The sequence below is a fragment of the Heterodontus francisci genome, unplaced genomic scaffold, assembly GCF_036365525.1.
Source record: "Heterodontus francisci isolate sHetFra1 unplaced genomic scaffold, sHetFra1.hap1 HAP1_SCAFFOLD_237, whole genome shotgun sequence".
In the NCBI taxonomy this organism is placed as follows: Eukaryota; Metazoa; Chordata; class Chondrichthyes; order Heterodontiformes; family Heterodontidae; genus Heterodontus; species Heterodontus francisci.
In genome coordinates this window covers 652,757-724,845 of record NW_027141318.1, presented here as the reverse complement: position 1 = coordinate 724,845, position 72,089 = coordinate 652,757, and positions in this window count along the sequence as shown.

The window sequence follows — 72,089 nt, the reverse complement described above, 5'->3', positions numbered from 1 at the left end:
GCTCTCCATGTTGTACAGACCATCACCCAACAGGTGGAGAGTGCGCTCTCCATGTTGTACAGACTACAACCTAAAAGGGAGAGACTTTGCTCTCCATGTTGTACAGACCGTAACCCAAGAGGGCGAGAGTGCACTCACCATGTTGTACAGACCGTAACCCAACTGGGCGAGAGTGCTCCCTCCATGTTGTACAGAACATAACCTTAAAGGACGACAGTGTGCTCTCCATGTTGTACAGACCGTAACCCAACAGGATGAGAGTGCGCTCCCCATGTTGTACAGACTACAACCTAAAAGGGAGAGACTTTGCTCTCCATGTTGTACAGACCGTAACCCAAGAGGGCGAGAGTGCACTCACCATGTTGTACAGACCGTAACCCAACTGGGCGAGAGTGCTCCCTCCATGTTGTACAGAACATAACCTTAAAGGACGACAGTGTGCTCTCCATGTTGTACAGACCGTAACCCAACAGGATGAGAGTGCGCTCCCCATGTTGTACAGACTACAACCTAAAAGGGAGAGACTTTGCTCTCCATGTTGTACAGACCGTAACCCAAGAGGGCGAGAGTGCACTCTCAATGTTGTGCAGACCGTTACCCAACAGGACGAGAGTGCACTCACCATGTTGCACAGACCGTAGCCCAACTGGGCGAGAGTGCTCCCTCCATGTTGTACAGACCATAATCTAAAAGGACGACAGTGTGCTCTCCATGTTGTACAGACCGTAACCCAACAGGATGAGAGTGTGCTCCCCATGTTGTACAGACTACAACCTAAAAGGGAGAGACTTTGCTCTCCATGTTGTACAGACCATAACCCAACAATATGAGAGTGTGCTCTCCATGTTGTGCAGACCGTAACCCAGCATGGGGAGAGTGTGCTCTCCATGCTGTGCAGATCGCAACCCAACAGGACGAGAGTTTGCTCTCAATGTTGTTCAGACCGTAACCCAACAGGGGGAGAGTGCGCTCTCCATGTTGTGCAGACGAAAACCCAACATGGGGAGACTGCACTCTCCATGTTGCACAGACGAAAGCCCAACAGGGGGAGAGTGCAATCTCCATGTTGTACAGCCAATAACCCAACAGGGTGAGAGTGTGCTCTCCATGTTGTGCAGACGATAACCCAGCAGGATGAGAATGCACTCACCATGTTGTACAGACCATCACCCAACAGGGGGAAAGTGCACTCTCCATATTGTACAGACTATAACCGAACAGGACGAGAATGTGCTCTCCATGTTGTCCAGACTATAACCTAACAGGACGAGAGTGCGCTCTCCATGTTGTACAGACAATAACCCAACTGGATGAGAGTGTGCTCTCCATGTTGTACAGACCGTAACCTAACAGGGGGAGGGCGCAATCTTCATTTTGTACAGAATAGAACCCAACAGGGGGAAGAGTGCACTCTTCATTGTGTACAGACTGCAATCTAACAGGACTAGAGTGTGCTCTCCATGTTGTACAGACCGGAAGTCAACAGGATGAGAGTGCGCTCTTATTGTTGTACGTACCGTAACCCAACAGGTTGAGAGTGCTCTCTCCATGTTGTGCAGACCGTAACCCAAGAGAATGAGAGAGCACTCGCCATGTTGTACAGACCTTAACCCAACTGGGCGAGTGTGCACTCTCCATGTTGGACATGCCGTAACTCAACAGGACGAGAGTGTGCTCTCCATGTTGTACAGATGGTAACCCAACAGGGGGAGAGTGTGCTCTCCATTTTGTACAGACCGCAACCCAACAGGACGAGAGTGTGCTCTCCATCCTGTACAGACTATAACCAACAGGACGAGAGTGTGCTCTGCTTGTTGTACAGACCGTAACCCAACAGGGGGAGAGTGTGCTCTCCATGTTGTACAGACCGCAACCCAACAGGACGAGAGTGTGCTCTCCATCCTGTACAGACTAGAACCCAACAGGACGAGAGTGTGCTCTGCTTGTTGTACGGACCACAACCAAACAGGAAGAGAGTGTGCTCTCCATGTTGTACAGACGATCACCCAACAGGATGTGAGTGTGCTCTCCATGTTGTACAGACCGTATCCCATCATGGGAGAGGGCACTCTCCATGTTGTGCAGACGAAATCCCAACAGGGGGAGAGGGCACTCTGCATGTTGTCCAGTTGAATTCCCAATCGGAGGAGAGTGCAATCTCCATGTTGCACAGCCAATAACAAAACAGAATGAGAGTGCATTCTCCATGTTGACCAGACCATAACCCAACAAGGGGAGAGTGCACTCTCCATGTTGTACAGACCATAAACTAACAGGACGCGAGTGTGCTCTCCATGCTGTCCAGACCGTAAGTCAACAGGATGAGAGTGCGCTCTCCACGTTGTGTTCCGCAACCCAACAGTTTGAGAGTGCATTCTCCATGTTGTACAGATCGTAAACCAAGAGGATGTGAGTGCAAACTCAATTTTGTACAGACCGTAACCCTACAGGACGAGAGTAGAATCACCATGTTGGACAGACCACAACACAACTGGGCGAGAATGCACTCTCCACGTTGTACAGACCGTAATCCAACAGAATGAGAGTGCGCTCTCCATGTTGTCCGGACCATAACCCAACAGGTTGAGAGTGCACTCCCCATGTTGTCCAGACCGTAACCCAACTGGGCGAGAGTTCACTCTCCATGTTGTACAGACTATAACCTAACAGAACCACAGTGTGCTCTCCATGTTGTACAGAACTTAACCCAACAGGATGACAGTGTGCTCTCCATGTTGTGCAGACTATAACCTAACAGGGAGAGACTTTTCTCTCCATGTTGCACAGACCGTAACCCAACAGGATGAGAGTGTGCTCAACCATGTTGAACAGACAGTAACCCAAAAGGGGGAGAGTGTGCTCTCCATGTTGTGCAGACCGCAACCCAACAGGACGAGAGTTTGCTCTCAATGTTGTTCAGAACGTAACCCAACAGGTTGAGAATGCAATCTCCATGTTGCACAGACGAAAGCCCAACAGGGGGAGATTGCAATCTCCATGTTTTGCAGCGTATCACCCAACAGGGTGCTCTCCATGTTGCACAGACCGTAACACAACAGGGGGAGAGTATGCTCCCAATGTTGCACAGAACGGAACCCAACAGCTCGAGAGTGTGCTGTCCATGTTATACAGAATATAACCCAACAGGGGGAAAGTGCACTCTCCATGTTGTGCAGACGAAAACCCAACAGGGGGAGAGTGCACTCTCCATGTTGTGCAGACGAAAGCCCAACAGGGGGAGAGTGCAATCTGCATGTTGTGCAGCCGATAACCCAACAGGGTGAGAGTGTGCTCTCCATGTTGTGCAGACCATCACCCAACAGGATGAGAGTGCTCTCTCCATGTTGTCCAGACCATAACCCAACAGCGGGAGAGTGCATTCTCCATGTTGCCCAGACTAAAACCTAAGAGGACGAGAGTGTGCTCTCCATGCTGTACAAACTATAACCTAACAGGACGAGAGTGTGCTCTCCATGTTGTGCAGACCGTAACCTTACAGGGAGAGAGTGCACTCTCCATTTTCTACAGAATACAAGCCAACAGGGGGAGAGTACTCTCTCCATTTTGTACAGACAACAACCTGACAGTGCGAGAGTGTGCTCTCCATGTTGTACAGACCGTAATCCAACAGGATGAGAGTGCGCTCTCCATGTTGTACGGACCGTAACCCAACAGGATGAGAGTGCACTCTCCATGTTGCACAGACCGCAACACAACAGGGAGCCAGTGTACTCTCCATGTTGTACAGACGAAAGCCCAACAGGGGGAGCGTGCAATCTCCATGTTGCACAGACTATAACCAAACAGGACGAGAGTGTGCTCTCCATGCTGTGCAAACTATAACCTAACAGGACGGGTGTATGTTCTCCATGTTGTACAGACTATAACCTATCAGGGCGAGGGAGTGCTCTCCATGTTGTACAGACCGTAACCCAACATGATGAGACCGTGCTGTCCATGTTGTACAGCCTGTAACGTAACAGGGCGAGAGATTGCTTTCCATGTTGCATAGACCGTAACACAACAGTGTGAGAGTGCACTCTCCATGTTGTACAGACCGTTAACAAACAGGGGGTGAGAGTGTTCTCCATGTTGGACAGACCATAACCTAACAGGACGAGATTGTGCTCTCCATGTTGTACAGGCTATAACCCAACAGGACGAGAGTGTGCTCTGCCTGTTGTACAGACCATAACCTAACAGGAAGAGATTGTGCTCTCCATGTTGTGCAGTCTTTGACCCAACAGGATGTGAGTGTGTTCTCCATGTTGCACAGACCGCAACCCAACAGGACTAGAGTTTTCTCTCAATTTTGTTCAGACCGTAAACCAACAGGGGGAGAGTGCGCTCTCCATGTTGTACAGACGAATGCCCAACATGGGGAGAGTGCAATCTCCATGTTGTCCACCCTGGAACCCCACAGGGTGAGAGTGCGCTCTCCATGTTGTGCAGCCGATAACCCAACTGGATGATAGTGCACTCTCCATGTTGGACAGACTATAAGCTAACAGGACGAGAGTGTGCTCGCCATGTTGTACAGACTGTAACCTAACAGGACGAGAGTGTGCTCTCCATGTTGTACAGACTATAACCCAACATGATGAGAGTGTGCTCTCCATGTTGCACAGACCGTAACGTCACAGGGGGAGAGTGCACACTCCAATTTGGACAGAATATAACACAACAGGGGGAGAGACCCCTCTCCAATTTGTACAAACTACAATCTAACAGGACGAGAGTGTGATCTCCATGTTGTACAGAACGTAATCCAACAGGATGAGAGTGCGGTATCCATGTTGTGCGGGCTATAAACCAACAGGTTGAGAGTGCACTGTCCATGTTGCACAGACCGTAACCCAACAGGACGAGAGTGCACTCACCGTGTTGTGCAGACCGTAACCCAACTGGGCGAGAGTGCTCCCTCCATGTTGTACAGAACATAACCTTAAAGGTCGACAGTGTGCTCTCCATGTTGTACAGACCGTAACCCAACAGGATGAGAATGCGCTCCCCATGTTGTACAGACTACAACCTAAAAGGGAGAGACTTTGCTCTCCATGTTGTACAGACCGTAACCCAAGAGGGCGAGCGTGCACTCAGCATGTTGTACAGACCGTAACCCAACTGGGCGAGAGTGCTCCCTCCATGTTGTACCGAACATAACCTTAAAGGACGACAGTGTGCTCTCCATGTTGTACAGACCGTAACCCAACAGGATGAGAGTGCGCTCCCCATGTTGTACAGACAACCTAAAAGGGAGAGACTTTGCTCTCCATGTTGTACAGACCGTAACCCAAGAGGGCGAGAGTGCACTCTCAATGTTGTGCAGACCGTTACCCAACAGGACGAGAGTGCACTCACCATGTTGCACAGACCGTAGCCCAACTGGGCGAGAGTGCTCCCTCCATGTTGTACAGACCATAACCTAAAAGGAGGACAGTGTGCTCTCCATGTTGTACAGACCGTAACCCAACAGGATGAGAGTGTGCTCCCCATGTTGTACAGACTACAACCTAAAAGGGAGAGACTTTGCTCTCCATGTTGTACAGACCATAACCCAACAATATGAGAGTGTGCTCTCCATGTTGTGCAGACCGTAACCCAGCATGGGGAGAGTGTGCTCTCCATGCTGTGCAGATCGCAACCCAACAGGTCGAGAGTTTGCTCTCAATGTTGTTCAGACCGTAACCCAACAGGGGGAGAGTGCGCTCTCCATGTTGTGCAGGCGAAAACCCAACATGGGGAGACTGCACTCTCCATGTTGCACAGACGAAAGCCCAACAGGGGGAGAGTGCAATCTCCATGTTGTACAGCCAATAACCCAACAGGGTGAGAGTGTGCTCTCCATGTTGTGCAGACGATAACCCAGCAGGATGAGAATGCACTCACCATGTTGTACAGACCATCACCCAACAGGGGGAAAGTGCACTCTCCATATTGTACAGACTATAACCGAACAGGACGAGAATGTGCTCTCCATGTTGTCCAGACTATAACCTAACAGGACGAGAGTGCGCTCTCCATGTTGTACAAACAATAACCCAACTGGATGAGAGTGTGCTCTCCATGTTGTACAGACCGTAACCTAACAGGGGGAGGGCGCAATCTTCATTTTGTACAGAATAGAACCCAACAGGGGGAAGAGTGCACTCTTCATTGTGTACAGACTGCAATCTAACAGGACTAGAGTGTGCTCTCCATGTTGTACAGACCGTAAGTCAACAGGATGAGAGTGCGCTCTTATTGTTGTACGTACCGTAACCCAACAGGTTGAGAGTGCTCTCTCCATGTTGTGCAGACCGTAACCCAAGAGAATGAGAGAGCACTCGCCATGTTGTACAGACCTTAACCCAACTGGGCGAGTGTGCACTCTCCATGTTGGACATGCCGTAACTCAACAGGACGAGAGTGTGCTCTCCATGTTGTACCGATGGTAACCCAACAGGGGTAGAGTGTGCTCTCCATTTTGTACAGACCGCAACCCAACAGGACGAGCGTGTGCTCTCCATCCTGTACAGACTATAACCAACAGGACGAGAGTGTGCTCTGCTTGTTGTACAGACCGTAACCCAACAGGGGGAGAGTGTGCTCTGCATGTTGTACAGACCGCAACCCAACAGGGCGAGAGTGTGCTCTCCATCCTGTACAGACTATAACCCAACAGGACGAGAGTGTGCTCTGCTTGTTGTACGGACCACAACCAAACAGGAAGAGAGTGTGCTCTCCATGTTGTACAGACGATAACCCAACAGGATGTGAGTGTGCTCTCCATGTTGTACAGACCGTATCCCAACATGGGAGAGGGCACTCTCCATGTTGTGCAGACGAAATCCCAACAGGGGGAGAGTGCACTCTGCATGTTGTCCAGACGAATTCCCAATCGGAGGAGAGTGCAATCTCCATGTTGCACAGCCAATAACAAAACAGAATGAGAGTGCATTCTCCATGTTGAACAGACCATAACCCAACAAGGGGAGAGTGCACTCTCCATGTTGTACAGACCATAAACTAACAGGACGCGAGTGTGCTCTCCATGCTGTCCAGACCGTAAGTCAACAGGATGAGAGTGCGCTCTCCACGTTGTGTTCCGCAACCCAACAGTTTGAGAGTGCATTCTCCATGTTGTACAGATCGTAAACCAAGAGGATGTGAGTGCAAACTCAATTTTGTACAGACCGTAACCCTACAGGACGAGAGTAGAATCACGATGTTGTACAGACAACAACACAACTGGGCGAGAATGCACTCTCCACGTTGTACAGACCGTAACCCAACAGGATGAGAGTGTGCTCTCCATGTTGCACAGACCGTAATCCAACAGGATGAGAGTGTGCTCTCCATGTTGTACAGACAGTAACCCAACAGCATGAGAGTGTGCTCTCCCTGTTGTACAGACTATAACCTAAGAGGGAGAGACTTTGCTCACCATGTCGTGCAGACCGTAACTCTACAGGTTGCGAGTGTGCTCTCCATGTTGTACAGACCGTAACCCAACAGGGGGAGAGTGTGCTCTCCATGTTGTGCCGACCGCAACCCAACAGGACGAGACTTTGCTCTCAATGTTGTTCAGACTGTAACCCAACAGGATGAGAGTGTGCTCTCCATGTTGTACAGACTATAATGTAACAGGGAGAGACTTTGCTCTCCATGTTGTATAGACCGTAACACAACAGGGGGAGAGTGCCCTCTCCATATTGGACAGATGAAAACCCAACATGTGGAGAGTGCACTCTCCATGTTGCACAGACAAAAGCCCAACAGGGGCAGAGTGCAATCTCCATGTTGTACAGACTACAACCCAACAGGGTGAGTGTGTGCTCTCCATGTTGGACAGACGATAACCCAACAGGATGAGAATGCGCTCTCCATGTTGTACAGACCATCACCCAACAGGTGGAGAGTGCGCTCTCAATGTTGTACAGACTACAACCTAAAAGGGAGAGACTTTGCTCTCCATGTTGTACAGACCGTAACCCAAGAGGGCGAGAGTGCACTCACCATGTTGTACAGACCGTAACCCAACTGGGCGAGAGTGCTCCCTCCATGTTGTACAGAACATAACCTTAAAGGACGACAGTGTGCTCTCCATGTTGTACAGACCATAACCCAACAGGATGAGAGTGCGCTCCCCATGTTGTACAGACTACAACCTAAAAGGGAGAGACTTTGCTCTCCATGTTGTACAGACCGTAACCCAAGAGGGCGAGAGTGCACTCTCAATGTTGTGCAGACCGTTACCCAACAGGACGAGAGTGCACTCACCATGTTGCACAGACCGTAGCCCAACTGGGCGAGAGTGCTCCCTCCATGTTGTACAGACCATAACCTAAAAGGAGGACAGTGTGCTCTCCATGTTGTACAGACCGTAACCCAACAGGATGAGAGTGTGCTCCCCATGTTGTACAGACTACAACCTAAAAGGGAGAGACTTTGCTCTCCATGTTGTACAGACCATAACCCAACAATATGAGAGTGTGCTCTCCATGTTGTGCAGACCGTAACCCAGCATGGGGAGAGTGTGCTCTCCATGCTGTGCAGATCGCAACCCAACAGGACGAGAGTTTGCTCTCAATGTTGTTCAGACCGTAACCCAACAGGGGGAGAGTGCGCTCTCCATGTTGTGCAGACGAAAACCCAACATGGGGAGACTGCACTCTCCATATTGCATAGACGAAAGCCCAACAGGGGGAGAGTGCAATCTCCATGTTGTACAGCCAATAACCCAACAGGGTGAGAGTGTGCTCTCCATGTTGTGCAGAAGATAACCCAGCAGGATGAGAATGCACTCACCATGTTGTACAGACCATCACCCAACAGGGGGAAAGTGCACTCTCCATATTGTACAGACTATAACCGAACAGGACGAGAATGTGCTCTCCATGTTGTCCAGACTATAACCTAACAGGACGAGAGAGCGCTCTCCATGTTGTACAGACAATAACCCAACTGGATGAGAGTGTGCTCTCCATGTTGTACAGACCGTAACCTAACAGGGGGAGGGCGCAATCTTCATTTTGTACAGAATAGAACCCAACAGGGGGAAGAGTGCACTCTTCATTGTGTACAGACTGCAATCTAACAGGACTAGAGTGTGCTCTCCATGTTGTACAGACCGTAAGTCAACAGGATGAGAGTGCGCTCTTATTGTTGTACGTACCGTAACCCAACATGTTGAGAGTGCTCTCTCCATGTTGTGCAGACCGTAACCCAAGAGAATGAGAGAGCACTCGCCATGTTATACAGACCTTAACCCAACTGGGCGAGTGTGCACTCTCCATGTTGGACATGCCGTAACTCAACAGGACGAGAGTGTGCTCTCCATGTTGTACAGATGGTAACCCAACAGGGGGAGAGTGTGCTCTCCATTTTGTACAGACCGCAACCCAACAGGACGAGAGTGTGCTCTCCATCCTGTACAGACTATAACCAACAGGACGAGAGTGTGCTCTGCTTGTTGTACAGACCGTAACCCAACAGGGGGAGAGTGTGCTCTCCATGTTGTACAGACCGCAACCCAACAGGACGAGAGTGTGCTCTCCATCCTGTACAGACTATAACCCAACAGGACGAGAGTGTGCTCTGCTTGTTGTACGGACCACAACCAAACAGGAAGAGAGTGTGCTCTCCATGTTGTACAGACGATAACCCAACAGGATGTGAGTGTGCTCTCCATGTTGTACAGACCGTATCCCAACATGGGAGAGGGCACTCTCCATGTTGTGCAGACGAAATTCCAACAGGGGGAGAGTGCACTTCTGCATGTTGTCCAGACGAATTCCCAATCGGAGGTGAGTGCAATCTCCATGTTGCACAGCCAATAACAAAACAGAATGAGAGTGCATTCTCCATGTTGAACAGACCATAACCCAACAAGGGGAGAGTGCACTCTCCATGTTGTACAGACCATAAACTAACAGGACGCGAGCGTGCTCTCCATGCTGTCGAGACCGTAAGTCAACAGTATGAGTGCGCTCTCCACGTTGTGTTCCGCAACCCAACAGTTTGAGAGTGCATTCTCCATGTTGTACAGATCGTAAACCAAGAGGATGTGAGTGCAAACTCAATTTTGTACAGACCGTAACCCTACAGGACGAGAGTAGAATCACCATGTTGTCCAGAACACAACACAACTGGGCGAGAATGCACTCTCCACGTTGTACAGACCGTAATCCAACAGAATGAGAGTGCGCTCTCCATGTTGTCCGGACCGTAACCCAACAGGTTGAGAGTGCACTCCCCATGTTGTCCAGACCGTAACCCAACTGGGCGAGAGTTCACTCTCCATGTTGTACAGACTATAACCTAACAGGACCACAGTGTGCTCTCCATGTTGTACAGAACTTAACCCAACAGGATGACAGTGTGCTCTCCATGTTGTGCAGACTATAACCTAACAGGGAGAGACTTTTCTCTCCATGTTGTACAGACAGCAACCCAACAGGACGTGACTGTGCTCTCCATGTTGTACAGACCATAACCCAACAGGACGAAAGTGTTATCTCCAATTTGTACAGACCATAACCCAACAGGACGATAGAGTGCTCTCCATGTTGTACAGACTTTAACCCAACAGGACGAGAGTCTGCTCTCCATGTTGTACGGACCATAACCCAACAGAACGAGAGTGTGCTCTCCATCTTGGACAGACCATTACCCAACAGGACAAGAGTATGCTCTCCATGTTTTACAGACCATAACCCAACAGGACGAACGTGTGCTCTCCATGTTGTACGTACCGTAACCCAACAGTACGAGAGTGTGCTCTCCATGTTGTGCAGGCCATAACACAACAGGGTGAGACTGTGCTCTCCAAGTTGCACAGACCATTACCCAACAGGATGAGAGTGTGCTCTCCAGGTTGTACAGACCATAACCCAACAGAGGGAAAGTGCACTCTCCATGTTGTACAGACTATAACCCAACAGGACGAGAGCGTGCTATCCATGTAGAACAGACCGTTAGCCAACAGGATGAGAGCGTGCTCTCCATGTTGTACAGACTATAAAATAACAGGACGAGAGTGTGCTCTCCATGTTGTACAGACGAACACCCAATTGGACGAGAGTGTGCTCTCCATGTTGTACAGACCATAACCCAACAGGACGCGAGTGTGCTCTCCATGTTGTACAGACAGTAACACAACAGGTCGAGAGTTTGCTCTCCATGTTGTACAGACCATAACCCAACAGGATGCGAGTGCGCTCTCCATGTTGTCCGGACCGTAACCCAACAGGTTGAGAGTGCACTCCCCATGTTGTCCAGACCGTAACCCAACTGGGCGAGAGTTCACTCTCCATGTTGTACAGACTATAACCTAACAGGACCACAGTGTGCTCTCCATGTTGTACAGAACTTAACCCAACAGGATGACAGTGTGCTCTCCATGTTGTGCAGACTATAACCTAACAGGGAGAGACTTTTCTCTCCATGTTGTACAGACCGTAACCCAACAGGATGAGAGTGTGCTCAACCATGTTGAACAGACAGTAACCCAAAAGGGGGAGAGTATGCTCTCCATGTTGTGCAGACCGCAACCCAACAGGACGAGAGTTTGCTCTCAATGTTGTTCAGAACGTAACCCAACAGGTTGAGAATGCAATCTCCATGTTGCACAGACGAAAGCCCAACAGGGGGAGATTGCAATCTCCATGTTTTGCAGCGTATCACCCAACAGGGTGCTCTCCATGTTGCACAGACCGTAACACAACAGGGGGAGAGCATGCTCCCAATGTTGCACAGAACGGAACCCAACAGCTCGAGAGTGTGCTGTCCATGTTGTACAGAATATAACCCAACAGGGGGAAAGTGCACTCTCCATGTTGTGCAGACGAAAACCCAACAGGGGGAGAGTGCACTCTCCATGTTGTGCAGACGAAAGCCCAACAGGGGGAGAGTGCAATCTGCATGTTGTACAGCCGATAACCCAACAGGGTGAGAGTGTGCTCTCCATGTTGTGCAGACCATCACCCAACAGGATGAGAGTGCACTCTCCATGTTGTCCAGACCATAACCCAACAGCGGGAGAGTGCATTCTCCATGTTGCCCAGACTAAAATCTAAGAGGACGAGAGTGTGCTCTCCATGCTGTACAAACTATAACCTAACAGGACGAGAGTGTGCTCTCCATGTTGTGCAGACCGTAACCTTACAGGGAGAGAGTGCACTCTCCATTTTCTACAGAATACAAGCCAACAGGGGGAGAGTACTCTCTCCATTTTGTACAGCCAACAACCTGACAGTGCGAGAGTGTGCTCTCCATGTTGTACAGACCGTAATCCAACAGGATGAGAGTGCGCTCTCCATGTTGTACGGACCGTAACCCAACAGGATGAGAGTGCACTCTCCATGTTGCACAGACCGCAACACAACAGGGAGCCAGTGTACTCTCCATGTTGTACAGACGAAAGCCCAACAGGGGGAGCGTGCAATCTCCATGTTGCACAGACTATAACCAAACAGGACGAGAGTGTGCTCTCCATGCTGTGCAAACTATAACCAAACAGGACGGGTGTATGTTCTCCATGTTGTACAGACTATAACCTATCAGGGCGAGGGAGTGCTCTCCATGTTGTACAGACCGTAACCCAACATGATGAGACCGTGCTGTCCATGTTGTACAGCCTGTAACGTAACAGGGCGAGAGATTGCTTTCCATGTTGCATAGACCGTAACACAACAGTGTGAGAGTGCACTCTCCATGTTGTACAGACCGTTAACAAACAGGGGGTGAGAGTGTTCTCCATGTTGGACAGACCATAACCTAACAGGACGAGATTGTGCTCTCCATGTTGTACAGGCTATAACCCAACAGGACGAGAGTGTGCTCTGCCTGTTGTACAGACCATAACCTAACAGGAAGAGATTGTGCTCTCCATGTTGTGCAGTCTTTGACCCAACAGGATGTGAGTGTGTTCTCCATGTTGCACAGACCGCAACCCAACAGGACTAGAGTTTTCTCTCAATTTTGTTCAGACCGTAAACCAACAGGGGGAGAGTGCGCTCTCCATGTTGTACAGACGAATGCCCAACATGGGGAGAGTGCAATCTCCATGTTGTCCACCCTGGAACCCCACATGGTGAGAGTGCACTCTCCATGTTGTGCAGCCGATAACCCAACTGGATGAGAGTGCACTCTCCATGTTGTACAGACTATAAGCTAACAGGACGAGAGTGTGCTCGCCATGTTGTACAGACTATAACCTAACAGGACGAGAGTGTGCTCGCCATGTTGTACAGACTATAACCCAACATGACGAGAGTGTGCTCTCCATGTTGTACAGACTATAACCCAACACAATGAGAGTGTGCTCTCCATGTTGCACAGACAGTAACGTCACAGGGGGAGAGTGCACACTCCAATTTGGACAGAATATAACACAACAGGGGGAGAGACCCCTCTCCAATTTGTACAAACTACAATCTAACAGGACGAGAGTGTGATCTCCATGTTGTACAGAACGTAATCCAACAGGATGAGAGTGCGGTATCCATGTTGTGCGGGCTATAAACCAACAGGTTGAGAGTGCACTGTCCATGTTGCACAGACCGTAATCCAACAGGACGAGAGTGCACTCACCATGTTGTACAGACCGTAACCCAACTGGGCGAGAGTGCTCCCTCCATGTTGTACAGAACATAACCTTAAAGGACGACAGTGTGCTCTCCATGTTGTACAGACCGTAACCCAACAGGATGAGAGTGCGCTCCCCATGTTGTACAGACTACAGCCTAAAAGGGAGAGACTTTGCTCTCCATGTTGTACAGACCATAACCCAAGAGAGCGAGAGTGCACTCACCATGTTGTACAGACCATCACCCAACAGGGGGAAAGTGCACTCTCCATAATGTACAGACTATAACCGAACAGGACGAGAATGTGCTCTCCATGTTGTCCAGACTATAACCTAACAGGACGAGAGTGCGCTCTCCATGTTGTACAGACAATAACCCAACTGGATGAGAATGTGCTCTCCATGTTGTCCAGACTATAACCTAACAGGACGAGAGTGCGCTCTCCATGTTGCACAGACAGTAACCCAACTGGATGAGAGTGTGCTCTCCATGTTGTACAGACCGTAACCTAACAGGGGGAGGGCGCAATCTTCATTTTGTACAGAATAGAACCCAACAGGGGGAAGAGTGCACTCTTCATTGTGTACAGACTGCAATCTAACAGGACTAGAGTGTGCTCTCCATGTTGTACAGACCGTAAGTCAACAGGATGAGAGTGCGCTCTTATTGTTGTACGTACCGTAACCCAACAGGTTGAGAGTGCTCTCTCCATGTTGTGCAGACCGTAACCCAAGAGAATGAGAGAGCACTCGCCATGTTGTACAGACCTTAACCCAACTGGGCGAGTGTGCACTCTCCATGTTGGACATGCCGTAACTCAACAGGACGAGAGTGTGCTCTCCATGTTGTACAGATGGTAACCCAACAGGGGGAGAGTGTGCTCTCCATTTTGTACAGACCGCAACCCAACAGGACGAGAGTGTGCTCTCCATCCTGTACAGACTATAACCAACAGGGGGAGAGTGCGCTCTGCTTGTTGCACAGACCGTAACCCAACAGGACGAGAGTGTGCTCTCCATCCTGTACAGACTATAACCCAACAGGACGAGAGTGTGACTCCATCCTGTACAGACTATAACCCAACAGGACGAGAGTGTGCTCTGCTTGTTGTACGGACCACAACCTAACAGGAAGAGAGTGTGCTCTCCATGTTGTACAGACGATAACCCAACAGGATGTGAGTGTGCTCTCCATGTTGTACAGACCGTATCCCAACATGGGAGAGGGCACTCTCCATGTTGTGCAGACGAAATCCCAACAGGGGGAGAGTGCACTCTGCATGTTGTCCAGACGAATTCCCAATCGGAGGAGAGTGCAATCTCCATGTTGCACAGCCAATAACAAAACAGAATGAGAGTGCATTCTCCATGTTGAACAGACCATAACCCAACAAGGGGAGAGTGCACTCTCCATGTTGTACAGACCATAAACTAACAGGACGCGAGTGTGCTCTCCATGCTGTCCAGACAGTAAATCAACAGGATGAGAGTGCGCTCTCCACGTTGTGTTCCGCAACCCAACAGTTTGAGAGTGCATTCTCCATGTTGTACAGATCGTAAACCAAGAGGATGTGAGTGCAAACTCAATTTTGTACAGACTGTAACCCTACAGGACGAGAGTAGAATCACCATGTTGTACAGAACACAACACAACTGGGCGAGAATGCACTCTCCACGTTGTACAGACCGTAATCCAACAGAATGAGAGTGCGCTCTCCATGTTGTCCGGACCGTAACCCAACAGGTTGAGAGTGCACTCCCCATGTTGTCCAGACCGTAACCCAACTGGGCGAGAGTTCACTCTCCATGTTGTACAGACTATAACCTAACAGGACCACAGTGTGCTCTCCATGTTGTGCAGACTATAACCTAACAGGGAGAGACTTTTCTCTCCATGTTGTACAGACCGTAACCCAACAGGATGAGAGTGTGCTCAACCATGTTGAACAGACAGTAACCCAAAAGGGGGAGAGTGTGCTCTCCATGTTGTGCAGACCGCAATCCAACAGGACGAGAGTTTGCTCTCAATGTTGTTCAGAACGTAACCCAACAGGTTGAGAATGCAATCTCCATGTTGCACAGACGAAAGTCCAACAGGGGGAGATTGCAATCTCCATGTTTTGCAGCGTATCACCCAACAGGGTGCTCTCCATGTTGCACAGACCGTAACACAACAGGGGGAGAGCATGCTCCCAATGTTGCACAGAACGGAACCCAACAGCTCGAGAGTGTGCTGTTCATGTTGTACAGAATATCACCCAACAGGGGGAAAGTGCACTCTCCATGTTGTGCAGACGAAAACCCAACAGGGGGAGAGTGCACTCTCCATGTTGTGCAGACGAAAGCCCAACAGGGGGAGAGTGCAATCTGCATGTTGTACAGCCGATAACCCAACAGGGTGAGAGTGTGCTCTCCATGTTGTGCAGACCATCACCCAACAGGATGAGAGTGCACTCTCCATGTTGTCCAGACCATAACCCAACAGCGGGAGAGTGCATTCTCCATGTTGCCCAGACTAAAACCTAAGAGGACGAGAGTGTGCTCTCCATGCTGTACAAACTATAACCTAACAGGACGAGAGTGTGCTCTCCATGTTGTGCAGACCGTAACCTTACAGGGAGAGAGTGCACTCTCCATTTTCTACAGAATACAAGCCAACAGGGGGAGAGTACTCTCTCCATTTTGTACAGACAACAACCTGACAGTGCGAGAGTGTGCTCTCCATGTTGTACAGACCGTAATCCAACAGGATGAGAGTGCGCTCTCCATGTTGTACGGACCGTAACCCAACAGGATGAGAGTGCACTCTCCATGTTGCACAGACCGCAACACAACAGGGAGCCAGTGTACTCTCCATGTTGTACAGACGAAAGCCCAACAGGGGGAGCGTGCAATCTCCATGTTGCACAGACTATAACCAAACAGGACGAGAGTGTGCTCTCCATGCTGTGCAAACTATAACCTAACAGGACGGGTGTATGTTCTCCATGTTGTACAGACTATTACCTATCAGGGCGAGGGAGTGCTCTCCATGTTGTACAGACCGTAACCCAACATGATGAGACCATGCTGTCCATGTTGTACAGCCTGTAACGTAACAGGGCGAGAGATTGCTTTCCATGTTGCATAGACCGTAACACAACAGTGTGAGAGTGCACTCTCCATGTTGTACAGACTATAACCAAACAGGACGAGAGTGTGCTCTCCATGCTGTGCAAACTATAACCTAACAGGACGGGTGTATGTTCTCCATGTTGTACAGACTATAACCTATCAGGGCGAGGGAGTGCTCTCCATGTTGTACAGACCGTAACCCAACATGATGAGACCGTGCTGTCCATGTTGTACAGCCTGTAACGTAACAGGGCGAGAGATTGCTTTCCATGTTGCATAGACCGTAACACAACAGTGTGAGAGTGCACTCTCCATGTTGTACAGACCGTTAACAAACAGGGGGTGAGAGTGTTCTCCATGTTGGACAGACCATAACCTAACAGGACGAGATTGTGCTCTCCATGTTGTACAGGCTATAACCCAACAGGACGAGAGTGTGCTCTGCCTGTTGTACAGACCATAACCTAACAGGAAGAGATTGTGCTCTCCATGTTGTGCAGTCTTTGACCCAACAGGATGTGAGTGTGTTCTCCATGTTGCACAGACCGCAACCCAACAGGACTAGAGTTTTCTCTCAATTTTGTTCAGACCGTAAACCAACAGGGGGAGAGTGCGCTCTCCATGTTGTACAGACGAATGCCCAACATGGGGAGAGTGCAATCTCCATGTTATCCACCCTGGAACCCCACAGGGTGAGAGTGCGCTCTCCATGTCGTGCAGCCTATAACCCAACTGGATGATAGTGCACTCTCCATGTTGGACAGACTATAAGCTAACAGGACGAGAGTGTGCTCGCCATGTTGTACAGACTGTAACCTAACAGGACGAGAGTGTGCTCTCCATGTTGTACAGACTATAACCCAACATGATGAGAGTGTGCTCTCCATGTTGCACAGACCGTAACGTCACAGGGGGAGAGTGCACACTCCAATTTGGACAGAATATAACACAACAGGGGGAGAGACCCCTCTCCAATTTGTACAAACTACAATCTAACAGGACGAGAGTGTGATCTCCATGTTGTACAGAACGTAATCCAACAGGATGAGAGTGCGGTACCCATGTTGTGCGGGCTATAAACCAACAGGTTGAGAGTGCACTGTCCATGTTGCACAGACCGTAACCCAACAGGACGAGAGTGCACTCACCATGTTGTACAGACCGTAACCCAACTGGGCGAGAGTGCTCCCTCCATGTTGTACAGAACATAACCTTAAAGGACGACAGTGTGCTCTCCATGTTGTACAGACCATAACCCAACAGGATGAGAGTGCGCTCCCCATGTTGTACAGACTACAACCTAAAAGGGAGAGACTTTGCTCTCCATGTTGCACAGACCGTAACCCAAGAGGGCGAGAGTGCACTCACCATGTTGTACAGACCGGAACCCAAGAGAGCGAGAGTGCACTCACCATGTTGTACAGACCATCACCCAACAGGGGGAAAGTGCACTCTCCATAATGTACAGACTATAACCGAACAGGACGAGAATGTGCTCTCCATGTTGTCCAGACTATAACCTAACAGGACGACAGTGCGCTCTCCATGTTGTACAGACAATAACCCAACTGGATGAGAATGTGCTCTCCATGTTGTCCAGACTATAACCTAACAGGACGAGAGTGCGCTCTCCATGTTGCACAGACAATAACCCAACTGGATGAGAGTGTGCTCTCCATGCTGTACAGACCGTAACCTAACAGGGGGAGGGCGCAATCTTCATTTTGTACAGAATAGAACCCAACAGGGGGAAGAGTGCACTCTTCATTGTGTACAGACTGCAATCTAACAGGACTAGAGTGTGCTCTCCATGTTGTACAGACCGTAAGTCAACAGGATGAGAGTGCGCTCTTATTGTTGTACGTACCGTAACCCAACAGGTTGAGAGTGCTCTCTCCATGTTGTGCAGACCGTAACCCAAGAGAATGAGAGAGCACTCGCCATGTTGTACAGACCTTAACCCAACTGGGCGAGTGTGCACTCTCCATGTTGGACATGCCGTAACTCAACAGGACGAGAGTGTGCTCTCCATGTTGTACAGATGGTAACCCAACAGGGGGAGAGTGTGCTCTCCATTTTGTACAGACCGCAACCCAACAGGACGAGAGTGTGCTCTCCATCCTGTACAGACTATAACCAACAGGACGAGAGTGTGCTCTGCTTGTTGTACAGACCGTAACCCAACAGGGGGAGAGTGTGCTCTCCATGTTGTACAGACCGCAACCCAACAGGACGAGAGTGTGCTCTCCATCCTGTACAGACTATAACCCAACAGGACGAGAGTGTGCTCTGCTTGTTGTACGGACCACAACCTAACAGGAAGAGAGTGTGCTCTCCATGTTGTACAGACGATAACCCAACAGGATGTGAGTGTGCTCTCCATGTTGTACAGACCGTATCCCAACATGGGAGAGGGCACTCTCCATGTTGTGCAGACGAAATCCCAATCGGAGGAGAGTGCAATCTCCATGTTGCACAGCCAATAACAAAACAGAATGAGAGTGCATTCTCCATGTTGAACAGACCATAACCCAACAAGGGGAGAGTGCACTCTCCATGTTGTACAGACCATAAACTAACAGGACGCGAGTGTGCTCTCCATGCTGTCCAGACCGTAAGTCAACAGGATGAGAGTGCGCTCTCCACGTTGTGTTCCGCAACCCAACAGTTTGAGAGTGCATTCTCCATGTTGTACAGATCGTAAACCAAGAGGATGTGAGTGCAAACTCAATTTTGTACAGACCGTAACCCTACAGGACGAGAGTAGAATCACCATGTTGTACAGAACACAACACAACTGGGCGAGAATGCACTCTCCACGTTGTACAGACCGTAATCCAACAGAATGAGAATGCGCTCTCCATGTTGTCCGGACCGTAACCCAACAGGTTGAGAGTGCACTCCCCATGTTGTCCAGACCGTAACCCAACTGGGCGAGAGTTCACTCTCCATGTTGTACAGACTATAACCTAACAGGACCACAGTGTGCTCTCCATGTTGTGCAGACTATAACCTAACAGGGAGAGACTTTTCTCTCCATGTTGTACAGACCGTAACCCAACAGGATGAGAGTGTGCTCAACCATGTTGAACAGACAGTAACCCAAAAGGGGGAGAGTGTGCTCTCCATGTTGTGCAGACCGCAACCCAACAGGACGAGAGTTTGCTCTCAATGTTGTTCAGAACGTAACCCAACAGGTTGAGAATGCAATCTCCATGTTGCACAGACGAAAGCCCAACAGGGGGAGATTGCAATCTCCATGTTTTGCAGCGTATCACCCAACAGGGTGCTCTCCATGTTACACAGACCATAACACAACAGGGGGAGAGCATGCTCCCAATGTTGTACAGAACGGAACCCAACAGCTCGAGAGTGTGCTGTCCATGTTGTACAGCATATCACCCAACAGGGGGAAAGTGCACTCTCCATGTTGTGCAGACGAAAACCCAACAGGGGGAGAGTGCACTCTCCATGTTGTGCAGACGAAAGCCCAACAGGGGGAGAGTGCAATCTGCATGTTGTACAGCCGATAACCCAACAGGGTGAGAGTGTGCTCTCCATGTTGTGCAGACCATCACCCAACAGGATGAGAGTGCACTCTCCATGTTGTCCAGACCATAACCCAACAGCGGGAGAGTGCATTCTCCATGTTGCCCAGACTAAAACCTAAGAGGACGAGAGTGTGCTCTCCATGCTGTACAAACTATAACCTAACAGGACGAGAGTGTGCTCTCCATGTTGTGCAGACCGTAACCTTACAGGGAGAGAGTGCACTCTCCATTTTCTACAGAATACAAGCCAACAGGGGGAGAGTACTCTCTCCATTTTGTACAGACAACAACCTGACAGTGCGAGAGTGTGCTCTCCATGTTGTACAGAACGTAATCCAACAGGATGAGAGTGCGCTCTCCATGTTGTACGGACCGTAACCCAACAGGATGAGAGTGCACTCTCCATGTTGCACAGACCGCAACACAACAGGGAGCCAGTGTACTCTCCATGTTGTACAGACGAAAGCCCAACAGGGGGAGCGTGCAATCTCCATATTGCACAGACTATAACCAAACAGGACGAGAGTGTGCTCTCCATGCTGTGCAAACTATAACCTAACAGGACGGGTGTATGTTCTCCATGTTGTACAGACTATAACCTATCAGGGCGAGGGAGTGCTCTCCATGTTGTACAGACCGTAACCCAACATGATGAGACCATGCTGTCCATGTTGTACAGCCTGTAACGTAACAGGGCGAGAGATTGCTTTCCATGTTGCATAGACCGTAACACAACAGTGTGAGAGTGCACTCTCCATGTTGTACAGACTATAACCAAACAGGACGAGAGTGTGCTCTCCATGCTGTGCAAACTATAACCTAACAGGACGGGTGTATGTTCTCCATGTTGTACAGACTATAACCTATCAGGGCGAGGGAGTGCTCTCCATGTTGTACAGACCGTAACCCAACATGATGAGACCGTGCTGTCCATGTTGTACAGCCTGTAACGTAACAGGGCGAGAGATTGCTTTCCATGTTGCATAGACCGTAACACAACAGTGTGAGAGTGCACTCTCCATGTTGTACAGACCGTTAACAAACAGGGGGTGAGAGTGTTCTCCATGTTGGACAGACCATAACCTAACAGGACGAGATTGTGCTCTCCATGTTGTACAGGCTATAACCCAACAGGACGAGAGTGTGCTCTGCCTGTTGTACAGACCATAACCTAACAGGAAGAGATTGTGCTCTCCATGTTGTGCAGTCTTTGACCCAACAGGATGTGAGTGTGTTCTCCATGTTGCACAGACCGCAACCCAACAGGACTAGAGTTTTCTCTCAATTTTGTTCAGACCGTAAACCAACAGGGGGAGAGTGCGCTCTCCATGTTGTACAGACGAATGCCCAACATGGGGAGAGTGCAATCTCCATGTTGTCCACCCTGGAACCCCACAGGGTGAGAGTGCGCTCTCCATGTCGTGCAGCCTATAACCCAACTGGATGATAGTGCACTCTCCATGTTGGACAGACTATAAGCTAACAGGACGAGAGTGTGCTCGCCATGTTGTACAGACTGTAACCTAACAGGACGAGAGTATGCTCTCCATGTTGTACAGACTATAACCCAACATGATGAGAGTGTGCTCTCCATGTTGCACAGACCGTAACGTCACAGGGGGAGAGTGCACACTCCAATTTGGACAGAATATAACACAACAGGGGGAGAGACCCCTCTCCAATTTGTACAAACTACAATCTAACAGGACGAGAGTGTGATCTCCATGTTGTACAGAACGTAATCCAACAGGATGAGAGTGCGGTATCCATGTTGTGCGGGCTATAAACCAACAGGTTGAGAGTGCACTGTCCATGTTGCACAGACCGTAACCCAACAGGACGAGAGTGCACTCACCATGTTGTACAGACCGTAACCCAACTGGGCGAGAGTGCTCCCTCCATGTTGTACAGAACATAACCTTAAAGGACGACAGTGTGCTCTCCATGTTGTACAGACCATAACCCAACAGGATGAGAGTGCGCTCCCCATGTTGTACAGACTACAACCTAAAAGGGAGAGACTTTGCTCTCCATGTTGCACAGACCGTAACCCAAGAGGGCGAGAGTGCACTCACCATGTTGTACAGACCGTAACCCAAGAGAGCGAGAGTGCACTCACCATGTTGTACAGACCATCACCCAACAGGGGGAAAGTGCACTCTCCATAATGTACAGACTATAACCGAACAGGACGAGAATGTGCTCTCCATGTTGTCCAGACTATAACCTAACAGGACGAGAGTGCGCTCTCCATGTTGTACAGACAATAACCCAACTGAATGAGAATGTGCTCTCCATGTTGTCCAGACTATAACCTAACAGGACGAGAGTGCGCTCTCCATGTTGCACAGACAATAACCCAACTGGATGAGAGTGTGCTCTCCATGTTGTACAGACCGTAACCTAACAGGGGGAGGGCGCAATCTTCATTTTGTACAGAATAGAACCCAACAGGGGGAAGAGTGCACTCTTCATTGTGTACAGACTGCAATCTAACAGGACTAGAGTGTGCTCTCCATGTTGTACAGACCGTAAGTCAACAGGATGAGAGTGCACTCTTATTGTTGTACGTACCGTAACCCAACAGGTTGAGAGTGCTCTCTCCATGTTGTGCAGACCGTAACCCAAGAGAATGAGAGATCACTCGCCATGTTGTACAGACCTTAACCCAACTGGGCGAGTGTGCACTCTCCATGTTAGACATGCCGTAACTCAACAGGACGAGAGTGTGCTCTCCATGTTGTACAGATGGTAACCCAACAAGGGGAGAGTGTGCTCTCCATTTTGTACAGACCGCAACCCAACAGGACGAGAGTGTGCTCTCCATCCTGTACAGACTATAACCAACAGGACGAGAGTGTGCTCTGCTTGTTGTACAGACCGTAACCCAACAGGGGGAGAGTGTGCTCTCCATGTTGCACAGACCGCAACCCAACAGGACGAGAGTGTGCTCTCCATCCTGTACAGACTATAACCCAACAGGACGAGAGTGTGCTCTGCTTGTTGTACGGACCACAACCTAACAGGAAGAGAGTGTGCTCTCCATGTTGTACAGACGATAACCCAACAGGATGTGAGTGTGCTCTCCATGTTGTACAGACCGTATCCCAACATGGGAGAGGGCACTCTCCATGTTGTGCAGACGAAATCCCAACAGGGGGAGAGTGCACTCTGCATGTTGTACAGACGAATTCCCAATCGGAGGAGAGTGCAATCTCCATGTTGCACAGCCAATAACAAAACAGAATGAGAGTGCATTCTCCATGTTGAACAGACCATAACCCAACAAGGGGAGAGTGCACTCACCATGTTGTACAGACCATAAACTAACAGGACGCGAGTGTGCTCTCCATGCTGTCCAGACCGTAAGTCAACAGGATGAGAGTGCGCTCTCCACGTTGTGTTCCACAACCCAACAGTTTGAGAGTGCATTCTCCATGTTGTACAGATCGTAAACAAAGAGGATGTGAGTGCAAACTCAATTTTGTACAGACCGTAACCCTACAGGACGAGAGTAGAATCACCATGTTGTACAGACCACAACACAACTGGGCGAGAATGCACTCTCCACGTTGTACAGACCGTAACCCAACAGGATGTGAGTGTGCTCTCCATGTTGCACAGACCGTAATCCAACAGGATGAGAATGCACTCTCCATGTTGTGCAGACCAAAACCCAGCTGGGCGAGAGTGCACTCTCCATGTTGTACTGACCATAACCTAACAGGACGAGAGTGTGCTCTCCATGTTGTACAGACAGTAACCCAACAGCATGAGAGTGTGCTCTCCCTGTTGTACAGACGATAACCTAAGAGGGAGAGACTTTGCTCACCATGTCGTGCAGACCGTAACTCTACAGGTTGAGAGTGTGCTCTCCATGTTGTACAGACCGTAACCCAACAGGGGGAGAGTGTGCTCTCCATGTTGTGCCGACCGCAACCCAAAAGGACGAGACTTTGCTCTCAATGTTGTTCAGACTGAAACCCAACAGGATGAGAGTGTGCTCTCCATGTTGTACAGACTATAATCTAACAGGGAGAGACTTTGCTCTCCATGTTGTATAGACCGTAACACAACAGGGGGAGAGTGCCCTCTCCATATTGGACAGATGAAAACCCAACATGTGGAGAGTGCACTCTCCATGTTGCACAGACAAAAGCCCAACAGGGGCAGAGTGCAATCTCCATGTTGTACAGACTATAACCCAACAGGGTGAGTGTGTGCTCTCCATGTTGGACAGACGATAACCCAACAGGATGAGAATGCGGTCTCCATGTTGTACAGACCATCACCCAACAGGTGGAGAGTGCGCTCTCCATGTTGTACAGACTACAACCTAAAAGGGAGAGACTTTGCTCTCCATGTTGTACAGACCGTAACCCAAGAGGGCGAGAGTGCACTCACCATGTTGTACAGACCGAAACCCAACTGGGCGAGAGTGCTCCCTCCATGTTGTACAGAACATAACCTTAAAGGACGACAGTGTGCTCTCCATGTTGTACAGACCGTAACCCAACAGGATGAGAGTGCGCTCCCCATGTTGTACAGACTACAACCTAAAAGGGAGAGACTTTGCTCTCCATGTTGTACAGACCGTAACCCAAGAGGGCGAGAGTGCACTCTCAATGTTGTGCAGACCGTTACCCAACAGGACGAGAGTGCACTCACCATGTTGCACAGACCGTAGCCCAACTGGGCGAGAGTGCTCCCTCCATGTTGTGCAGACCATAACCTAAAAGGACGACAGTGTGCTCTCCATGTTGTACAGACCGTAACCCAACAGGATGAGAGTGTGCTCCCCATGTTGTACAGACTACAACCTAAAAGGGAGAGACTTTGCTCTCCATGTTGTACAGACCATAACCCAACAATATGAGAGTGTGCTCTCCATGTTGTGCAGACCGTAACCCAGCATGGGGAGAGTGTGCTCTCCATGCTGTGCAGATCGCAACCCAACAGGACGAGAGTTTGCTCTCAATGTTGTTCAGACCGTAACCCAACAGGGGGAGAGTGCGCTCTCCATGTTGTGCAGACGAAAACCCAACATGGGGAGACTGCACTCTCCATGTTGCACAGACGAAAGCCCAACAGGGGGAGAGTGCAATCTCCATGTTGTACAGCCAATAACCCAACAGGGTAAGAGTGTGCTCTCCATGTTGTGCAGACGATAACCCAGCAGGATGAGAATGCACTCACCATGTTGTACAGACCATCACCCAACAGGGGGAAAGTGCACTCTCCATATTGTACAGACTATAACCGAACAGGACGAGAATGTGCTCTCCATGTTGTCCAGACTATAACCTAACAGGACGAGAGTGCGCTCTCCATGTTGTACAGACAATAACCCAACTGGATGAGAGTGTGCTCTCCATGTTGTACAGACCGTAACCTAACAGGGGGAGGGCGCAATCTTCATTTTGTACAGAATAGAACCCAACAGGGGGAAGAGTGCACTCTTCATTGTGTACAGACTGCAATCTAACAGGACTAGAGTGTGCTCTCCATGTTGTACAGACCGTAAGTCAACAGGATGAGAGTGCGCTCTTATTGTTGTACGTACCGTAACCCAACAGGTTGAGAGTGCTCTCTCCATGTTGTGCAGACCGTAACCCAAGAGAATGAGAGAGCACTCGCCATGTTGTACAGACCTTAACCCAACTGGGCGAGTGTGCACTCTCCATGTTGGACATGCCGTAACTCAACAGGACGAGAGTGTGCTCTCCATGTTGTACCGATGGTAACCCAACAGGGGGAGAGTGTGCTCTCCATTTTGTACAGACCGCAACCCAACAGGACGAGAGTGTGCTCTCCATCCTGTACAGACTACAACCAACAGGACGAGAGTGTGCTCTGCTTGTTGTACAGACCGTAACCCAACAGGGGGAGAGTGTGCTCACCATGTTGTACAGACCGCAACCCAACAGGACGAGAGTGTGCTCTCCATCCTGTACAGACTATAACCCAACAGGACGAGAGTGTGCTCTGCTTGTTGTACGGACCACAACCAAACAGGAAGAGAGTGTGCTCTCCATGTTGTACAGACGATAACCCAACAGGATGTGAGTGTGCTCTCCATGTTGTACAGACCGTATCCCAACATGGGAGAGGGCACTCTCCATGTTGTGCAGACGAAATCCCAACAGGAAGAGAGTGCACTCTGCATGTTGTCCAGACGAATTCCCAATCGGAGGAGAGTGCAATCTCCATGTTGCACAGCCAATAACAAAACAGAATGAGAGTGCATTCTCCATGTTGACCAGACCATAACCCAACAAGGGGAGAGTGCACTCTCCATGTTGTACAGACCATAAACTAACAGGACGCGAGTGTGCTCTCCATGCTGTCCAGACCGTAAGTCAACAGGATGAGAGTGCGCTCTCCACGTTGTGTTCCGCAACCCAACAGTTTGAGAGTGCATTCTCCATGTTGTACAGATCGTAAACCAAGAGGATGTGAGTGCAAACTCAATTTTGTACAGACCGTAACCCTACAGGACAAGAGTAGAATCACCATGTTGTACAGACCACAACACAACTGGGCGAGAATGCACTCTCCACGTTGTACAGACCGTAACCCAACAGGATGAGAGTGTGCTCTCCATGTTGCACAGACCGTAATCCAACAGGATGAGAATGCACTCTCCATGTTGTGCAGACCGTAACCCAACTGGGCGAGAGTGCACTCTCCATGTTGTACTGACCATAACCTAACAGGACGAGAGTGTGCTCTCCATGTTGTACAGACAGTAACCCAACAGCATGAGAGTGTGCTCTCCCTGTTGTACAGACTATAACCTAAGAGGGAGAGACTTTGCTCACCATGTCGTGCAGACCGTAACTCTACAGGTTGAGAGTGTGCTCTCCATGTTGTACAGACCGTAACCCAACAGGGGGAGAGTGTGCTCTCCATGTTGTGCCGACCGCAACACAACAGGACGAGACTTTGCTCTCAATGTTGTTCAGACTGTAACCCAACAGGATGAGAGTGTGCTCTCCATGTTGTACAGACTATAATCTAACAGGGAGAGACTTTGCTCTCCATGTTGTATAGACCGTAACACAACAGGGGGAGAGTGCCCTCTCCATATTGGACAGATGAAAACCCAACATGTGGAGAGTGCACTCTCCATGTTGCACAGACAAAAGCCCAACAGGGGCAGAGTGCAATCTCCATGTTGTACAGACTATAACCCAACAGGGTGAGTGTGTGCTCTCCATGTTGGACAGACGATAACCCAACAGGATGAGAATGCGCTCTCCATGTTGTACAGACCATCACCCAACAGGTGGAGAGTGCGCTCTCCATGTTGTACAGACTACAACCTAAAAGGGAGAGACTTTGCTCTCCATGTTGTACAGACCGTAACCCAAGAGGGCGAGAGTGCACTCACCATGTTGTACAGACCGTAACCCAACTGGGCGAGAGTGCTCCCTCCATGTTGTACAGAACATAACCTTAAAGGACGACAGTGTGCTCTCCATGTTGTACAGACCGTAACCCAACAGGATGAGAGTGCGCTCCCCATGTTGTACAGACTACAACCTAAAAGGGAGAGACTTTGCTCTCCATGTTGTACAGACCGTAACCCAAGAGGGCGAGAGTGCACTCTCAATGTTGTGCAGACCGTTACCCAACAGGACGAGAGTGCACTCACCATGTTGCACAGACCGTAGCCCAACTGGGCGAGAGTGCTCCCTCCATGTTGTACAGACCATAACCTAAAAGGACGACAGTGTGCTCTCCATGTTGTACAGACCGTAACCCAACAGGATGAGAGTGTGCTCCCCATGTTGTACAGACTACAACCTAAAAGGGAGAGACTTTGCTCTCCATGTTGTACAGACCATAACCCAACAATATGAGAGTGTGCTCTCCATGTTGTGCAGACCGTAACCCAGCATGGGGAGAGTGTGCTCTCCATGCTGTGCAGATCGCAACCCAACAGGACGAGAGTTTGCTCTCAATGTTGTTCAGACCGTAACCCAACAGGGGGAGAGTGCGCTCTCCATGTTGTGCAGACGAAAACCCAACATGGGGAGACTGCACTCTCCATGTTGCACAGACGAAAGCCCAACAGGGGGAGAGTGCAATCTCCATGTTGTACAGCCAATAACCCAACAGGGTGAGAGTGTGCTCTCCATGTTGTGCAGACGATAACCCAGCAGGATGAGAATGCACTCACCATGTTGTACAGACCATCACCCAACAGGGGGAAAGTGCACTCTCCATATTGTACAGACTATAACCGAACAGGACGAGAATGTGCTCTCCATGTTGTCCAGACTATAACCTAACAGGACGAGAGTGCGCTCTCCATGTTGTACAGACAATAACCCAACTGGATGAGAGTGTGCTCTCCATGTTGTACAGACCGTAACCTAACAGGGGGAGGGCGCAATCTTCATTTTGTACAGAATAGAACCCAACAGGGGGAAGAGTGCACTCTTCATTGTGTACAGACTGCAATCTAACAGGACTAGAGTGTGCTCTCCATGTTGTACAGACCGTAAGTCAACAGGATGAGAGTGCGCTCTTATTGTTGTACGTACCATAACCCAACAGGTTGAGAGTGCTCTCTCCATGTTGTGCAGACCGTAACCCAAGAGAATGAGAGAGCACTCGCCATGTTGTACAGACCTTAACCCAACTGGGCGAGTGTGCACTCTCCATGTTGGACATGCCGTAACTCAACAGGACGAGAGTGTGCTCTCCATGTTGTACAGATGGTAACCCAACAGGGGGAGAGTGTGCTCTCCATTTTGTACAGACCGCAACCCAACAGGACGAGAGTGTGCTCTCCATCCTGTACAGACTATAACCAACAGGACGAGAGTGTGCTCTGCTTGTTGTACAGACCGTAACCCAACAGGGGGAGAGTGTGCTCTCCATGTTGTACAGACCGCAACCCAACAGGACGAGAGTGTGCTCTCCATCCTGTACAGACTATAACCCAACAGGACGAGAGTGTGCTCTGCTTGTTGTACGGACCACAACCAAACAGGAAGAGAGTGTGCTCTCCATGTTGTACAGACGATAACCCAACAGGATGTGAGTGTGCTCTCCATGTTGTACAGACCGTATCCCATCATGGGAGAGGGCACTCTCCATGTTGTGCAGACGAAATCCCAACAGGGGGAGAGGGCACTCTCCATGTTGTCCAGTCGAATTCCCAATCGGAGGAGAGTGCAATCTCCATGTTGCACAGCCAATAACAAAACAGAATGAGAGTGCATTCTCCATGTTGACCAGACCATAACCCAACAAGGGGAGAGTGCACTCTCCATGTTGTACAGACCATAAACTAACAGGACGCGAGTGTGCTCTCCATGCTGTCCAGACCGTAAGTCAACAGGATGAGAGTGCGCTCTCCACGTTGTGTTCCGCAACCCAACAGTTTGAGAGTGCATTCTCCATGTTGTACAGATCGTAAACCAAGAGGATGTGAGTGCAAACTCAATTTTGTACAGACCGTAACCCTACAGGACGAGAGTAGAATCACCATGTTGGACAGACCACAACACAACTGGGCGAGAATGCACTCTCCACGTTGTACAGACCGTAATCCAACAGAATGAGAGTGCGCTCTCCATGTTGTCCGGACCGTAACCCAACAGGTTGAGAGTGCACTCCCCATGTTGTCCAGACCGTAACCCAACTGGGCGAGAGTTCACTCTCCATGTTGTACAGACTATAACCTAACAGGACCACAGTGTGCTCTCCATGTTGTACAGAACTTAACCCAACAGGATGACAGTGTGCTCTCCATGTTGTGCAGACTATAACCTAACAGGGAGAGACTTTTCTCTCCATGTTGCACAGACCGTAACCCAACAGGATGAGAGTGTGCTCAACCATGTTGAACAGACAGTAACCCAAAAGGGGGAGAGTGTGCTCTCCATGTTGTGCAGACCGCAACCCAACAGGACGAGAGTTTGCTCTCAATGTTGTTCAGAACGTAACCCAACAGGTTGAGAATGCAATCTCCATGTTGCACAGACGAAAGCCCAACAGGGGGAGATTGCAATCTCCATGTTTTGCAGCGTATCACCCAACAGGGTGCTCTCCATGTTGCACAGACCGTAACACAACAGGGGGAGAGTATGCTCCCAATGTTGCACAGAACGGAACCCAACAGCTCGATAGTGTGCTGTCCATGTTGTACAGAATATAACCCAACAGGGGGAAAGTGCACTCTCCATGTTGTGCAGACGAAAACCCAACAGGGGGAGAGTGCACTCTCCATGTTGTGCAGACGAAAGCCCAACAGGGGGAGAGTGCAATCTGCATGTTGTGCAGCCGATAACCCAACAGGGTGAGAGTGTGCTCTCCATGTTGTGCAGACCATCACCCAACAGGATGAGAGTGCACTCTCCATGTTGTCCAGACCATAACCCAACAGCGGGAGAGTGCATTCTCCATGTTGCCCAGACTAAAACCTAAGAGCTCATTTCCCGGCGGAGCAGCAGGAGAAGGTAGCGACTCTTCGGTGGGTGAGTGAAGGCATCAGGAGCTGTGTTTTAAAAGTAAGTACTTACTGTTTTACTTACTGTTTTCCTTGTCTTTGAGTTTCTTTTGGCGCCGGAGGAACCGGAAGCTGGTCGGCAGCGAGGACTCCTGGGTAGTTATTTTCCTTAAAGGTGTGGAGCTGAGTAAACCCGAGCCACTACACATGTAGTGTCTCCCACCATCCTCCTCCTCTAACCTAATAATAAGACCCTTTTTACCCTCCTCCTCTAACCAAAAAGGACTGAGCAGGTAAGCTATTTACTGTTTTTGTTAATATCTATAGTTGTACTTAACTAAGGGGTAATTGAATAAAAGAAATGGCAGCCAGTGTAGTGCAGTGCTCCTCCTGCAGAATGTTCGAGGTGAGGGAAACCTCCGGTGGCCCTGCCGACTTCACCTGCTGGAAGTGCATCCGTCTCCAGCTCCTATCAGACCGTGTTAGGGAATTGGAGCTGGAGCTGGATGAACTGAGGATCATTCGGGAAGCTGAGGGGTTGATAGATAGAAGCTACACGGAGGTCGTTACTCCACAAATCAAAGGCAGCTGGGTAACAGTTAGAGGTGGGAAGAGGTCAGTGCAGGGATCTCCTGTGGTCGTTCCCCTCAACAACAAGTATACAGTTTTAGATACTGTTGGGGGGGACGGCCTATCGGGGGCAGGCTGCAGTGACCGGGCCTCTGGCACGGGGTCCTGCACTGTGGCTCAGAAGGGAAGGAGGGAGAATGGGAGAGCACTAGTCATCGGGGACTCGATGGTGAGGAGTACGGACAGGCGGTTCTGTGGGCGCAGGCGAGACGCACGGATGGTTTGTTGCCTCCCTGGTGCCAGGGTCCGTGATGTTTGTGATCGCGTCTTCAGGATCCTTAAAGGGGAGGGGGAGCAGCCAGAGGTCGTGGTGCACATTGGCACCAACGACGTAGGAAGGAAGGGTGGCACAGATGTTAGAAGTGAGTTTAGGGAGTTAGGCTGGAAGCTGAAAGCTCGGACGGACAGAGTTGTTATCTCTGGTTTGTTGCCGGCGCCACGTGATAGTGAGGCTAGGAATAGGGAGAGAGCACAGCTGAACACGTGGCTGCAGGAATGGTGTAGGAGGGAGGGCTTCCAGTTCTTGGATAATTGGACTGCATTCTGGGGAAGATGGGACCTGTTCAAACAGGACGGGCTGCATCTGAACCAGAGGGGCACCAATATCCTGGGAGGGAGGTTTGCTAGTACTGTTCGGGAGGGTTTAAACTAGTTTGGGAGGGGGATGGGAACCGGACTTGTAATCCAGGGACCAGTGGGTCCACTCAGAAAGACAAAGAGTGTAGTGAGGTATTGGGGAAGGTAGCACTGTCACAGAGGACAGATGGGCACGGAGAAGGGTTAAAGTGCGTATACTTCAACGCAAGAAGCATCAGGAATAAGGTGAGTGAATTGAAGGCGTGGATGGGCACTTGGGACTACGATGTTGTGGCCATCACTGAAACGTGGATAGGTGAGGGGGAGGAATGGTTTTTGGAGGTACCTGGTTATAGATGTTTTCATAAGATTAGGAATGGTGGTAAAAGAGGTGGGGGGGTGGCATTGTTAGTTAGAAATAGTGTAACAACTGCTGAAAGTATTTTCGAGGAGGATCTGCCGACTGAGGCACTGTGGGTTGAGGTCAGGAACAGGAAAGGAGCAGTCACCTTGATGGGAGTTTTCTATAGGCCCCCCAATAGCAGCAGGGAGGTGGAAGAGCAGATTGGGAAACAGATTTTGGAAAGGAGCAGAAGTCACAGGGTAGTAATTATGGGGGATTTCAACTTCCCAAATATTGATTGGTAACTCTTTAGATCGAATAGTTTGGATGGGGTAGTGTTTGTGCAGTATGTCCAGGAAGCTTTTCTGACTCAGTATGTAGACTGCCCGACCAGAGGGGAGGCAATATTGGATTTGGTACTAGGTAATGAACCAGGGCAAGTGATAGAGCTGTTGGTGGGCGAGCACTTTGGAGATAGTGATCACAATTCTGTAGCATTCACTGTGGTAATGGAGAAGGATAGGTATGTGCAACAGGGCAAGGTTTACAATTGGGGGAAGGGTAGATATGATGCTGTCAGGCAGGAACTGAGGAGCATAAGTTGGGAGCATATGCTGGCAGGGAAGGGCACGGTCGAAATGTGGAACTTTTTCAAGGAGCAGATAGTAGGGGCCATTGATAAGCATGTCCCTGTCAGACAGGGAAGGGATGGTCATGTGAGGGAACCGTGGTTGACAAGAGAGGTTGAGAGTCTTGTTAGGAAGAAGAAGGAGGCGTATATAAAGTTGAGGAAAAAGGGCACAGGCATAGCTCTGGAGGGATACAAGATGGCCAGGAAGGATCTGAAGAAAGGGATTAGGAGAGCTAAGAGAGGGCATGAAAAATGCTTGGCGGGTAGGATAAAAGAAAACCCCAAGGCCTTTTACGCGTATGTCAGAAATATGAGGATGACTAGGGGGACCATAGGTCCGGTCAAGGACAATAGCGGGAGACTGTGTGTTGAGCCGGAAGAGATAAGTGAGGTTTTGAATGAGTACTTCTCTTCGGTATTTACGAATGAGAAGGGGTGTATTACTGAAGAGGACGGTGTGAAACAGACTGGTAAGCTCGAGGAAGTGCTCGTTAGGAGGGAAGATGTGTTGGGGTTTTTGAATAACTTGAAGATAGACAAGTCTCCCGGGCCTGACGGGGTATATCCAAGGATGTTATGGGAAGCAAGGGATGAAATTGCAGAGCCGCTGGCAATGATCTTTTCATCTTCTCTGCTGACGGGGGTGGTACCAGGTGATTGGAGGGTGGCAAATGTTGTGCCCCTGTTCAAGAAAGGGAATAGGAACAACCCTGGGAATTACAGGCCAGTTAGTCTTACTTCGGTGGTAGGCAAGTTGATGGAAAAGGTGCTGAGGGATAGGATTTATGAGCATCTGGAAAGACACTGCTTGATTCGGGACAGTCAGCACGGTTTTGTGAGGGGTAGGTCTTGCCTCACAAGCCTGATTGAATTCTTTGAGCAGGTGACCAAGCAAGTGGATGAGGGTAAACCAGTGGATGTGGTGTACATGGATTTTAGTAAGGCATTTGATAAGGTCCCCCATGGTAGACTTATGGAGAAAGTCAGGAGGCATGGGATAGTGGGGAATGTGGCCAGTTGGATTAAGAATTGGCTAACTGATAGAAGGCAGAGAGTGGTCTTAGATGGTAAATACTCAGCCTGGAGCCCAGTTACCAGTGGCGTGCCACAGGGATCAGTTCTGGGTCCTCTCCTGTTTGTGATTTTTGTTAACGACTTGGATGAGGAAGTCGAAGGGTGGGTCAGTAAATTTGCAGATGATACAAAGGTTGGTGGAGTTGTGGATACCGAGGAGGGCTATTGTCGTCTGCAAAGGGACTTGGATAGGTTGCAGTGCTGGGCTGAAAAGTGGCAGATGGAGTTTAACCCTGAAAAGTGTGAGGTCGTCCATTTTGGAAGGACAAACATGAATGCAAAATACTGGGTTAACGGTAGGGTTCTTGGGCATGTGGAGGAGCAGAGAGACCTTGGGGTCTATGTGCATAGATCATTGAAAGTTGCAACTCAAGTGGATAGGGCTGTGAAGAAGGCATATGGGGTGTTAGCGTTCATTAGCAGAGGGATTGAATTTAAGAGCCGTGAGGTGATGATGCAGCTGTACAGGACCTTGGTAAGGCCTCATTTGGAGTACTGTGTGCAGTTCTGGTCGCCTCATTTTAGGAAGGATGTGGAAGCCTTGGAGAGGGTGCAGAGGAGATTTACCAGGATGTTGCCTGGAATGGAGAATAAGTCTTACGAGGAAAGGCTGAACATTCTAGGCCTCTTCTCATTAGAAAGGAGAAGGATGAGGGGTGACATGATAGAGGTTTATAAGATGATCAGGGGAATAGATAGGGTAGACAGACAGAAACTTTTTCCCCGGGTGGAGCAAAGCGTTACAAGGGGTCATAAATTTAAGGTGAAGGGTGGGAGATATAAGGGGGATGTCAGGGGAAGGTTCTTTACCCAGAGAGTGGTCGAGGCATGGAATGCCTTGCCCGGGGAAGTTGTTGAGTCAGAAACTTTAGGGACTTTCAAAAGGCTTTTGGATAGGTATATGGATAAAGGAGAATGATGGGGTATAGATTAAATTGTCCTTGACAGAGGACAAAGGATCGGCACAACATTGTGGGCCGAAGGGCCTGTTCTGTGCTGTATGTTCTATGTTCTATGTTCTATGTTCTATGACGAGAGTGTGCTCTCCATGCTGTACAAACTATAACCTAACAGGACGAGAGTGTGCTCTCCATGTTGTGCAGACCGTAACCTTACAGGGAGAGAGTGCACTCTCCATTTTCTACAGAATACAAGCCAACAGGGGGAGAGTACTCTCTCCATTTTGTACAGACAACAACCTGACAGTGCGAGAGTGTGCTCTCCATGTTGTACAGACCGTAATCCAACAGGATGAGAGTGCGCTCTCCATGTTGTACGGACCGTAACCCAACAGGATGAGAGTGCACTCTCCATGTTGCACAGACCGCAACACAACAGGGAGCCAGTGTACTCTCCATGTTGTACAGACGAAAGCCCAACAGGGGGAGCGTGCAATCTCCATGTTGCACAGACTATAACCAAACAGGACGAGAGTGTGCTCTCCATGCTGTGCAAACTATAACCGAACAGGACGGGTGTATGTTCTCCATGTTGTACAGACTATAACCTATCAGGGCGAGGGAGTGCTCTCCATGTTGTACAGACCGTAACCCAACATGATGAGACCGTGCTGTCCATGTTGTACAGCCTGTAACGTAACAGGGCGAGAGATTGCTTTCCATGTTGCATAGACCGTAACACAACAGTGTGAGAGTGCACTCTCCATGTTGTACAGACCGTTAACAAACAGGGGGTGAGAGTGTTCTCCATGTTGGACAGACCATAACCTAACAGGACGAGATTGTGCTCTCCATGTTGTACAGGCTATAACCCAACAGGACGAGAGTGTGCTCTGCCTGTTGTACAGACCATAACCTAACAGGAAGAGATTGTGCTCTCCATGTTGTGCAGTCTTTGACCCAACAGGATGTGAGTGTGTTCTCCATGTTGCACAGACCGCAACCCAACAGGACTAGAGTTTTCTCTCAATTTTGTTCAGACCGTAAACCAACAGGGGGAGAGTGCGCTCTCCATGTTGTACAGACGAATGCCCAACATGGGGAGAGTGCAATCTCCATGTTGTCCACCCTGGAACCCCACAGGGTGAGAGTGCGCTCTCCATGTTGTGCAGCCGATAACCCAACTGGATGATAGTGCACTCTCCATGTTGGACAGACTATAAGCTAACAGGACGAGAGTGTGCTCGCCATGTTGTACAGACTGTAACCTAACAGGACGAGAGTGTGCTCTCCATGTTGTACAGACTATAACCCAACAACATGAGAGTGTGCTCTCCATGTTGCACAGACCGTAACGTCACAGGGGGAGAGTGCACACTCCAATTTGGACAGAATATAACACAACAGGGGGAGAGACCCCTCTCCAATTTGTACAAACTACAATCTAACAGGACGAGAGTGTGATCTCCATGTTGTACAGAACGTAATCCAACAGGATGAGAGTGCGGTATCCATGTTGTGCGGGCTATAAACCAACAGGTTGAGAGTGCACTGTCCATGTTGCACAGACCGTAACCCAACAGGACGAGAGTGCACTCACCGTGTTGTGCAGACCGTAACCCAACAGGGCGAGAGTGCTCCCTCCATGTTGTACAGAACATAACCTTAAAGGTCGACAGTGTGGTCTCCATGTTGTACAGACCGTAACCCAACAGGATGAGAGTGCGCTCCCCATGTTGTACAGACTACAACCTAAAAGGGAGAGACTTTGCTCTCCATGTTGTACAGACCGTAACCCAAGAGGGCGAGAGTGCACTCACCATGTTGTACAGACCGTAACCCAACTGGGCGAGAGTGCTCCCTCCATGTTGTACAGAACATAACCTTAAAGGACGACAGTGTGCTCTCCATGTTGTACAGACCGTAACCCAACAGGATGAGAGTGCGCTCCCCATGTTGTACAGACAACCTAAAAGGGAGAGACATTGCTCTCCATGTTGTACAGACCGTAACCCAAGAGGGCGAGAGTGCACTCTCAATGTTGTGCAGACCGTTACCCAACAGGACGAGAGTGCACTCACCATGTTGCACAGACCGTAGCCCAACTGGGCGAGAGTGCTCCCTCCATGTTGTACAGACCATAACCTAAAAGGAGGACAGTGTGCTCTCCATGTTGTACAGACCGTAACCCAACAGGATGAGAGTGTGCTCCCCATGTTGTACAGACTACAACCTAAAAGGGAGAGACTTTGCTCTCCATGTTGTACAGACCATAACCCAACAATATGTGAGTGTGCTCTCCATGTTGTGCAGACCGTAACCCAGCATGGGGAGAGTGTGCTCTCCATGCTGTGCAGATCGCAACCCAACAGGACGAGAGTTTGCTCTCAATGTTGTTCAGACCGTAACCCAACAGGGGGAGAGTGCGCTCTCCATGTTGTGCAGACGAAAACCCAACATGGGGAGACTGCACTCTCCATGTTGCACAGATGAAAGCCCAACAGGGGGAGAGTGCAATCTCCATGTTGTACAGCCAATAACCCAACAGGGTGAGAGTGTGCTCTCCATGTTGTGCAGACGATAACCCAGCAGGATGAGAATGCACTCACCATGTTGTACAGACCATCACCCAACAGGGGGAAAGTGCACTCTCCATATTGTACAGACTATAACCGAACAGGACGAGAATGTGCTCTCCATGTTGTCCAGACTATAACCTAACAGGACGAGAGTGCGCTCTCCATGTTGTACAGACAATAACCCAACTGGATGAGAGTGTGCTCTCCATGTTGTACAGACCGTAACCTAACAGGGGGAGGGCGCAATCTTCATTTTGTACAGAATAGAACCCAACAGGGGGAAGAGTGCACTCTTCATTGTGTACAGACTGCAATCTAACAGGACTAGAGTGTGCTCTCCATGTTGTACAGACCGTAAGTCAACAGGATGAGAGTGCGCTCTTATTGTTGTACGTACCGTAACCCAACAGGTTGAGAGTGCTCTCTCCATGTTGTGCAGACCGTAACCCAAGAGAATGAGAGAGCACTCGCCATGTTGTACAGACCTTAACCCAACTGGGCGAGTGTGCACTCTCCATGTTGGACATGCCGTAACTCTACAGGACGAGAGTGTGCTCTCCATGTTGTACCGATGGTAACCCAACAGGGGGAGAGTGTGCTCTCCATTTTGTACAGACCGCAACCCAACAGGACGAGCGTGTGCTCTCCATCCTGTACAGACTATAACCAACAGGACGAGAGTGTGCTCTGCTTGTTGTACAGACCGTAACCCAACAGAGGGAGAGTGTGCTCTCCATGTTGTACAGACCGCAACCCAACAGGGCGAGAGTGTGCTCTCCATCCTGTACAGACTATAACCCAACAGGACGAGAGTGTGCTCTGCTTGTTGTACGGACCACAACCTAACAGGAAGAGAGTGTGCTCTCCATGTTGTACAGACGATAACCCAACAGGATGTGAGTGTGCTCTCCATGTTGTACAGACCGTATCCCAACATGGGAGAGGGCACTCTCCATGTTGTGCAGACGAAATCCCAACAGGGGGAGAGTGCACTCTGCATGTTGTCCAGACGAATTCCCAATCGGAGGAGAGTGCAATCTCCATGTTGCACAGCCAATAACAAAACAGAATGAGAGTGCATTCTCCATGTTGAACAGACCATAACCCAACAAGGGGAGAGTGCACTCTCCATGTTGTACAGACCATAAACTAACAGGACGCGAGTGTGCTCTCCATGCTGTCCAGACCGTAAGTCAACAGGATGAGAGTGCGCTCTCCACGTTGTGTTCCGCAACCCAACAGTTTGAGAGTGCATTCTCCATGTTGTACAGATCGTAAACCAAGAGGATGTGAGTGCAAACTCAATTTTGTACAGACCGTAACCCTACAGGACGAGAGTAGAATCACCATGTTGTACAGACCACAACACAACTGGGCGAGAATGCACTCTCCACGTTGTACAGACCGTAACCCAACAGGATGAGAGTGTGCTCTCCATGTTGCACAGACCGTAATCCAACAGGATGAGAGTGTGCTCTCCATGTTGTACAGACAGTAACCCAACAGCATGAGAGTGTGCTCTCCCTGTTGTACAGACGATAACCTAAGAGGGAGAGACTTTGCTCACCATGTCGTGCAGACCGTAACTCTACAGGTTGAGAGTGTGCTCTCCATGTTGTACAGACCGTAACCCAACAGGGGGAGAGTGTGCTCTCCATGTTGTGCCGACCGCAACCCAACAGGACGAGACTTTGCTCTCAATGTTGTTCAGACTGTAACCCAACAGGATGAGAGTGTGCACTCCATGTTGTACAGACTATAATCTAACAGGGAGAGACTTTGCTCTCCATGTTGTATAGACCGTAACACAACAGGGGGAGAGTGCCCTCTCCATATTGGACAGATGAAAACCCAACATGTGGAGAGTGCACTCTCCATGTTGCACAGACAAAAGCCCAACAGGGGCAGAGTGCAATCTCCATGTTGTACAGACTATAACCCAACAGGGTGAGTGTGTGCTCTCCATGTTGGACAGACGATAACCCAACAGGATGAGAATGCGCTCTCCATGTTGTACAGACCATCACCCAACAGGTGGAGAGTGCGCTCTCCATGTTGTACAGACTACAACCTAAAAGGGAGAGACTTTGCTCTCCATGTTGTACAGACCGTAACCCAAGAGGGCGAGAGTGCACTCACCATGTTGTACAGACCGTAACCCAACTGGGCGAGAGTGCTCCCTCCATGTTGTACAGAACATAACCTTAAAGGACGACAGTGTGCTCTCCATGTTGTACAGACCGTAACCCAACAGGATGAGAGTGCGCTCCCCATGTTGTACAGACTACAACCTAAAAGGGAGAGACTTTGCTCTCCATGTTGTACAGACCGTAACCCAAGAGGGCGAGAATGCACTCTCAATGTTGTGCAGACCGTTACCCAATAGGACGAGAGTGCACTCACCATGTTGCACAGACCGTAGCCCAACTGGGCGAGAGTGCTCCCTCCATGTTGTACAGACCATAACCTAAAAGGAGGACAGTGTGCTCTCCATGTTGTACAGACCGTAACCCAACAGGATGAGAGTGTGCTCCCCATGTTGTACAGACTACAACCTAAAAGGGAGAGACTTTGCTCTCCATGTTGTACAGACCATAACCCAACAATATGAGAGTGTGCTCTCCATGTTGTGCAGACCGTAACCCAGCATGGGGAGAGTGTGCTCTCCATGCTGTGCAGATCGCAACCCAACAGGACGAGAGTTTGCTCTCAATGTTGTTCAGACCGTAACCCAACAGGGGGAGAGTGCGCTCTCCATGTTGTGCAGACGAAAACCCAACATGGGGAGACTGCACTCTCCATGTTGCACAGACGAAAGCCCAACAGGGGGAGAGTGCAATCTCCATGTTGTACAGCCAATAACCCAACAGGGTGAGAGTGTGCTCTCCATGTTGTGCAGACGATAACCCAGCAGGATGAGAATGCACTCACCATGTTGTACAGACCATCACCCAACAGGGGGAAAGTGCACTCTCCATATTGTACAGACTATAACCGAACAGGACGAGAATGTGCTCTCCATGTTGTCCAGACTATAACCTAACAGGACGAGAGTGCGCTCTCCATGTTGTACAGACAATAACCCAACTGGATGAGAGTGTGCTCTCCATGTTGTACAGACCGTAACCTAACAGGGGGAGGGCGCAATCTTCATTTTGTACAGAATAGAACCCAACAGGGGGAAGAGTGCACTCTTCATTGTGTGCAGACTGCAATCTAACAGGACTAGAGTGTGCTCTCCATGTTGTACAGACCGTAAGTCAACAGGATGAGAGTGCGCTCTTATTGTTGTACGTACCGTAACCCAACATGTTGAGAGTGCTCTCTCCATGTTGTGCAGACCGTAACCCAAGAGAATGAAGAGCACTCGCCATGTTATACAGACCTTAACCCAACTGGGCGAGTGTGCACTCTCCATGTTGGACATGCCGTAACTCAACAGGACGAGAGTGTGCTCTCCATGTTGTACAGATGGTAACCCAACAGGGGGAGAGTGTGCTCTCCATTTTGTACAGACCGCAACCCAACAGGACGAGAGTGTGCTCTCCATCCTGTACAGACTATAACCAACAGGACGAGAGTGTGCTCTGCTTGTTGTACAGACCGTAACCCAACAGGGGGAGAGTGTGCTCTCCATGTTGTACAGACCACAACCCAACAGGACGAGAGTGTGCTCTCCATCCTGTACAGACTATAACCCAACAGGACGAGAGTGTGCTCTGCTTGTTGTACGGACCACAACCAAACAGGAAGAGAGTGTGCTCTCCATGTTGTACAGACGATAACCCAACAGGATGTGAGTGTACTCTCCATGTTGTACAGACCGTATCCCAACATGGGAGAGGGCACTCTCCATGTTGTGCAGACGAAATCCCAACAGGGGGAGAGTGCACTCTGCATGTTGTCCAGACGAATTCCCAATCGGAGGAGAGTGCAATCTCCATGTTGCACAGCCAATAACAAAACAGAATGAGAGTGCATTCTCCATGTTGAACAGACCATAACCCAACAAGGGGAGAGTGCACTCTCCATGTTGTACAGACCATAAACTAACAGGACGCGAGTGTGCTCTCCATGCTGTCGAGACCGTAAGTCAACAGTATGAGTGTGCTCTCCACGTTGTGTTCCGCAACCCAACAGTTTGAGAGTGCATTCTCCATGTTGTACAGATCGTAAACCAAGAGGATGTGAGTGCAAACTCAATTTTGTACAGACCGTAACCCTACAGGACGAGAGTAGAATCACCATGTTGTCCAGAACACAACACAACTGGGCGAGAATGCACTCTCCACGTTGTCCAGACCGTAATCCAACAGAATGAGAGTGCGCTCTCCATGTTGTCCGGACCGTAACCCAACAGGTTGAGAGTGCACTCCCCATGTTGTCCAGACCGCAACCCAACAGGACGAGAGTGTGCTCTCCATCCTGTAGAGACCATGACCCAACAGGACGAAAGTGTTATCTCCAATTTGTACAGACCATAACCCAACAGGACGATAGAGTGCTTTCCATGTTGTACAGACTTTAACCCAACAGGACGAGAGTCTGCTCTCCATGTTGTACGGACCATAACCCAACAGAACGAGAGTGTGCTCTCCATCTTGGACAGACCATTACCCAACAGGACAAGAGTGTGCTCTCCATGTTTTACAGACCATAACCCAACAGGACGAACGTGTGCTCTCCATGTTGTACGTACCGTAACCCAACAGTACGAGAGTGTGCTCTCCATGTTGTGCAGGCCATAACACAACAGGGTGAGACTGTGCTCTCCAAGTTGCACAGACCATTACCCAACAGGATGAGAGTGTGCTCTCCAGGTTGTACAGACCATAACCCAACAGAGGGAAAGTGCACTCTCCATGTTGTACAGACTATAACCCAACAGGACGAGAGCGTGCTATCCATGTGGAACAGACCGTTAGCCAACAGGATGAGAGCGTGCTCTCCATGTTGTACAGACTATAAAATAACAGGACGAGAGTGTGCTCTCCATGTTGTACAGACGAACACCCAATTGGACGAGAGTGTGCTCTCCATGTTGTACAGACCATAACCCAACAGGACGCGAGTGTGCTCTCCATGTTGTACAGACAGTAACACAACAGGTCGAGAGTTTGCTCTCCATGTTGTACAGACCATAACACAACAGGATGCGAGTGCGCTCTCCATGTTGTCCGGACCGTAACCCAACAGGTTGAGAGTGCACTCCCCATGTTGTCCAGACCGTAACCCAACTGGGCGAGAGTTCACTCTCCATGTTGTACAGACTATAACCTAACAGGACCACAGTGTGCTCTCCATGTTGTACAGAACTTAACCCAACAGGATGACAGTGTGCTCTCCATGTTGTGCAGACTATAACCTAACAGGGAGAGACTTTTCTCTCCATGTTGTACAGACCGTAACCCAACAGGATGAGAGTGTGCTCAACCATGTTGAACAGACAGTAACCCAAAAGGGGGAGAGTGTGCTCTCCATGTTGTGCAGACCGCAACCCAACAGGACGAGAGTTTGCTCTCAATGTTGTTCAGAACGTAACCCAACAGGTTGAGAATGCAATCTCCATGTTGCACAGACGAAAGCCCAACAGGGGGAGATTGCAATCTCCATGTTTTGCAGCGTATCACCCAACAGGGTGCTCTCCATGTTGCACAGACCGTAACACAACAGGGGGAGAGCATGCTCCCAATGTTGCACAGAACGGAACCCAACAGCTCGAGAGTGTGCTGTCCATGTTGTACAGAATATAACCCAACAGGGGGAAAGTGCACTCTCCATGTTGTGCAGACGAAAACCCAACAGGGGGAGAGTGCACTCTCCATGTTGTGCAGACGAAAGCCCAACAGGGGGAGAGTGCAATCTGCATGTTGTACAGCCGATAACCCAACAGGGTGAGAGTGTGCTCTCCATGTTGTGCAGACCATCACCCAACAGGATGAGAGTGCACTCTCCATGTTGTCCAGACCATAACCCAACAGCGGGAGAGTGCATTCTCCATGTTGCCCAGACTAAAACCTAAGAGGACGAGAGTGTGCTCTCCATGCTGTACAAACTATAACCTAACAGGACGAGAGTGTGCTCTCCATGTTGTCCAGACTATAACCTAACAGGACGAGAGTGCGCTCTCCATGTTGCACAGACAATAACCCAACTGGATGAGAGTGTGCTCTCCATGCTGTGCAGATCGCAACCCAACAGGACGAGAGTTTGCTCTCAATGTTGTTCAGACCGTAACCCAACAGGGGGAGAGTGCGCTCTCCATGTTGTGCAGACGAAAACCCAACATGGGGAGACTGCACTCTCCATGTTGCACAGATGAAAGCCCAACAGGGGGAGTGTGCAATCTCCATGTTGTACAGCCAATAACCCAACAGGGTGAGAGTGTGCTCTCCATGTTGTGCAGACGATAACCCAGCAGGATGAGAATGCACTCACCATGTTGTACAGACCATCACCCAACAGGGGGAAAGTGCACTCTCCATATTGTACAGACTATAACCGAACAGGACGAGAATGTGCTCTCCATGTTGTCCAGACTATAACCTAACAGGACGAGAGTGCGCTCTCCATGTTGTACAGACAATAACCCAACTGGATGAGAGTGTGCTCTCCATGTTGTACAGACCGTAACCTAACAGGGGGAGGGCGCAATCTTCATTTTGTACAGAATAGAACCCAACAGGGGGAAGAGTGCACTCTTCATTGTGTACAGACTGCAATCTAACAGGACTAGAGTGTGCTCTCCATGTTGTACAGACCGTAAGTCAACAGGATGAGAGTGCGCTCTTATTGTTGTACGTACCGTAACCCAACAGGTTGAGAGTGCTCTCTCCATGTTGTGCAGACCGTAACCCAAGAGAATGAGAGAGCACTCGCCATGTTGTACAGACCTTAACCCAACTGGGCGAGTGTGCACTCTCCATGTTGGACATGCAGTAACTCTACAGGACGAGAGTGTGCTCTCCATGTTGTACCGATGGTAACCCAACAGGGGGAGAGTGTGCTCTCCATTTTGTACAGACCGCAACCCAACAGGACGAGCGTGTGCTCTCCATCCTGTACAGACTATAACCAACAGGACGAGAGTGTGCTCTGCTTGTTGTACAGACCGTAACCCAACAGGGGGAGAGTGTGCTCTCCATGTTGTACAGACCGCAACCCAACAGGGCGAGAGTGTGCTCTCCATCCTGTACAGACTATAACCCAACAGGACGAGAGTGTGCTCTGCTTGTTGTACGGACCACAACCTAACAGGAAGAGAGTGTCCTCTCCATTTTGTACAGACGATAACCCAACAGGATGTGAGTGTGCTCTCCATGTTGTACAGACCGTATCCCAACATGGGAGAGGGCACTCTCCATGTTGTGCAGACGAAATCCCAACAGGGGGAGAGTGCACTCTGCATGTTGTCCAGACGAATTCCCAATCGGAGGAGAGTGCAATCTCCATGTTGCACAGCCAATAACAAAACAGAATGAGAGTGCATTCTCCATGTTGAACAGACCATAACCCAACAAGGGGAGAGTGCACTCTCCATGTTGTACAGACCATAAACTAACAGGACGCGAGTGTGCTCTCCATGCTGTCCAGACCGTAAGTCAACAGGATGAGAGTGCGCTCTCCACGTTGTGTTCCGCAACCCAACAGTTTGAGAGTGCATTCTCCATGTTGGACAGATCGTAAACCAAAAGGATGTGAGTGCAAACTCAATTTTGTACAGACCGTAACCCTACAGGACGAGAGTAGAATCACCATGTTGTACAGACCACAACACAACTGGGCGAGAATGCACTCTCCACGTTGTACAGACCGTAACCCAACAGGATGAGAGTGTGCTCTCCATGTTGCACAGACCGTAATCCAACAGGATGAGAGTGTGCTCTCCATGTTGTACAGACAGTAACCCAACAGCATGAGAGTGTGCTCTCCCTGTTGTACAGACTATAACCTAAGAGGGAGAGACTTTGCTCACCATGTCGTGCAGACCGTAACTCTACAGGTTGAGAGTGTGCTCTCCATGTTGTACAGACCGTAACCCAACAGGGGGAGAGTGTGCTCTCCATGTTGTGCCGACCGCAACCCAACAGGACGAGACTTTGCTCTCAATGTTGTTCAGACTGTAACCCAACAGGATGAGAGTGTGCTCTCCATGTTGTACAGACTATAATCTAACAGGGAGATACTTTGCTCTCCATGTTGTATAGACCGTAACACAACAGGGGGAGAGTGCCCTCTCCATATTGGACAGATGAAAACCCAACATGTGGAGAGTGCACTCTCCATGTTGCACAGACAAAAGCCCAACAGGGGCAGAGTGCAATCTCCATGTTGTACAGACTATAACCCAACAGGGTGAGTGTGTGCTCTCCATGTTGGACAGACGATAACCCAACAGGATGAGAATGCGCTCTCCATGTTGTACAGACCATCACCCAACAGGTGGAGAGTGCGCTCTCCATGTTGTACAGACTACAACCTAAAAGGGAGAGACTTTGCTCTCCATGTTGTACAGACCGTAACCCAAGAGGGCGAGAGTGCACTCACCATGTTGTACAGACCGTAACCCAACTGGGCGAGAGTGCTCCCTCCATGTTGTACAGAACATAACCTTAAAGGACGACAGTGTGCTCTCCATGTTGTACAGACCGTAACCCAACAGGATGAGAGTGCGCTCCCCATGTTGTACAGACTACAACCTAAAAGGGAGAGACTTTGCTCTCCATGTTGTACAGACCGTAACCCAAGAGGGCGAGAGTGCACTCACCATGTTGCACAGACCGTAGCCCAACTGGGCGAGAGTGCTCCCTCCATGTTGTACAGACCATAACCTAAAAGGAGGACAGTGTGCTCTCCATGTTGTACAGACCGTAACCCAACAGGATGAGAGTGTGCTCCCCATGTTGTACAGACTACAACCTAAAAGGGAGAGACTTTGCTCTCCATGTTGTACAGACCATAACCCAACAATATGAGAGTGTGCTCTCCATGTTGTGCAGACCGTAACCCAGCATGGGGAGAGTGTGCTCTCCATGCTGTGCAGATCGCAACCCAACAGGACGAGAGTTTGCTCTCAATGTTGTTCAGACCGCAACCCAACAGGGGGAGAGTGCGCTCTCCATGTTGTGCAGACGAAAACCCAACATGGGGAGACTGCACTCTCCATGTTGCACAGACGAAAGCCCAACAGGGGGAGAGTGCAATCTCCATGTTGTACAGCCAATAACCCAACAGGGTGAGAGTGTGCTCTCCATGTTGTGCAGACGATAACCCAGCAGGATGAGAATGCACTCACCATGTTGTACAGACCATCACCCAACAGGGGGAAAGTGCACTCTCCATATTGTACAGACTATAACCGAACAGGACGAGAATGTGCTCTCCATGTTGTCCAGACTATAACCTAACAGGACGAGAGTGCGCTCTCCATGTTGTACAGACAATAACCCAACTGGATGAGAGTGTGCTCTCCATGTTGTACAGACCGTAACCTAACAGGGGGAGGGCGCAATCTTCATTTTGTACAGAATAGAACCCAACAGGGGGAAGAGTGCACTCTTCATTGTGTACAGACTGCAATCTAACAGGACTAGAGTGTGCTCTCCATGTTGTACAGACCGTAAGTCAACAGGATGAGAGTGCGCTCTTATTGTTGTACGTACCGTAACCCAACATGTTGAGAGTGCTCTCTCCATGTTGTGCAGACCGCAACCCAACAGGACGAGAGTAGAATCACCATGTTGTCCAGAACACAACACAACTGGGCGAGAATGCACTCTCCACGTTGTCCAGACCGTAATCCAACAGAATGAGAGTGCACTCTCCATGTTGTCCGGACCGTAACCCAACAGGTTGAGAGTGCACTCCCCATGTTGTACAGACCGTAACCCAACTGGGCGAGAGTGCTCCCTCCATGTTGTACAGAACATAACCTTAAAGGACGACAGTGTGCTCTCCATGTTGTACAGACCGTAACCCAACAGGATGAGAGTGCGCTCCCCATGTTGTACAGACTACAACCTAAAAGGGAGAGACTTTGCTCTCCATGTTGTACAGACCGTAACCCAAGAGGGCGAGAGTGCACTCTCAATGTTGTGCAGACCGTTACCCAACAGGACGAGAGTGCACTCACCATGTTGCACAGACCGTAGCCCAACTGGGCGAGAGTGCTCCCTCCATGTTGTGCAGACCATAACCTAAAAGGACGACAGTGTGCTCTCCATGTTGTACAGACCGTAACCCAACAGGATGAGAGTGTGCTCCCCATGTTGTACAGACTACAACCTAAAAGGGAGAGACTTTGCTCTCCATGTTGTACAGACCATAACCCAACAATATGAGAGTGTGCTCTCCATGTTGTGCAGACCGTAACCCAGCATGGGGAGAGTGTGCTCTCCATGCTGTGCAGATCGCAACCCAACAGGACGAGAGTTTGCTCTCAATGTTGTTCAGACCGTAACCCAACAGGGGGAGAGTGCGCTCTCCATGTTGTGCAGACGAAAACCCAACATGGGGAGACTGCACTCTCCATGTTGCACAGACGAAAGCCCAACAGGGGGAGAGTGCAATCTCCATGTTGTACAGCCAATAACCCAACAGGGTGAGAGTGTACTCTCCATGTTGTGCAGACGATAACCCAGCAGGATGAGAATGCACTCACCATGTTGTACAGACCATCACCCAACAGGGGGAAAGTGCACTCTCCATATTGTACAGACTATAACCGAACAGGACGAGAATGTGCTCTCCATGTTGTCCAGACTATAACCTAACAGGACGAGAGTGCGCTCTCCATGTTGTACAGACAATAACCCAACTGGATGAGAGTGTGCTCTCCATGTTGGACATGCCGTAACTCAACAGGACGAGAGTGTGCTCTCCATGTTGTACAGACCGCAACCCAACAGGACGAGAGTGTGCTCTCCATTTTGTACAGACCGCAACCCAACAGGACGAGAGTGTGCTCTCCATCCTGTACAGACTATAACCAACAGGACGAGAGTGTGCTCTGCTTGTTGTACAGACCGTAACCCAACAGGGGGAGAGTGTGCTCTCCATGTTGTACAGACCGCAACCCAACAGGACGAGAGTGTGCTCTCCATCCTGTACAGACTATAACCCAACAGGACGAGAGTGTGCTCTGCTTGTTGTACGGACCACAACCAAACAGGAAGAGAGTGTGCTCTCCATGTTGTACAGACGATAACCCAACAGGATGTGAGTGTGCTCTCCATGTTGTACAGACTATAACCTAAGAGGGAGAGACTTTGCTCACCATGTCGTGCAGACCGTAACTCTACAGGTTGAGAGTGTGCTCTCCATGTTGTACAGACCGTAACCCAACAGGGGGAGAGTGTGCTCTCCATGTTGTGCCGACCGCAACACAACAGGACGAGACTTTGCTCTCAATGTTGTTCAGACTGTAACCCAACAGGATGAGAGTGTGCTCTCCATGTTGTACAGACTATAATCTAACAGGGAGAGACTTTGCTCTCCATGTTGTATAGACCGTAACACAACAGGGGGAGAGTGCCCTCTCCATATTGGACAGATGAAAACCCAACATGTGGAGAGTGCACTCTCCATGTTGCACAGACAAAAGCCCAACAGGGGCAGAGTGCAATCTCCATGTTGTACAGACTATAACCCAACAGGGTGAGTGTGTGCTCTCCATGTTGGACAGACGATAACCCAACAGGATGAGAATGCGCTCTCCATGTTGTACAGACCATCACCCAACAGGTGGAGAGTGCGCTCTCCATGTTGTACAGACTACAACCTAAAAGGGAGAGACTTTGCTCTCCATGTTGTACAGACCGCAACCCAACAGGACGAGAGTGTGCTCTCCATCCTGTACAGACTATAACCCAACAGGACGAGAGTGTGCTCTGCTTGTTGTACGGACTACAACCAAACAGGAAGAGAGTGTGCTCTCCATGTTGTACAGACGATAACCCAACAGGATGTGAGTGTGCTCTCCATGTTGTACAGACCGTATCCCAACATGGGAGAGGGCACTCTCCATGTTGTGCAGACGAAATCCCAACAGGAAGAGAGTGCACTCTGCATGTTGTCCAGACGAATTCCCAATCGGAGGAGAGTGCAATCTCCATGTTGCACAGCCAATAACAAAACAGAATGAGAGTGCATTCTCCATGTTGACCAGACCATAACCCAACAAGGGGAGAGTGCACTCTCCATGTTGTACAGACCATAAACTAACAGGACGCGAGTGTGCTCTCCATGCTGTCCAGACCGTAAGTCAACAGGATGAGAGTGCGCTCTCCACGTTGTGTTCCGCAACCCAACAGTTTGAGAGTGCATTCTCCATGTTGTACAGATCGTAAACCAAGAGGATGTGAGTGCAAACTCAATTTTGTACAGACCGTAACCCTACAGGACAAGAGTAGAATCACCATGTTGTACAGACCACAACACAACTGGGCGAGAATGCACTCTCCACGTTGTACAGACCGTAACCCAACAGGATGAGAGTGTGCTCTCCATGTTGCACAGACCGTAATCCAACAGGATGAGAATGCACTCTCCATGTTGTGCAGACCGTAACCCAACTGGGCGAGAGTGCACTCTCCATGTTGTACTGACCATAACCTAACAGGACGAGAGTGTGCTCTCCATGTTGTACAGACAGTAACCCAACAGCATGAGAGTGTGCTCTCCCTGTTGTACAGACTATAACCTAAGAGGGAGAGACTTTGCTCACCATGTCGTGCAGACCGTAACTCTACAGGTTGAGAGTGTGCTCTCCATGTTGTACAGACCGTAACCCAACAGGGGGAGAGTGTGCTCTCCATGTTGTGCCGACCGCAACACAACAGGACGAGACTTTGCTCTCAATGTTGTTCAGACTGTAACCCAACAGGATGAGAGTGTGCTCTCCATGTTGTACAGACTATAATCTAACAGGGAGAGACTTTGCTCTCCATGTTGTATAGACCGTAACACAACAGGGGGAGAGTGCCCTCTCCATATTGGACAGATGAAAACCCAACATGTGGAGAGTGCACTCTCCATGTTGCACAGACAAAAGCCCAACAGGGGCAGAGTGCAATCTCCATGTTGTACAGACTATAACCCAACAGGGTGAGTGTGTGCTCTCCATGTTGGACAGACGATAACCCAACAGGATGAGAATGCGCTCTCCATGTTGTACAGACCATCACCCAACAGGTGGAGAGTGCGCTCTCCATGTTGTACAGACTACAACCTAAAAGGGAGAGACTTTGCTCTCCATGTTGTACAGACCGCAACCCAACAGGACGAGAGTGTGCTCTCCATCCTGTACAGACTATAACCCAACAGGACGAGAGTGTGCTCTGCTTGTTGTACGGACTACAACCAAACAGGAAGAGAGTGTGCTCTCCATGTTGTACAGACGATAACCCAACAGGATGTGAGTGTGCTCTCCATGTTGTACAGACCGTATCCCAACATGGGAGAGGGCACTCTCCATGTTGTGCAGACGAAATCCCAACAGGAAGAGAGTGCACTCTGCATGTTGTCCAGACGAATTCCCAATCGGAGGAGAGTGCAATCTCCATGTTGCACAGCCAATAACAAAACAGAATGAGAGTGCATTCTCCATGTTGACCAGACCATAACCCAACAAGGGGAGAGTGCACTCTCCATGTTGTACAGACCATAAACTAACAGGACGCGAGTGTGCTCTCCATGCTGTCCAGACCGTAAGTCAACAGGATGAGAGTGCGCTCTCCACGTTGTGTTCCGCAACCCAACAGTTTGAGAGTGCATTCTCCATGTTGTACAGATCGTAAACCAAGAGGATGTGAGTGCAAACTCAATTTTGTACAGACCGTAACCCTACAGGACAAGAGTAGAATCACCATGTTGTACAGACCACAACACAACTGGGCGAGAATGCACTCTCCACGTTGTACAGACCGTAACCCAACAGGATGAGAGTGTGCTCTCCATGTTGCACAGACCGTAATCCAACAGGATGAGAATGCACTCTCCATGTTGTGCAGACCGTAACCCAACTGGGCGAGAGTGCACTCTCCATGTTGTACTGACCATAACCTAACAGGACGAGAGTGTGCTCTCCATGTTGCACAGACAGTAACCCAACAGCATGAGAGTGTGCTCTCCCTGTTGTACAGTCTATAACCTAAGAGGGAGAGACTTTGCTCACCATGTCGTGCAGACCGTAACTCTACAGGTTGAGAGTGTGCTCTCCATGTTGTACAGACCGTAACCCAACAGGGGGAGAGTGTGCTCTCCATGTTGTGCCGACCGCAACACAACAGGACGAGACTTTGCTCTCAATGTTGTTCAGACTGTAACCCAACAGGATGAGAGTGTGCTCTCCATGTTGTACAGACTATAATCTAACAGGGAGAGACTTTGCTCTCCATGTTGTATAGACCGTAACACAACAGGGGGAGAGTGCCCTCTCCATATTGGACAGATGAAAACCCAACATGTGGAGAGTGCACTCTCCATGTTGCACAGACAAAAGCCCAACAGGGGCAGAGTGCAATCTCCATGTTGTACAGACTATAACCCAACAGGGTGAGTGTGTGCTCTCCATGTTGGACAGACGATAACCCAACAGGATGAGAATGCGCTCTCCATGTTGTACAGACCATCACCCAACAGGTGGAGAGTGCGCTCTCCATGTTGTACAGACTACAACCTAAAAGGGAGAGACTTTGCTCTCCATGTTGTACAGACCGTAACCCAAGAGGGCGAGAGTGCACTCACCATGTTGTACAGACCGTAACCCAACTGGGCGAGAGTGCTCCCTCCATGTTGTACAGAACATAACCTTAAAGGACGACAGTGTGCTCTCCATGTTGAACAGACCGTAACCCAACAGGATGAGAGTGCGCTCCCCATGTTGTACAGACTACAACCTAAAAGGGAGAGACTTTGCTCTCCATGTTGTACAGACCGTAACCCAAGAGGGCGAGAGTGCACTCACCATGTTGTACAGACCGTAACCCAACTGGGCGAGAGTGCTCCCTCCATGTTGTACAGAACATAACCTTAAAGGACGACAGTGTGCTCTCCATGTTGTACAGACCGTAACCCAACAGGATGAGAGTGCGCTCCCCATGTTGTACAGACTACAACCTAAAAGGGAGAGACTTTGCTCTCCATGTTGTACAGACCGTAACCCAAGAGGGCGAGAGTGCACTCTCAATGTTGTGCAGACCGTTACCCAACAGGACGAGAGTGCACTCACCATGTTGCACAGACCGTAGCCCAACTGGGCGAGAGTGCTCCCTCCATGTTGTACAGACCATAATCTAAAAGGACGACAGTGTGCTCTCCATGTTGTACAGACCGTAACCCAACAGGATGAGAGTGTGCTCCCCATGTTGTACAGACTACAACCTAAAAGGGAGAGACTTTGCTCTCCATGTTGTACAGACCATAACCCAACAATATGAGAGTGTGCTCTCCATGTTGTGCAGACCGTAACCCAGCATGGGGAGAGTGTGCTCTCCATGCTGTGCAGATCGCAACCCAACAGGACGAGAGTTTGCTCTCAATGTTGTTCAGACCGTAACCCAACAGGGGGAGAGTGCGCTCTCCATGTTGTGCAGACGAAAACCCAACATGGGGAGACTGCACTCTCCATGTTGCACAGACGAAAGCCCAACAGGGGGAGAGTGCAATCTCCATGTTGTACAGCCAATAACCCAACAGGGTGAGAGTGTGCTCTCCATGTTGTGCAGACGATAACCCAGCAGGATGAGAATGCACTCACCATGTTGTACAGACCATCACCCAACAGGGGGAAAGTGCACTCTCCATATTGTACAGACTATAACCGAACAGGACGAGAATGTGCTCTCCATGTTGTCCAGACTATAACCTAACAGGACGAGAGTGCGCTCTCCATGTTGTACAGACAATAACCCAACTGGATGAGAGTGTGCTCTCCATGTTGTACAGACCGTAACCTAACAGGGGGAGGGCGCAATCTTCATTTTGTACAGAATAGAACCCAACAGGGGGAAGAGTGCACTCTTCATTGTGTACAGACTGCAATCTAACAGGACTAGAGTGTGCTCTCCATGTTGTACAGACCGTAAGTCAACAGGATGAGAGTGCGCTCTTATTGTTGTACGTACCGTAACCCAACAGGTTGAGAGTGCTCTCTCCATGTTGTGCAGACCGTAACCCAAGAGAATGAGAGAGCACTCGCCATGTTGTACAGACCTTAACCCAACTGGGCGAGTGTGCACTCTCCATGTTGGACATGCCGTAACTCAACAGGACGAGAGTGTGCTCTCCATGTTGTACAGATGGTAACCCAACAGGGGGAGAGTGTGCTCTCCATTTTGTACAGACCGCAACCCAACAGGACGAGAGTGTGCTCTCCATCCTGTACAGACTATAACCAACAGGACGAGAGTGTGCTCTGCTTGTTGTACAGACCGTAACCCAACAGGGGGAGAGTGTGCTCTCCATGTTGTACAGACCGCAACCCAACAGGACGAGAGTGTGCTCTCCATCCTGTACAGACTATAACCCAACAGGACGAGAGTGTGCTCTGCTTGTTGTACGGACCACAACCAAACAGGAAGAGAGTGTGCTCTCCATGTTGTACAGACGATCACCCAACAGGATGTGAGTGTGCTCTCCATGTTGTACAGACCGTATCCCATCATGGGAGAGGGCACTCTCCATGTTGTGCAGACGAAATCCCAACAGGGGGAGAGGGCACTCTGCATGTTGTCCAGTCGAATTCCCAATCGGAGGAGAGTGCAATCTCCATGTTGCACAGCCAATAACAAAACAGAATGAGAGTGCATTCTCCATGTTGACCAGACCATAACCCAACAAGGGGAGAGTGCACTCTCCATGTTGTACAGACCATAAACTAACAGGACGCGAGTGTGCTCTCCATGCTGTCCAGACCGTAAGTCAACAGGATGAGAGTGCGCTCTCCACGTTGTGTTCCGCAACCCAACAGTTTGAGAGTGCATTCTCCATGTTGTACACATCGTAAACCAAGAGGATGTGAGTGCAAACTCAATTTTGTACAGACCGTAACCCTACAGGACGAGAGTAGAATCACCATGTTGTACAGACCACAACACAACTGGGCGAGAATGCACTCTCCACGTTGTACAGACCGTAATCCAACAGAATGAGAGTGCGCTCTCCATGTTGTCCGGACCATAACCCAACAGGTTGAGAGTGCACTCCCCATGTTGTCCAGACCGTAACCCAACTGGGCGAGAGTTCACTCTCCATGTTGTACAGACTATAACCTAACAGGACCACAGTGTGCTCTCCATGTTGTACAGAACTTAACCCAACAGGATGACAGTGTGCTCTCCATGTTGTGCAGACTATAACCTAACAGGGAGAGACTTTTCTCTCCATGTTGCACAGACCGCAACCCAACAGGACGAGAGTTTGCTCTCAATGTTGTTCAGAACGTAAACCAACAGGTTGAGAATGCAATCTCCATGTTGCACAGACGAAAGCCCAACAGGGGGAGATTGCAATCTCCATGTTTTGCAGCGTATCACCCAACAGGGTGCTCTCCATGTTGCACAGACCGTAACACAACAGGGGGAGAGTATGCTCCCAATGTTGCACAGAACGGAACCCAACAGCTCGAGAGTGTGCTGTCCATGTTATACAGAATATAACCCAACAGGGGGAAAGTGCACTCTCCATGTTGTGCAGACGAAAACCCAACAGGGGGAGAGTGCACTCTCCATGTTGTGCAGACGAAAGCCCAACAGGGGGAGAGTGCAATCTGCATGTTGTGCAGCCGATAACCCAACAGGGTGAGAGTGTGCTCTCCATGTTGTGCAGACCATCACCCAACAGGATGAGAGTGCTCTCTCCATGTTGTCCAGACCATAACCCAACAGCGGGAGAGTGCATTCTCCATGTTGCCCAGACTAAAACCTAAGAGGACGAGAGTGTGCTCTCCATGCTGTACAAACTATAACCTAACAGGACGAGAGTGTGCTCTCCATGTTGTGCAGACCGTAACCTTACAGGGAGAGAGTGCACTCTCCATTTTCTACAGAATACAAGCCAACAGGGGGAGAGTACTCTCTCCATTTTGTACAGACAACAACCTGACAGTGCGAGAGTGTGCTCTCCATGTTGTACAGACCGTAATCCAACAGGATGAGAGTGCGCTCTCCATGTTGTACGGACCGTAACCCAACAGGATGAGAGTGCACTCTCCATGTTGCACAGACCGCAACACAACAGGGAGCCAGTGTACTCTCCATGTTGTACAGACGAAAGCCCAACAGGGGGAGCGTGCAATCTCCATGTTGCACAGACTATAACCAAACAGGACGAGAGTGTGCTCTCCATGCTGTGCAAACTATAACCTAACAGGACGGGTGTATGTTCTCCATGTTGTACAGACTATAACCTATCAGGGCGAGGGAGTGCTCTCCATGTTGTACAGACCGTAACCCAACATGATGAGACCGTGCTGTCCATGTTGTACAGCCTGTAACGTAACAGGGCGAGAGATTGCTTTCCATGTTGCATAGACCGTAACACAACAGTGTGAGAGTGCACTCTCCATGTTGTACAGACCGTTAACAAACAGGGGGTGAGAGTGTTCTCCATGTTGGACAGACCATAACCTAACAGGACGAGATTGTGCTCTCCATGTTGTACAGGCTATAACCCAACAGGACGAGAGTGTGCTCTGCCTGTTGTACAGACCATAACCTAACAGGAAGAGATTGTGCTCTCCATGTTGTGCAGTCTTTGACCCAACAGGATGTGAGTGTGTTCTCCATGTTGCACAGACCGCAACCCAACAGGACTAGAGTTTTCTCTCAATTTTGTTCAGACCGTAAACCAACAGGGGGAGAGTGCGCTCTCCATGTTGTACAGACGAATGCCCAACATGGGGAGAGTGCAATCTCCATGTTGTCCACCCTGGAACCCCACAGGGTGAGAGTGCGCTCTCCATGTTGTGCAGCCGATAACCCAACTGGATGATAGTGCACTCTCCATGTTGGACAGACTATAAGCTAACAGGACGAGAGTGTGCTCGCCATGTTGTACAGACTGTAACCTAACAGGACGAGAGTGTGCTCTCCATGTTGTACAGACTATAACCCAACATGATGAGAGTGTGCTCTCCATGTTGCACAGACCGTAACGTCACAGGGGGAGAGTGCACACTCCAATTTGGACAGAATATAACACAACAGGGGGAGAGACCCCTCTCCAATTTGTACAAACTACAATCTAACAGGACGAGAGTGTGATCTCCATGTTGTACAGAACGTAATCCAACAGGATGAGAGTGCGGTATCCATGTTGTGCGGGCTATAAACCAACAGGTTGAGAGTGCACTGTCCATGTTGCACAGACCGTAACCCAACAGGACGAGAGTGCACTCACCGTGTTGTGCAGACCGTAACCCAACTGGGCGAGAGTGCTCCCTCCATGTTGTACAGAACATAACCTTAAAGGTCGACAGTGTGCTCTCCATGTTGTACAGACCGTAACCCAACAGGATGAGAGTGCGCTCCCCATGTTGTACAGACTACAACCTAAAAGGGAGAGACTTTGCTCTCCATGTTGTACAGACCGTAACCCAAGAGGGCGAGAGTGCACTCACCATGTTGTACAGACCGTAACCCAACTGGGCGAGAGTGCTCCCTCCATGTTGTACAGACAACCTAAAAGGGAGAGACTTTGCTCTCCATGTTGTACAGACCGTAACCCAAGAGGGCGAGAGTGCACTCTCAATGTTGTGCAGACCGTTACCCAACAGGACGAGAGTGCACTCACCATGTTGCACAGACCGTAGCCCAACTGGGCGAGAGTGCTCCCTCCATGTTGTACAGACCATAACCTAAAAGGAGGACAGTGTGCTCTCCATGTTGTACAGACCGTAACCCAACAGGATGAGAGTGTGCTCCCCATGTTGTACAGACTACAACCTAAAAGGGAGAGACTTTGCTCTCCATGTTGTACAGACCATAACTCAACAATATGAGAGTGTGCTCTCCATGTTGTGCAGACCGTAACCCAGCATGGGGAGAGTGTGCTCTCCATGCTGTGCAGATCGCAACCCAACAGGACGAGAGTTTGCTCTCAATGTTGCTCAGACCGTAACCCAACAGGGGGAGAGTGCGCTCTCCATGTTGTGCAGACGAAAACCCAACATGGGGAGACTGCACTCTCCATGTTGCACAGACGAAAGCCCAACAGGGGGAGAGTGCAATCTCCATGTTGTACAGCCAATAACCCAACAGGGTGAGAGTGTGCTCTCCATGTTGTGCAGACGATAACCCAGCAGGATGAGAATGCACTCACCATGTTGTACAGACCATCACCCAACAGGGGGAAAGTGCACTCTCCATATTGTACAGACTATAACCGAACAGGACGAGAATGTGCTCTCCATGTTGTCCAGACTATAACCTAACAGGACGAGAGTGCGCTCTCCATGTTGTACAAACAATAACCCAACTGGATGAGAGTGTGCTCTCCATGTTGTACAGACCGTAACCTAACAGGGGGAGGGCGCAATCTTCATTTTGTACAGAATAGAACCCAACAGGGGGAAGAGTGCACTCTTCATTGTGTACAGACTGCAATCTAACAGGACTAGAGTGTGCTCTCCATGTTGTACAGACCGTAAGTCAACAGGATGAGAGTGCGCTCTTATTGTTGTACGTACCGTAACCCAACAGGTTGAGAGTGCTCTCTCCATGTTGTGCAGACCGTAACCCAAGAGAATGAGAGAGCACTCGCCATGTTGTACAGACCTTAACCCAACTGGGCGAGTGTGCACTCTCCATGTTGGACATGCCGTAACTCAACAGGACGAGAGTGTGCTCTCCATGTTGTACCGATGGTAACCCAACAGGGGTAGAGTGTGCTCTCCATTTTGTACAGACCGCAACCCAACAGGACGAGCGTGTGCTCTCCATCCTGTACAGACTATAACCAACAGGACGAGAGTGTGCTCTGCTTGTTGTACAGACCGTAACCCAACAGGGGGAGAGTGTGCTCTCCATGTTGTACAGACCGCAACCCAACAGGGCGAGAGTGTGCTCTCCATCCTGTACAGACTATAACCCAACAGGACGAGAGTGTGCTCTGCTTGTTGTACGGACCACAACCTAACAGGAAGAGAGTGTGCTCTCCATGTTGTACAGACGATAACCCAACAGGATGTGAGTGTGCTCTCCATGTTGTACAGACCGTATCCCAACATGGGAGAGGGCACTCTCCATGTTGTGCAGACGAAATCCCAACAGGGGGAGAGTGCACTCTGCATGTTGTCCAGACGAATTCCCAATCGGAGGAGAGTGCAATCTCCATGTTGCACAGCCAATAACAAAACAGAATGAGAGTGCATTCTCCATGTTGAACAGACCATAACCCAACAAGGGGAGAGTGCACTCTCCATGTTGTACAGACCATAAACTAACAGGACGCGAGTGTGCTCTCCATGCTGTCCAGACCGTAAGTCAACAGGATGAGAGTGCGCTCTCCACGTTGTGTTCCGCAACCCAACAGTTTGAGAGTGCATTCTCCATGTTGTACAGATCGTAAACCAAGAGGATGTGAGTGCAAACTCAATTTTGTACAGACCGTAACCCTACAGGACGAGAGTAGAATCACGATGTTGTACAGACCACAACACAACTGGGCGAGAATGCACTCTCCACGTTGTACAGACCGTAACCCAACTGGATGAGAGTGTGCTCTCCATGTTGCACAGACCGTAATCCAACAGGATGAGAGTGTGCTCTCCATGTTGTACAGACAGTAACCCAACAGCATGAGAGTGTGCTCTCCCTGTTGTACAGACTATAACCTAAGAGGGAGAGACTTTGCTCACCATGTCGTGCAGACAGTAACTCTACAGGTTGAGAGTGTGCTCTCCATGTTGTACAGACCGTAACCCAACAGGGGGAGAGTGTGCTCTCCATGTTGTGCCGACCGCAACCCAACAGGACGAGACTTTGCTCTCAATGTTGTTCAGACTGTAACCCAACAGGATGAGAGTGTGCTCTCCATGTTGTACAGACTATAATGTAACAGGGAGAGACTTTGCTCTCCATGTTGTATAGACCGTAACACAACAGGGGGAGAGTGCCCTCTCCATATTGGACAGATGAAAACCCAACATGTGGAGAGTGCACACTCCATGTTGCACAGACAAAAGCCCAACAGGGGCAGAGTGCAATCTCCATGTTGTACAGACTATAACCCAACAGGGTGAGTGTGTGCTCTCCATGTTGGACAGACGATAACCCAACAGGATGAGAATGCGCTCTCCATGTTGTACAGACCATCACCCAACAGGTGGAGAGTGCGCTCTCCATGTTGTACAGACTACAACCTAAAAGGGAGAGACTTTGCTCTCCATGTTGTACAGACCGTAACCCAAGAGGGCGAGAGTGCACTCACCATGTTGTACAGACCGTAACCCAACTGGGCGAGAGTGCTCCCTCCATGTTGTACAGAACATAACCTTAAAGGACGACAGTGTGCTCTCCATGTTGTACAGACCATAACCCAACAGGATGAGAGTGCGCTCCCCATGTTGTACAGACTACAACCTAAAAGGGAGAGACTTTGCTCTCCATGTTGTACAGACCGTAACCCAAGAGGGCGAGAGTGCACTCTCAATGTTGTGCAGACCGTTACCCAACAGGACGAGAGTGCACTCACCATGTTGCACAGACCGTAGCCCAACTGGGCGAGAGTGCTCCCTCCATGTTGTACAGACCATAACCTAAAAGGAGGACAGTGTGCTCTCCATGTTGTACAGACCGTAACCCAACAGGATGAGAGTGTGCTCCCCATGTTGTACAGACTACAACCTAAAAGGGAGAGACTTTGCTCTCCATGTTGTACAGACCATAACCCAACAATATGAGAGTGTGCTCTCCATGTTGTGCAGACCGTAACCCAGCATGGGGAGAGTGTGCTCTCCATGCTGTGCAGATCGCAACCCAACAGGACGAGAGTTTGCTCTCAATTTTGTTCAGACCGTAACCCAACAGGGGGAGAGTGCGCTCTCCATGTTGTGCAGACGAAAACCCAACATGGGGAGACTGCACTCTCCATATTGCACAGACGAAAGCCCAACAGGGGGAGAGTGCAATCTCCATGTTGTACAGCCAATAACCCAACAGGGTGAGAGTGTGCTCTCCATGTTGTGCAGACGATAACCCAGCAGGATGAGAATGCACTCACCATGTTGTACAGACCATCACCCAACAGGGGGAAAGTGCACTCTCCATATTGTACAGACTATAACCGAACAGGACGAGAATGTGCTCTCCATGTTGTCCAGACTATAACCTAACAGGACGAGAGAGCGCTCTCCATGTTGTACAGACAATAACCCAACTGGATGAGAGTGTGCTCTCCATGTTGTACAGACCGTAACCTAACAGGGGGAGGGCGCAATCTTCATTTTGTACAGAATAGAACCCAACAGGGGGAAGAGTGCACTCTTCATTGTGTACAGACTGCAATCTAACAGGACTAGAGTGTGCTCTCCATGTTGTACAGACCGTAAGTCAACAGGATGAGAGTGCGCTCTTATTGTTGTACGTACCGTAACCCAACATGTTGAGAGTGCTCTCTCCATGTTGTGCAGACCGTAACCCAAGAGAATGAGAGAGCACTCGCCATGTTATACAGACCTTAACCCAACTGGGCGAGTGTGCACTCTCCATGTTGGACATGCCGTAACTCAACAGGACGAGAGTGTGCTCTCCATGTTGTACAGATGGTAACCCAACAGGGGGAGAGTGTGCTCTCCATTTTGTACAGACCGCAACCCAACAGGACGAGAGTGTGCTCTCCATCCTGTACAGACTATAACCAACAGGACGAGAGTGTGCTCTGCTTGTTGTACAGACCGTAACCCAACAGGGGGAGAGTGTGCTCTCCATGTTGTACAGACCGCAACCCAACAGGACGAGAGTGTGCTCTCCATCCTGTACAGACTATAACCCAACAGGACGAGAGTGTGCTCTGCTTGTTGTACGGACCACAACCAAACAGGAAGAGAGTGTGCTCTCCATGTTGTACAGACGATAACCCAACAGGATGTGAGTGTGCTCTCCATGTTGTACAGACCGTATCCCAACATGGGAGAGGGCACTCTCCATGTTGTGCAGACGAAATTCCAACAGGGGGAGAGTGCACTTCTGCATGTTGTCCAGACGAATTCCCAATCGGAGGAGAGTGCAATCTCCATGTTGCACAGCCAATAACAAAACAGAATGAGAGTGCATTCTCCATGTTGAACAGACCATAACCCAACAAGGGGAGAGTGCACTCTCCATGTTGTACAGACCATAAACTAACAGGACGCGAGTGTGCTCTCCATGCTGTCGAGACCGTAAGTCAACAGTATGAGTGCGCTCTCCACGTTGTGTTCCGCAACCCAACAGTTTGAGAGTGCATTCTCCATGTTGTACAGATCGTAAACCAAGAGGATGTGAGTGCAAACTCAATTTTGTACAGACCGTAACCCTACAGGACGAGAGTAGAATCACCATGTTGTCCAGAACACAACACAACTGGGCGAGAATGCACTCTCCACGTTGTACAGACCGTAATCCAACAGAATGAGAGTGCACTCCCCATGTTGTCCAGACCGTAACCCAACTGGGCGAGAGTTCACTCTCCATGTTGTCCGGACCGTAACCCAACAGGTTGAGAGTGCACTCCCCATGTTGTCCAGACCGTAACCCAACTGGGCGAGAGTTCACTCTCCATGTTGTACAGACTATAACCTAACAGGACCACAGTGTGCTCTCCATGTTGTACAGAACTTAACCCAACAGGATGACAGTGTGCTCTCCATGTTGTGCAGACTATAACCTAACAGGGAGAGACTTTTCTCTCCATGTTGTACAGACAGCAACCCAACAGGACGTGACTGTGCTCTCCATGTTGTACAGACCATAACCCAACAGGACGAAAGTGTTATCTCCAATTTGTACAGACCATAACCCAACAGGACGATAGAGTGCTCTCCATGTTGTACAGACTTTAACCCAACAGGACGAGAGTCTGCTCTCCATGTTGTACGGACCATAACCCAACAGAACGAGAGTGTGCTCTCCATCTTGGACAGACCATTACCCAACAGGACAAGAGTATGCTCTCCATGTTTTACAGACCATAACCCAACAGGACGAACGTGTGCTCTCCATGTTGTACGTACCGTAACCCAACAGTACGAGAGTGTGCTCTCCATGTTGTGCAGGCCATAACACAACAGGGTGAGACTGTGCTCTCCAAGTTGCACAGACCATTACCCAACAGGATGAGAGTGTGCTCTCCAGGTTGTACAGACCATAACCCAACAGAGGGAAAGTGCACTCTCCATGTTGTACAGACTATAACCCAACAGGACGAGAGCGTGCTATCCATGTAGAACAGACCGTTAGCCAACAGGATGAGAGCGTGCTCTCCATGTTGTACAGACTATAAAATAACGGGACGAGAGTGTGCTCTCCATGTTGTACAGACGAACACCCAATTGGACGAGAGTGTGCTCTCCATGTTGTACAGACCATAACCCAACAGGACGCGAGTGTGCTCCCCATGTTGTACAGACAGTAACACAACAGGTCGAGAGTTTGCTCTCCATGTTGTACAGACCATAACCCAACAGGATGCGAGTGCGCTCTCCATGTTGTCCGGACCGTAACCCAACAGGTTGAGAGTGCACTCCCCATGTTGTCCAGACCGTAACCCAACTGGGCGAGAGTTCACTCTCCATGTTGTACAGACTATAACCTAACAGGACCACAGTGTGCTCTCCATGTTGTACAGAACTTAACCCAACAGGATGACAGTGTGCTCTCCATGTTGTGCAGACTATAACCTAACAGGGAGAGACTTTTCTCTCCATGTTGTACAGACCGTAACCCAACAGGATGAGAGTGTGCTCAACCATGTTGAACAGACAGTAACCCAAAAGGGGGAAAGTATGCTCTCCATGTTGTGCAGACCGCAACCCAACAGGACGAGAGTTTGCTCTCAATGTTGTTCAGAACGTAACCCAACAGGTTGAGAATGCAATCTCCATGTTGCACAGACGAAAGCCCAACAGGGGGAGATTGCAATCTCCATGTTTTGCAGCGTATCACCCAACAGGGTGCTCTCCATGTTGCACAGACCGTAACACAACAGGGGGAGAGCATGCTCCCAATGTTGCACAGAACGGAACCCAACAGCTCGAGAGTGTGCTGTCCATGTTGTACAGAATATAACCCAACAGGGGGAAAGTGCACTCTCCATGTTGTGCAGACGAAAACCCAACAGGGGGAGAGTGCACTCTCCATGTTGTGCAGACGAAAGCCCAACAGGGGGAGAGTGCAATCTGCATGTTGTACAGCCGATAACCCAACAGGGTGAGAGTGTGCTCTCCATGTTGTGCAGACCATCACCCAACAGGATGAGAGTGCACTCTCCATGTTGTCCAGACCATAACCCAACAGCGGGAGAGTGCATTCTCCATGTTGCCCAGACTAAAATCTAAGAGGACGAGAGTGTGCTCTCCATGCTGTACAAACTATAACCTAACAGGACGAGAGTGTGCTCTCCATGTTGTGCAGACCGTAACCTTACAGGGAGAGAGTGCACTCTCCATTTTCTACAGAATACAAGCCAACAGGGGGAGAGTACTCTCTCCATTTTGTACAGCCAACAACCTGACAGTGCGAGAGTGTGCTCTCCATGTTGTACAGACCGTAATCCAACAGGATGAGAGTGCGCTCTCCATGTTGTACGGACCGTAACCCAACAGGATGAGAGTGCACTCTCCATGTTGCACAGACCGCAACACAACAGGGAGCCAGTGTACTCTCCATGTTGTACAGACGAAAGCCCAACAGGGGGAGCGTGCAATCTCCATGTTGCACAGACTATAACCAAACAGGACGAGAGTGTGCTCTCCATGCTGTGAAAACTATAACCAAACAGGACGGGTGTATGTTCTCCATGTTGTACAGACTATAACCTATCAGGGCGAGGGAGTGCTCTCCATGTTGTACAGACCGTAACCCAACATGATGAGACCGTGCTGTCCATGTTGTACAGCCTGTAACGTAACAGGGCGAGAGATTGCTTTCCATGTTGCATAGACCGTAACACAACAGTGTGAGAGTGCACTCTCCATGTTGTACAGACCGTTAACAAACAGGGGGTGAGAGTGTTCTCCATGTTGGACAGACCATAACCTAACAGGACGAGATTGTGCTCTCCATGTTGTACAGGCTATAACCCAACAGGACGAGAGTGTGCTCTGCCTGTTGTACAGACCATAACCTAACAGGAAGAGATTGTGCTCTCCATGTTGTGCAGTCTTTGACCCAACAGGATGTGAGTGTGTTCTCCATGTTGCACAGACCGCAACCCAACAGGACTAGAGTTTTCTCTCAATTTTGTTCAGACCGTAAACCAACAGGGGGAGAGTGCGCTCTCCATGTTGTACAGACGAATGCCCAACATGGGGAGAGTGCAATCTCCATGTTGTCCACCCTGGAACCCCACAGGGTGAGAGTGCACTCTCCATGTTGTGCAGCCGATAACCCAACTGGATGAGAGTGCACTCTCCATGTTGTACAGACTATAAGCTAACAGGACGAGAGTGTGCTCGCCATGTTGTACAGACTATAACCTAACAGGACGAGAGTGTGCTCGCCATGTTGTACAGACTATAACCCAACATGACGAGAGTGTGCTCTCCATGTTGTCCAGACTATAACCCAACACAATGAGAGTGTGCTCTCCATGTTGCACAGACAGTAACGTCACAGGGGGAGAGTGCACACTCCAATTTGGACAGAATATAACACAACAGGGGGAGAGACCCCTCTCCAATTTGTACAAACTACAATCTAACAGGACGAGAGTGTGATCTCCATGTTGTACAGAACGTAATCCAACAGGATGAGAGTGCGGTATCCATGTTGTGCGGGCTATAAACCAACAGGTTGAGAGTGCACTGTCCATGTTGCACAGACCGTAATCCAACAGGACGAGAGTGCACTCACCATGTTGTACAGACCGTAACCCAACTGGGCGAGAGTGCTCCCTCCATGTTGTACAGAACATAACCTTAAAGGACGACAGTGTGCTCTCCATGTTGTACAGACCGTAACCCAACAGGATGAGAGTGCGCTCCCCATGTTGTACAGACTACAGCCTAAAAGGGAGAGACTTTGCTCTCCATGTTGTACAGACCATAACCCAAGAGAGCGAGAGTGCACTCACCATGTTGTACAGACCATCACCCAACAGGGGGAAAGTGCACTCTCCATAATGTCCAGACTATAACCGAACAGGACGAGAATGTGCTCTCCATGTTGTCCAGACTATAACCTAACAGGACGAGAGTGCGCTCTCCATGTTGTACAGACAATAACCCAACTGGATGAGAATGTGCTCTCCATGTTGTCCAGACTATAACCTAACAGGACGAGAGTGCGCTCTCCATGTTGCACAGACAATAACCCAACTGGATGAGAGTGTGCTCTCCATGTTGTACAGACCGTAACCTAACAGGGGGAGGGCGCAATCTTCATTTTGTACAGAATAGAACCCAACAGGGGGAAGAGTGCACTCTTCATTGTGTACAGACTGCAATCTAACAGGACTAGAGTGTGCTCTCCATGTTGTACAGACCGTAAGTCAACAGGATGAGAGTGCGCTCTTATTGTTGTACGTACCGTAACCCAACAGGTTGAGAGTGCTCTCTCCATGTTGTGCAGACCGTAACCCAAGAGAATGAGAGAGCACTCGCCATGTTGTACAGACCTTAACCCAACTGGGCGAGTGTGCACTCTCCATGTTGGACATGCCGTAACTCAACAGGACGAGAGTGTGCTCTCCATGTTGTAAAGATGGTAACCCAACAGGGGGAGAGTGTGCTCTCCATTTTGTACAGACCGCAACCCAACAGGACGAGAGTGTGCTCTCCATCCTGTACAGACTATAACCAACAGGGGGAGAGTGCGCTCTGCTTGTTGCACAGACCGTAACCCAACAGGACGAGAGTGTGCTCTCCATCCTGTACAGTCTATAACCCAACAGGACGAGAGTGTGACTCCATCCTGTACAGACTATAACCCAACAGGACGAGAGTGTGCTCTGCTTGTTGTACGGACCACAACCTAACAGGAAGACAGTGTGCTCTCCATGTTGTACAGACGATAACCCAACAGGATGTGAGTGTGCTCTCCATGTTGTACAGACCGTATCCCAACATGGGAGAGGGCACTCTCCATGTTGTGCAGACGAAATCCCAACAGGGGGAGAGTGCACTCTGCATGTTGTCCAGACGAATTCCCAATCGGAGGAGAGTGCAATCTCCATGTTGCACAGCCAATAACAAAACAGAATGAGAGTGCATTCTCCATGTTGAACAGACCATAACCCAACAAGGGGAGAGTGCACTCTCCATGTTGTACAGACCATAAACTAACAGGACGCGAGTGTGCTCTCCATGCTGTCCAGACAGTAAATCAACAGGATGAGAGTGCGCTCTCCACGTTGTGTTCCGCAACCCAACAGTTTGAGAGTGCATTCTCCATGTTGTACAGATCGTAAACCAAGAGGATGTGAGTGCAAACTCAATTTTGTACAGACCGTAACCCTACAGGACGAGAGTAGAATCACCATGTTGTACAGAACACAACACAACTGGGCGAGAATGCACTCTCCACGTTGTACAGACCGTAATCCAACAGAATGAGAGTGCGCTCTCCATGTTGTCCGGACCGTAACCCAACAGGTTGAGAGTGCACTCCCCATGTTGTCCAGACCGTAACCCAACTGGGCGAGAGTTCACTCTCCATGTTGTACAGACTATAACCTAACAGGACCACAGTGTGCTCTCCATGTTGTGCAGACTATAACCTAACAGGGAGAGACTTTTCTCTCCATGTTGTACAGACCGTAACCCAACAGGATGAGAGTGTGCTCAACCATGTTGAACAGACAGTAACCCAAAAGGGGGAGAGTGTGCTCTCCATGTTGTGCAGACCGCAACCCAACAGGACGAGAGTTTGCTCTCAATGTTGTTCAGAACGTAACCCAACAGGTTGAGAATGCAATCTCCATGTTGCACAGACGAAAGCCCAACAGGGGGAGATTGCAATCTCCATGTTTTGCAGCGTATCACCCAACAGGGTGCTCTCCATGTTGCACAGACCGTAACACAACAGGGGGAGAGCATGCTCCCAATGTTGCACAGAACGGAACCCAACAGCTCGAGAGTGTGCTGTTCATGTTGTACAGAATATCACCCAACAGGGGGAAAGTGCACTCTCCATGTTGTGCAGACGAAAACCCAACAGGGGGAGAGTGCACTCTCCATGTTGTGCAGACGAAAGCCCAACAGGGGGAGAGTGCAATCTGCATGTTGTACAGCCGATAACCCAACAGGGTGAGAGTGTGCTCTCCATGTTGTGCAGACCATCACCCAACAGGATGAGAGTGCACTCTCCATGTTGTCCAGACCATAACCCAACAGCGGGAGAGTGCATTCTCCATGTTGCCCAGACTAAAACCTAAGAGGACGAGAGTGTGCTCTCCATGCTGTACAAACTATAACCTAACAGGACGAGAGTGTGCTCTCCATGTTGTGCAGACCGTAACCTTACAGGGAGAGAGTGCACTCTCCATTTTCTACAGAATACAAGCCAACAGGGGGAGAGTACTCTCTCCATTTTGTACAGACAACAACCTGACAGTGCGAGAGTGTGCTCTCCATGTTGTACAGACCGTAATCCAACAGGATGAGAGTGCGCTCTCCATGTTGTACGGACCGTAACCCAACAGGATGAGAGTGCACTCTCCATGTTGCACAGACCGCAACACAACAGGGAGCCAGTGTACTCTCCATGTTGTACAGACGAAAGCCCAACAGGGGGAGCGTGCAATCTCCATGTTGCACAGACTATAACCAAACAGGACGAGAGTGTGCTCTCCATGCTGTGCAAACTATAACCTAACAGGACGGGTGTATGTTCTCCATGTTGTACAGACTATTACCTATCAGGGCGAGGGAGTGCTCTCCATGTTGTACAGACCGTAACCCAACATGATGAGACCATGCTGTCCATGTTGTACAGCCTGTAACGTAACAGGGCGAGAGATTGCTTTCCATGTTGCATAGACCGTAACACAACAGTGTGAGAGTGCACTCTCCATGTTGTACAGACTATAACCAAACAGGACGAGAGTGTGCTCTCCATGCTGTGCAAACTATAACCTAACAGGACGGGTGTATGTTCTCCATGTTGTACAGACTATAACCTATCAGGGCGAGGGAGTGCTCTCCATGTTGTACAGACCGTAACCCAACATGATGAGACCGTGCTGTCCATGTTGTACAGCCTGTAACGTAACAGGGCGAGAGATTGCTTTCCATGTTGCATAGACCGTAACACAACAGTGTGAGAGTGCACTCTCCATGTTGTACAGACCGTTAACAAACAGGGGGTGAGAGTGTTCTCCATGTTGGACAGACCATAACCTAACAGGACGAGATTGTGCTCTCCATGTTGTACAGGCTATAACCCAACAGGACGAGAGTGTGCTCTGCCTGTTGTACAGACCATAACCTAACAGGAAGAGATTGTGCTCTCCATGTTGTGCAGTCTTTGACCCAACAGGATGTGAGTGTGTTCTCCATGTTGCACAGACCGCAACCCAACAGGACTAGAGTTTTCTCTCAATTTTGTTCAGACCGTAAACCAACAGGGGGAGAGTGCGCTCTCCATGTTGTACAGACGAATGCCCAACATGGGGAGAGTGCAATCTCCATGTTATCCACCCTGGAACCCCACAGGGTGAGAGTGCGCTCTCCATGTCGTGCAGCCTATAACCCAACTGGATGATAGTGCACTCTCCATGTTGGACAGACTATAAGCTAACAGGACGAGAGTGTGCTCGCCATGTTGTACAGACTGTAACCTAACAGGACGAGAGTGTGCTCTCCATGTTGTACAGACTATAACCCAACATGATGAGAGTGTGCTCTCCATGTTGCACAGACCGTAACGTCACAGGGGGAGAGTGCACACTCCAATTTGGACAGAATATAACACAACAGGGGGAGAGACCCCTCTCCAATTTGTACAAACTACAATCTAACAGGACGAGAGTGTGATCTCCATGTTGTACAGAACGTAATCCAACAGGATGAGAGTGCGGTACCCATGTTGTGCGGGCTATAAACCAACAGGTTGAGAGTGCACTGTCCATGTTGCACAGACCGTAACCCAACAGGACGAGAGTGCACTCACCATGTTGTACAGACCGTAACCCAACTGGGCGAGAGTGCTCCCTCCATGTTGTACAGAACATAACCTTAAAGGACGACAGTGTGCTCTCCATGTTGTACAGACCATAACCCAACAGGATGAGAGTGCGCTCCCCATGTTGTACAGACAGTAACACAACAGGTCGAGAGTTTGCTCTCCATGTTGTACAGACCATAACCCAACAGGATGCGAGTGCGCTCTCCATGTTGTCCGGACCGTAACCCAACAGGTTGAGAGTGCACTCCCCATGTTGTCCAGACCGTAACCCAACTGGGCGAGAGTTCACTCTCCATGTTGTACAGACTATAACCTAACAGGACCACAGTGTGCTCTCCATGTTGTACAGAACTTAACCCAACAGGATGACAGTGTGCTCTCCATGTTGTGCAGACTATAACCTAACAGGGAGAGACTTTTCTCTCCATGTTGTACAGACCGTAACCCAACAGGATGAGAGTGTGCTCAACCATGTTGAACAGACAGTAACCCAAAAGGGGGAGAGTATGCTCTCCATGTTGTGCAGACCGCAACCCAACAGGACGAGAGTTTGCTCTCAATGTTGTTCAGAACGTAACCCAACAGGTTGAGAATGCAATCTCCATGTTGCACAGACGAAAGCCCAACAGGGGGAGATTGCAATCTCCATGTTTTGCAGCGTATCACCCAACAGGGTGCTCTCCATGTTGCACAGACCGTAACACAACAGGGGGAGAGCATGCTCCCAATGTTGCACAGAACGGAACCCAACAGCTCGAGAGTGTGCTGTCCATGTTGTACAGAATATAACCCAACAGGGGGAAAGTGCACTCTCCATGTTGTGCAGACGAAAACCCAACAGGGGGAGAGTGCAATCTGCATGTTGTACAGCCGATAACCCAACAGGGTGAGAGTGTGCTCTCCATGTTGTGCAGACCATCACCCAACAGGATGAGAGTGCACTCTCCATGTTGTCCAGACCATAACCCAACAGCGGGAGAGTGCATTCTCCATGTTGCCCAGACTAAAATCTAAGAGGACGAGAGTGTGCTCTCCATGCTGTACAAACTATAACCTAACAGGACGAGAGTGTGCTCTCCATGTTGTGCAGACCGTAACCTTACAGGGAGAGAGTGCACTCTCCATTTTCTACAGAATACAAGTCAACAGGGGGAGAGTACTCTCTCCATTTTGTACAGCCAACAACCTGACAGTGCGAGAGTGTGCTCTCCATGTTGTACAGACCGTAATCCAACAGGATGAGAGTGCGCTCTCCATGTTGTACGGACCGTAACCCAACAGGATGAGAGTGCACTCTCCATGTTGCACAGACCGCAACACAACAGGGAGCCAGTGTACTCTCCATGTTGTACAGACGAAAGTCCAACAGGGGGAGCGTGCAATCTCCATGTTGCACAGACTATAACCAAACAGGACGAGAGTGTGCTCTCCATGCTGTGCAAACTATAACCAAACAGGACGGGTGTATGTTCTCCATGTTGTACAGACTATAACCTATCAGGGCGAGGGAGTGCTCTCCATGTTGTACAGACCGTAACCCAACATGATGAGACCGTGCTGTCCATGTTGTACAGCCTGTAACGTAACAGGGCGAGAGATTGCTTTCCATGTTGCATAGACCGTAACACAACAGTGTGAGAGTGCACTCTCCATGTTGTACAGACCGTTAACAAACAAGGGGTGAGAGTGTTCTCCATGTTGGACAGACCATAACCTAACAGGACGAGATTGTGCTCTCCATGTTGTACAGGCTATAACCCAACAGGACGAGAGTGTGCTCTGCCTGTTGTACAGACCATAACCTAACAGGAAGAGATTGTGCTCTCCATGTTGTGCAGTCTTTGACCCAACAGGATGTGAGTGTGTTCTCCATGTTGCACAGACCGCAACCCAACAGGACTAGAGTTTTCTCTCAATTTTGTTCAGACCGTAAACCAACAGGGGGAGAGTGCGCTCTCCATGTTGTACAGACGAATGCCCAACATGGGGAGAGTGCAATCTCCATGTTGTCCACCCTGGAACCCCACAGGGTGAGAGTGCACTCTCCATGTTGTGCAGCCGATAACCCAACTGGATGAGAGTGCACTCTCCATGTTGTACAGACTATAAGCTAACAGGACGAGAGTGTGCTCGCCATGTTGTACAGACTATAACCTAACAGGACGAGAGTGTGCTCGCCATGTTGTACAGACTATAACCCAACATGACGAGAGTGTGCTCTCCATGTTGTCCAGACTATAACCCAACACAATGAGAGTGTGCTCTCCATGTTGCACAGACCGTAACGTCACAGGGGGAGAGTGCACACTCCAATTTGGACAGAATATAACACAACA